The 60948-nt window shown below is 39.7% G+C and overlaps 4 protein-coding genes across 7 annotated transcripts; 3 read left to right on the forward strand and 1 right to left on the reverse strand.

Annotated features, from left to right (window-relative positions):
* The first annotated feature begins 5618 nt into the window (after positions 1–5618).
* Positions 5619–38304, forward strand: LOC115003601 (heterogeneous nuclear ribonucleoprotein C-like). Its single transcript, XM_029425463.1, has 7 exons — positions 5619–5763; positions 10927–11002; positions 30887–30937; positions 34711–34877; positions 35523–35636; positions 36653–36810; positions 37268–38304. The coding sequence occupies exons 1-7, from the start codon at positions 5742–5744 to the stop codon at positions 37304–37306; spliced, it is 627 nt and encodes a 208-aa protein (XP_029281323.1). The 5' UTR covers positions 5619–5741; the 3' UTR covers positions 37307–38304.
* A 207-nt stretch (positions 38305–38511) lies between these two features.
* LOC115004622 (5-hydroxyisourate hydrolase-like) lies at positions 38512–42399 on the forward strand. 4 transcript variants are annotated; one of them, XM_029426308.1, is made up of 5 exons: positions 38512–39672; positions 40412–40489; positions 41262–41401; positions 41542–41677; positions 41852–42399. In XM_029426308.1, exons 2-5 carry the CDS (start codon positions 40436–40438, stop codon positions 41939–41941), a joined length of 420 nt encoding a protein of 139 aa, XP_029282168.1. In that variant the 5' UTR covers positions 38512–39672; positions 40412–40435; the 3' UTR covers positions 41942–42399. The 4 variants fall into 4 exon arrangements, with proteins under 4 accessions (XP_029282168.1, XP_029282185.1, XP_029282192.1 ...); XM_029426325.1 differs by having other exon boundaries at positions 38513–39672; positions 40450–40489; XM_029426332.1 differs by lacking the exon at positions 40412–40489 and having other exon boundaries at positions 38513–39672.
* A 4701-nt stretch (positions 42400–47100) lies between these two features.
* LOC115003954 (alpha-(1,3)-fucosyltransferase 7-like) lies at positions 47101–49665 on the reverse strand. Its single transcript, XM_029425896.1, has 2 exons — positions 49534–49665; positions 47101–48189 (listed from the first exon to the last, which is right to left on the reverse strand). Exons 1-2 carry the CDS (start codon positions 49663–49665, stop codon positions 47101–47103), a joined length of 1221 nt encoding a protein of 406 aa, XP_029281756.1.
* Positions 49666–56955: 7290 nt separating this feature from the next.
* pdcd5 (programmed cell death 5) lies at positions 56956–60503 on the forward strand. Its single transcript, XM_029461481.1, has 6 exons — positions 56956–57157; positions 58950–58993; positions 59247–59308; positions 59583–59674; positions 59760–59831; positions 59908–60503. The coding sequence occupies exons 1-6, from the start codon at positions 57092–57094 to the stop codon at positions 59953–59955; spliced, it is 384 nt and encodes a 127-aa protein (XP_029317341.1). The 5' UTR covers positions 56956–57091; the 3' UTR covers positions 59956–60503.
* Positions 60504–60948: the final 445 nt, after the last annotated feature.

The raw sequence follows: 60948 nt of genomic DNA on the forward strand, positions 1-60948 counted from the left end.
CTAGCATGCCGCTTGAGCCACTAAATACATCAAACAATGCTTTTCAGCTATCAACAAAGCATACACATGTTATCATGCTCAGCTCCAGAATATAAGAGCTGGTCTTAGATTTGAGATAGCTATCTTCGTGGGAAAAATGAGCCACGATCCTGTTTTCTACTTTTTCCAGTCCCTCCTTCTCCACTTCAACACCTTTAGACATGCTTGTTTCACACGCTGAATTGCCGAAGTGAAGCTGAAGCAGAACATAAACAACATGTTGGGTCCTCGCCTTTCCATTTACTGAGAGTTTTGGGAGATGGAAGCACGTCATTAGTTGCCCCTGGCATGAACGTAATCCTGCCTCTCTCCATGCTCCATACTTTCCTCCAGCTATGCTTCTTATTTTCGATACTGTCCCAACTCATCCTCTGACCCTGCTTTCCCTGAGGGACTACACATCTATCAGCCTCTTCTTGCCTCTGAATCTCCTCTACAACCAGTTTCCTCCTACTAACTGATGTTGCTTTGCTTTGTGCTAGCTTAGTCAAAATCCCCCATGTTTATTACATTACATTACAGTTAATTTAGCTGACACTTTTGAAAAGCGACTTACAATAAGGGCAAACAACCCTGAGGATACAAACTCAGAACAGCAATAATCTGCCTGTGCTGTATCCTTACGTTTAGTGCTGCCTGGACCTGTACAATTGCCTCCTTTGGGTTCCCCATTAACGTTCCCTAACCTGTAGTGCATCAAGTGCCTAACCCTAACCCAAAGACACTCAAATCACGATTTAGTTGCTACAAGGGCTCATTCATTTACAACATTTTACAGATAGGTTCAGCTTTGTGACTTTGCAGACATGCATGTGTCATAAATGTTTCATGTTGATAAAACAATATTCAGGTGGCATTAATGTACTGATGATGACATAGGTAGACGGAGGAAGAAAACCAAACTAAACCATATGATAGACCCATTTTATCAATGCTATGCTGTGGCTGATAAGCTGCAAAAGACTGTATTTCAATAGCAATATGTTATAGTTTAAGGTGTTTCATAAATATGCAGGGATGGATGTTTGATCTGACATTGTGAAGACATTAATAACCCACATGGTATGTGCACAAGAGCTTTCTTTTTCAGTCTTCAATTACATTTCAGGGTGGTTCTGGATGCCTGAGTGAGCTCCATTACTATTTTGATTTTAGCATGTTGTTGTTTTTACCACCATTTCGTCAAATAGAAAATTTGTAGTAAATTAGATATGTTTTGAAATCTTTAGTAAAAAATTAGATATTACCGCCTTGCAGTTGTATGCCTCCGCCAGGCACGTTACAGTTTTACATCCGTCCAGACTCGTAGTGAATAATTTGAAGGAATTTATATTAAAAGGTATTAGTTTATGAATTATTGAGTACTGGCCAACAATGGGTTTCGTGAGGTCACAGTGACCTTGACCTTTGAACACCAAATTCTAATCAGTTTATCCTTTATCCAATTGGACGTTTGTGCCAAATTTGAAGAAATTCCCTCAAGGTGTTCCTGAGATATCACGTTCATGAGAATGAGACGGTCAATCCGAAAAACATAATGCCTTTGGCCAAGGCTGTAACTAGCAGGGAGGCATAAAAAAATGTAGGTTTCAGAAGCTCATACTGAGCTCTACACTTTTGATATTTTATTTTCAGTTCTATCTTCAACTGATTTGCATTTAAATCTTTATGAGAATTCAGCTGTGACTTGGTTTTAAATGACTCTGTTCCTGAATGCAGCAGCAGTTAATGGTTTCAGTGTGAATGAGGAAAAAGGTTGTAAGGATCTCAGTTATCAATCTAGTACTGACTTCTCAAGTTTCATCACACAACCAACAAAGATAGACTCGTATGTTTTTATTTTGCAATAAAATATATCACATTTGTTGTGGGCCTATATGCTAGCTGCTTTTAGTTTTGTGTTTAGTCATTAGTGGCCGCATGCTTCATCATGAGAGTATAACACTATATAGCCCAGAGCCTATATTCTTTGCTATGTGATCAATTTGTTGGTCGGTTAAGTACAGTTTGAGTATGTCGGCTAAAACAAAACTCTTTCTCTTTATAGTTCCAACATAAATGCATAGGTATGTTACAGTAACACGTATTTACGAAATGAGTTTTTCAAGAAGCTACACTTCTCACTAACGTTTTGTGAAATAACAGAACACGAATCATTCTAGTATCGTCAACCTTAATGATATTGAATCTATTAACATGCATTCTGTTCATTTCCAAATCTGCTTATTAATCTATTCTTCTGTTTAGCTCCTGTGTATCAGATCTAGTTTTATCCCCCTGTACTCAAGTGTTTGTTTCATTTTTCCTTAATATCTTTGCCTATTATATTGTGTCCATATTTGTTTTCTTCCCTGTACTTTTAAACTCGTTCCAACCATTTCCTCAGCCTGCAGGCTAACTTTCTCTCTCTCTCTGCTTCCCCCCCCCTCAGCCCATTTCTGTTTAGGTGAGTCAGTCAGATGGGCTGCATCAAGTCGGGTTCTGCTCCACTACTCTGTTCCCTCCCCACTGTTCCTCTCTCACCCCCCTCACCTCTCTGCTGTTTCTCTTTTTAATTCCATGATAGCTGACAGTGAACCCAAAGGCACCTATCTGGAAAGACTGGATGAAGTCAAAGCCATAAAAAAATAAAGTAGGAGTAGAAACCTGTCTTCCACAGACTAGAAATGTATAAATAGTACGTTTATTTATGGTCGGTGTGTGTTCTTGCGTATGTATAGAGAACTGTCTGTACATGTTCCTATTTCCTGTGTGCTTAACTAGCTGCCAGGAGCTGTACCGGGCTGTGCTGTAATTAGCAATGTGGTCACAGTCTGAACTGTAGTCCATGTAATGCAGTCTGGCACAGAAAACCTTATTTTAAAACTCTGACTAAAACTGTCACATACATGAATAAATAAACAATCTTATAATGTTCTCAATCTGAAGTATTTCGATCTTTTACTTCTGTAAAAGATCTAAATATTCTGTTACAAGTAAAAGTGCTGCATCCAAAATCTTACTCAAGTCAAAAAGTATCAGCATCGACATATACTTGAAGTACCAAACGTAGGCTGAGTGGCCCATTTCAGAATGATATATATAATAAGTAGCCATGCATTAATGTGCAAGAATCACTATAGTTACAGCTTGTAAAGATGGAGTTAATTTTAAGGTGCAAAACAAACTGAATATACGACACCCCTCCTTTTTCTCCTACCGGCAATACTCTTTCAAACTAAAAGCACCAGCCTTTAAAATGTAATTAATTAAAATACCTACGAAAATGAACAAACATGAGATATAACTTCACTTAGTTACATTCTATCGTTGCCCTTATATTTTTGAAAACCTACTAATCATGTTTAAAGGCAGTCAGCCAGAGATAAGCACACATTTCAAAAGGATCACATTTTCTCCTATAGTTCAAACCCTAAAACAATGTTTCTCTTTCTGTAAGTTTTCCACATTGTCCACTGATGTGGATGCTTGTAGGCTACTGTGCTTTTACACGGAGATGGCTCCCAGACCCAAAAGAAAAAGCTTTTCTAGGCTCATATTTACAAATAAAGTAAGTAAGTACAATAAATAAAAGTAAACTTTTTACAGATAGGTTTATGTCTTTTAAATGGATTCTGGACTACAGGAGATGTCTGCAGTACTTGCTGACACGCATGCTACATCCAGCTCTCTTAATTATTAGTCTATACACTGAATGAATGGGGTCTCATCTTGAAACTTCGATCCAGCGCTCATAATACATCCATGGTGGGCTGAAGTGACACTGCTGGCATCTTCAGCATTTCTTCTCGGTACTACAGAATATATAAATATTTAGAATAAGGATTGGGATTAAGCGAATGGATACTTTTTGTAATATTGTAATATTTATTGATATTATTGATCCATTGTTGTCAGCTGAGGTGTCTGCGTTAATTTTAAACATATAAGAAAATTACAACATTTCCAGTTTGCATTGTTTTTACAGGATTAAGATATATATCCACAAACGCTTAGCCTCCTCATTCAGTCATAACTCATAATAAAATCCGACTGCCATTTTATGCTCTCGTTTCAGGCATTACATATTATATCAATCTCACCACCAAATGCATCCGAGCCGGGAAGACTGCACCCACACAAGGCAGCGGGAGCGCTTGGTTACGACCTGAGTGTTTGAAAGGAACACCCATTCAATAACTCATTTTCTTTTATTTAAACATGCCATGTTTTCATTGTGCCAGCGTGGCTTTATGTTAATCTGGGTTCACAAATGTTGATATTTCATTGACTCACATGGCAGCACATATGAAAACATACAAAAAGCAGCTGCTGCATCTAACTGTACCCAACAGCATTAACGTCACAAGAAAGAGTACTATTCACATGATACATTTCTACCTCAGTTCTATCGTCATTTATAGATCGATGGTGCAGGGCTAATTTAGCTCCTTGTCACAAGACTAAGAGCTATTCAAGGGTTAACAGTTTAATAATGCAATTGTGCCTGGGTTAAGTGTAGTGTGAAAAGAGGTAATAATCATTTTAGAGTTGACCAAGATTAAAGTTTGGCTTACAGCCAGTCTTACTCTGTGTTGGTTGTTAAAGAAGCTAATTAAACTCACATGAAAGCTTCTCCTCGGGAGCTTTGAAAGATTAAATACCCTCAGGTGTATTCTCTGAAAAGTGGAACAACGATTAGACAGCATGCACAGTTTGCAATATGTTAGAAGTGATTCAGCTGGCTGTGTTTTCAGATGTGGTATTAATTATAATCATGATCTCAGTGATGGAAATAACCTTGTGATATGTAATAATAATGATACTGCTGGAGATTCATCCAACACTTGAGTTTGTTTACATGTGGCTCACCTATTCAATATGTTTGAGGTTTAGTGTGGAGATTAAGTCACTGTTTGTCTGAGCATTTTCAATTTATAATTGCTTATTAGTTCAGTAAATATGCTGTAGTGAGACAGCGATTGTTGTACTCATTGATAATCCCTACGTTTCCTGTTTTACATAATCACACAGGATGTGTGTGTCCTTAGCGTGTATGAATACCTCTCTTTTAAATAATCAATACACAAGTGATCCTCTGAAAACATGTCAAGCCTCTTTTTTCCTCCGTATTCCCCTTTTGAGTGTGTGCGTGTATCATTTTGTTTGCTTGTATGAGTGTATAGTCTGTTAGTCTGTACACTGTTAGTGTGAAGTGCACAGCTTTGTCTTCAGGTTCCTGCTCTTTGTCATGTGTATTTAGATACACACACACACACACACACACACACACACACACACACACACACACACACACACACACACACACGCACACACACACACACGCACACACACACTTACACACACTCCGGCAGCTTCCTCCTCGCCTGGCTGGAATCTGTAAGCCCTGAGCTCCAGCCAAGCTCCTGTTGCTGAGGGGAAACCAGCTGCACACTCATCCAATCCTCCTGCCAGTTCTCCTGCTAATGGAACAGCCCAGTGCACCCCTTTCCACCCCTGCCACAGGAACACATTTGGTACATCCCATTGGTGCTTCTTTAGGTGGTTTGTCACTGACTCAGTAGTATCACAGCAGTTAGCCAAACGGCAGCCAGAACACACACACAGACACAGCAAGAGTGAGGACGTTAAAAGGGAGAGTTGAAAGAGAGAAGCAAAGAAAGCCTCTTCTCTCAGTTTCCTTGTTGTTTTGCATCCCTGATATGACCCTGTTCAGCCCAAGATGTGAGTATATGGGGGGTTATCCCTATTTGTGTGTGTTTATGCATGTGTTAGTGGATGTTTGCATGCAGTACTGTGTTTTCTGAAAGACAATATGTTCCACTGTGCCTCTCATTCTTTGTCCTCCCCTCCTTATTCCATCTTCTGCCTCTCCCTCTGTTCATATAATCAGCTGGTGTTTGCTAATCTGAATCCCAGGTTCCTTTTCACTTTTGCCTCAGAGCTGTCTTTTCTGGCTTTCTCCATACCTACACATTGATCCATTGATTGTTTTTTAAAAAGGTTCTGTGGGATGTTTGAGGTTGTGATGTTAATAGTGTGATGCATAAAGTGGTGTTTCTGACAACTTGCCTAAAACTGTACGTATGATCAAATCAACGTGTCTCTCACATTGGCAAGGTCAGCGCTTGCTTTCTGGGCATAAAGGCTCGTGAAACAGAAATGTCAGAAGGCTTAATTATGTCCGGTGAAGGACTTTTGAGCAGGCTTTTTTTTTTTCAGCAGTTGAATGAACAGTGCATCTCTTTTGTTTAAAACATGTCCTAATCTGAGCTGCTACATCTCCTCAGAACTTTCACACTAGTTCAGAAAAAACACTTGTCTGTTAGGAAATGAAAGTCTTCAGTAGAGTTCATTAAAGGCTGAAAGACTCTACAATGTAAGTGAAGCTCATAGGAAGTCTCTGTTTGCCGTGATGTGGGATATTTTCAGGGTCTATAACTCCAATCACATAATTCAAGATATTTCATTCACCTCCTTCTTCACTGTTGTGGGGTAGATCCATTTGTTTTCTGTCTTACACCAGCACCTCTGGTTTCAACAACTAATCATATCAAACTTCCCTATTTGTTTCTCTTTATTTATCTGTGGGTTATAATCCAGGTCTTATGTTGACAGTGATGCCTGTGATTACTCTGCATTTAGCCCTGAGAGTAGTGGTTGCCGCATGGCTCTCAGTCTGACCTGAGGTCATTTGCAACATAGAAATGGAGAGGACATGGTATGACGGAGTGTGGAGCCTGTCAGCAAGAAGCATGCCTGCCGTGCTTTTTACATTCACATGTGACAAACAACCTTCTCTTCATATGTAGGGTGCCAGACTGTGGCCTGATTAATTAACTTTCAGGCAAATGAGGGATAAAAAGCTGTATGCCTATTAATAAGATAAAATAAGCTCTCTTCTGATCGGTTTTAAACATCAGCAAAATGCAAAGCAGGATGCAAATATAAATTGTGAAAAGACAGCATACAGATTATCTAATTAATTGAAAGTTTAAGGCGAAATAGAAGTGGAACAACCTTTGACATATTTGAAGAATGGATTAAACTCTGGTGGAGAAATCTTTCTGCTGCTTTACTGCAAATAGTGCTTTACCTTGACAACTAAATTCAAAGCACTGGCAGAAATAAAGAGAAATGTACAAATAATATATAAAACAAGTACTATTCAAAACAGAAAAGAGCAGAAACATATCTTACTGCAGCTCAATGTTTCACCAAGGTAGGAAATAGTTCCTTAAATGTGCTTTGTTATTTTGTCTTTTAGGTGAATGCTTGAGAACAGAAACATGTGTGAGCAGGATTACAACAAAAATAGGTTTTTTTTTACCTTGATTGAGATACCACAGAAAATATTTAATCAGCTTGTGCATTTGTGTTCTAAAATCAGTTGTGTGATTAAGAGATTACCTGAAAAAAATAAAAATAATTAAGGATGGGGTAAACTCATTGCATGAAAAATTGTAGACTCCGGAAGAAAGACACTGATGAAAATTGAGCAATGTTTTTATCTGATTGTGTTTATGATCCCATCTCCCACACATCAGTGACTTCAAAGTGCACAGATTAATAGAACATACATTAATAAATTATATTTTCTTGTTGTGTGTGTCAGAACAGGTTTTAAAGCAAATCATGGTGGGAGGGGGGGGGGGGGGGGTTTAACAGCAAGAAGGATATTTTGGGGGAAACTAGCAGTAGTGGCATGTGTGTGTTTGTGCACATGTTTGCATAAGAGATGAGGACTGCTTGACAAAAAACTTCTTGCGAACACGAAACGCATGCTGTGCACGAAATCCCCCAGTTCATGTGTTTCCGCAGAGTTCATGAATGTACAGATGTTTTGTTCTCGAGATGTATGGTTGCATACATGAATCACCTGAAGCCTAATTATAAGTAGTAATGAAAAAAAAGATGAATAAAATACTTAATACCTGATAGAGAAGTTGTTTTTTGAGCGTATGCAGGGAGGTGAAAGCACAGGTTCAGACAGAGCAGCTTTCCTGGAGCTGGTGGAGAGTTCAAGGACACTTCAGCAGGGTGGGTGGATGCTGACTGACTGACTGGAGTCTTCAAAGGCCGTCCAGTCTCCTGCCTCCTCTGGAGATTCAGAACAATGTAGAATAAGAAAAGCTTTCCCAAGGTGTTGCTGTGTTATTTTGTTTCTGAGTAGTGTGATTAAAGCGGCTCTCACTTTGCTAGGTATGAAGTGACAGTCTGGCACTGAGCCTGACATCCATTGATGACAGACCGTGGCAGAGGCTTTCATTAAGGCTGATCATGTGTGACCTTGATGTGTCCTCTGGTGCCCTCTGCTCCTATTTAACAAACATGCTGTTTATTATACTATTACCGTTCGAGTTCTGTATAATTCTGAACAGGAGTCTCTTGGGTTCGTCATCCAATGTTGTTATGACATGCCGCCCATTATAATGATGCTATCACCATACAGGCAATTTTGTGATACTGTATTCAATATAAGAAACAATCATTTTCTTTAGGCTTCCCAACATCAGCTGAGAAAACATACCACTGGAATGGCAAAATAATCTTTCAAAGTCTTCCATGCTGTTACTTGTACATTGCCGTTTCATCGATCATTCGTTTGAAATTATTTATTTATGGTAGAGTCAATTTCAATCCTCATTTAAAAAATAAACTATTTTACCTAACAAAAACTCTAATAAGGAAAAATCAAATAAATAAGATAAAATCAAAAGAATAATTTAAAAAAAGGATCACATGAGAAACAAAATATAAGATCTGTGACAATTCACTTGAACAACTCACATTTTAGCATGTTATAAGCAGTATAAAAACATTTAGAGTAATACAGCAACCAGCATTATAGTCATCATCGATGTGCCATCATTTTTAATTTAAATTTGTATCTGTGCAATTAAGTTAAACACAAACCTCAAAGTGTGTGCGTGTGTGTGTGTGTGTGTGTGTGTGTGTGTGTGTGTGTGTGTGTGTGTGTGTGTGTGTGTGTGTGTAATTGTAGCACATATGATTTTGTTTACCAAATAACAGTCTGATTACCTCCTGAGGTTTTGCTCTCGCAGAGCGAGACAACTGTGCTCAGCAGCATCCTCCCTTCTTCCTGTGTAATGGCTTCTTCATGCAGTCAATCATACAGTCGTCATGTTGCTCAGCGAACACATTATGAAGCACAGTTATATTTCCTTCTGACATACATTTACTTAATTCCCAAACTGTGATGATGAGGAACTGTCCAGTATGCTTCTAAAGATTTGTTTCTGATACACATTATTGTTCTTGTGAGGGGACAATATTTTGTCATCTTAGTGGAGGAAGATTTAGTTACTGTCACATGAAATTATTACTGGTGCATGAAAAGTATGGCTTATCCAGTTAAAGTGGGCAACATGATATTAAATGAGTTATCAGAGTGAGTGTACAGTAATAATATGATTTGTAATAAGTCATATTTTATGGCATTGCAATTATAAATAGAAGTTGAAAAAGTTTGAATAAACATTTGAACTCTTTTGAAATGTCAGTATTATTCCCCCAAATATTGCCACTTTAATGGGTTTTGAGGTATATAAACCACGTCTTTATATTGTGTGTCTATATGCCTCATATTAACAACACATTAATAGTGTTGTGGGTCTGCATGCATGCACGGCTCAAGCAAGTAATAGTTAAAGTATCAGCAGCAAGGTCAGTTCCTCACCAGCAGAGTTGGCTGCAGAGAGGCCATCCAGCAGGTCAGTGTTTGACTAAAACTGTCAGGAAATGATCTCTGCTGTGGGAGGTAAAGACGCATACACGTGTCTAAATTTCTTTTCACACTTTCAAACCCATACTTAATTAATTGTAGCTTCCAGCAATTTGACAGTCACGCTGTGTGAGTGTATGTGCAGCTGGCCCGGTCACACTCCATTCACCACCCATCTGTCCATGTCAGACCGGCCTCCTCTCCACTCCTCCTCTTTTTACTTCTTTACTTTTGTTCTCACTTTTACACTCACCTTTGGAAAATCACTGCTTAGCCACGAACACTGTGAGCAGTGAGCTGTTGGCATATCCTGTAATCAAGATGGCTTGTGGTTCGTGACACTGGCCTTTTGATTATTCCCAGGGTTAGGACAAAGACATCAGGGAGGCAGCATTTAATGTCAATGGTCCTCGCCTCTGGAATACCCTGCCCAAAAGAGCTGAAGGCGTCATAATCTGTAAATACTGTTAAACGAAATCTTAAAGCACATCTTTTTACCTTGGCGTACTCTTAATCTTAATACACTAAAATATATTTGAATCTTTTATCTACTGTCTTTTACTGTGCTATGTTCATTGTATTGTTAAGCACCTTGTATTTCAACTTTGCACAAAAGGTGGTATATATATATATATATATATATATATATATATATATATATATATAATTAAGTTTAAGTTTATTGGCCCATTGAGACATGTCTGCGGAGGGTGTTAGCAGGAGAGACGTACGAAGACAGAGAGATACGGGGTTTGGCTTTTTGAGACAAGTCTAAAGCTGCACCAGGTTTCTGATGTACGCTTGCAGACGGGAGACAAAAATGGAGGTGAACAGCTGGCTCGGAGTAGGCAGAAGCAATTAACCAAGAGTGATGGATGATGGATGTACGTAAAAAGCAGTCACTGTCGGCCCTTTTGTCATTATCATGTCAAATGATGACAGCAACTACAACAGTTTAGGGTAATTCTGCTCAAATAAAGAGTAAACTCGGGTGTAGGGTAAACATGACCTGACAATGTAGAGAGTTTACAGGTTAGTTAATCATCTGAATGTTCTTCCCTGTGCTTTGTACCCCTCCTGCATTGTGTTATGGTGCCCTTTAATGTATCAGCACAAAGTTAATTGGTTGCTCTTCCATGCAGACATGAGCATGAGTGGAGAGTTGAAATCCAGCCGCTCCAGGGCAGCGAGTAAGAGGGCCAGCAACACCACTTATGGGTGAGTATGACCCCCCCCCCCCCCCCCACACACACACAAACACACACACACACACACACACACACACACACACACACAAATACACACACACACAAATACACAATCTGAGATAATCATGCACTCTATTATTTGCCGCAACCCTTTACCTGTAACTCAATGACTGCACCTCAGCGTTGCAATCAATGCAGCATTATTCGTTATTAGCTTCATACCAGCTGTGTATGTAAGCTGCTATTGATTTTAGCCAGAGGTGCTGTCTCCATCCGTCAATGTTTTAATCTCTCTGTTGATGTAGTGCACACATATGACTGGAGCTGATTACTGTTTATTGCTGGCGGTTCAATACCGCGCCAGGGAGCTACACTAACATTAATTGTGTGCTTAGATAGAGACGACAGTGTGTGGGCTTGTTTAAATTAATTCATGCTTCCATTACTTTTACCTCTAACTCTCTCCTTGAACCGCATCTCTTACTCTGGCTGCAGCTCTGTAGGCTTGAGTTCTTCTAATGAGCATAAACCACAGAAAGTACTCAAGTTTGAGCTCTAACCCCACTGACTCTGACACTGCAGTTTCTCCTATATGTCATCTGGAAGCCCATATATCGTCCTTCATACAGCAATGAACGTGGAACCAATAAGCAAGGCCCTTAGAAAACATCACCATAATCAGAAAAGAGAAGGGAGACACCATTATTGCAAAAATTGGGTTCCCGAAACCACTTTGTCAGATGTAAAAATAATAATAATACTAGAAATAATAATGAAATTGCTTTGAATAGCGGCTGCAATACAGGCACAAAAGGCTTTTTGCTGACAATGGAGATAGTGAGAGGAGAGATACTCGCATTAAAGCAACTGGGGTAAACATAATAAATAATATTGAATTACTTTGCAGGACATCCACCCTAGGGCACCAGAATGCAAATCAGGTTAGGATCCCAAACAACAATAGCAATTGAATATTAACAGATGTAATAATATTGATGCCAGCTTGTTTGTCCTGAGCCAAATCAGCAGATCAGCATTATTATTCTGCATAACTGGGACTCTACATATGTGTCCAGCTCCACTGTAAATACTAATATTTTTTTCATTCCTGGCAGCTCTATTTTCTGTCCTTTTGCTTTATTCATCATAGCATAAGTATGTCGAGGAATACATATTGCGGTATAGGACATTATATATTATGTCCCCAGCATGTCCTTCAAAACTGTTAATCCATCTTTCTCCCTCTGACCATCTCTGCCTAGACATTAAATCCCCAAACGTTATGTGTCCATTCCCCCATGTAGTTATTCAACAGCGTGCGGCCATGCATTAATGAGATTAGTCATACAACACGCAATGAGTTACCACAAATAGAACACACCTGAGGTAGCAGCAAACAAGATTGTGTTTGGATTTTTATTGGAAGACAGCATCCAAATGTGTCCATCCTTCTCTCTGCACAGCTCTGTATAGATGTTGAGTTCTAGGGAAGAGAGAAACAAACTATAAAACAAGCCAATCTACATGTTCATTTCCCAGTAACAGAAACTACAATACAGCTACAGCCACAAATGTAAATCATGGCGAGACAGCCACCAAAAATCTCTCTGTCCAGACTCCAATAATCCTGCTCTGTGCTGCTGGCAGCAGTGTGCCCTGTCTCCTCCCTCCTCCCACTGTTCTCACAGAGCTAGCCAACAAACACTACTGCCTGTGGCCTAGATTACTTTGTGAACAAACTTTCCAATTCATGACTAAGACGCTAAAGCAATGTAATCTGCTCATGAAACACCATACGGGTTGCATGCAATAGCATGTTAAAATTGTTAGAAAGTTGGATTTTATATGTCTTCATGTAGTGGACGTACTCACCATGATGTCACACATTGGCTTCAAACTACCGTTTTAAAGCATCAAGTTGGGCATTTTGGCTGTAGCCATCTTGTTTTTTTGGAACCAGAAGTAACAACGAGAGGGTGGAGTAAAGTACAACCAAATGCTGAACAAGACGTTGTCAGATAACCAAAACGTTCCAATTAACTTTCAATGGGTTAAAGTTCTGAGATGAAAACACGGACAACACCCAGAAGGGACAACACCTTGGTAGCAAGATAGCTTAATACGCTGCTTTATCGTCTATATTACTATAAATGGGACCATAATTTACTAAATGAATGCTGTATTGAGGAAGACCTGAAACAAGCAATTGGGAACAAAAACTCTTTAGGAAAAGAGAAGCAGGGTCATTTTCTCATAGACTTCTATACAATCTGAGTTATTTTTTTGCAACCATGTGCATTAGAACGAATGCAGGTTGAAGGCACTTCCGCATTGGCTTCACTTTTCAGACACAGAGGTTTCCTTTTGGTCACGACCCTGACAATATAAGGGTTTTATCATAATTTATCATCCGTGCTTTCTGACTGTCACAGCAAGTCCCCTCTAGCTTGGCGAGTCCCAGCTGTGGAAGGAGGGATGGGGTCGAGAGAATGGCGAGCGTTTCACAACCCAGATGCTGCTGCTGCTGCAGCCGTGGCCTCTGTGTGCTCCAGTGCACTATTACAAAAGCTCAATGTACTGTGTGGCCTGTATAAGAAGGCTCAGGTGCCAGAGGAAGGGCCCCAGAGGTGTGTGTGTGTGTGTGTGTGTATGTGTGTGTGTGTGTGTGTGTGTGTGTGTGTGTGTGTGTGTGTGTGTGTGTGTGTGTGTGTGTGTGAGTGTGTGTGTGTTTGTGGTTAAGTAGTTAGAAGAGACAGAGCAATATTACAGTGAAGACTCTAGCACTGTTCCTTAGTTTATAACTGTGGTCATAGCTTTCTTTGTAAATTGTACATCCTGTGTTAAGGTCATAACAGTGCTCATTTTATCATATGCTCCATTTTTCATCTCAGTGAAAAGGGACTGGCCTGAACACCGAGTGGCAGAGCACACTGAGCATCTGGTCTCTAGTATTTCTGTCTGCTTTCCCCATGCTCTTCACTCATTCAATATTCTCTCATCTATTTTGACTACAGAAGGGCTGGTCATAGAGGAGTGTAAGTTATGATGGAAACTATGCAGCACGCCCATCTGTCATATAGGCCTTAAAGAGACCGACGGGGGCAGAAGAGGTGGATGCATTAGGGTATGAAGTCTGCAGTTGCCAGGAGCAGAGGTGATGATGTCATATCTGTTCTACGCAATAAACAGCGTGCGGCAACTTAAAGACTTATCTGATAGCAGATATTACAAATATGGGTAAAAGGGTGACAGGAAATGGGCCACATAAGTGGGCTACAACAACTCTAAATATAATTCTGCTACCGGGGTGCTCCCGATCATACAGGTTTTAAACCAAAGAAAAACAAGAAGTCAAAGTTATTTAAAAGAGAGGACGAAGGAGAACGGCAAAATCTAAAACCAAACTGTCAGGTTGCCACGGTTTACTGACCGACTTCCTGTTTCAAATTTGACCTCCCATACTTCGCAGTGTTGCGTGACTTCCATTTGGAAACAGTTGTGTGAGCGTTTATTTCTTATCGTATCAGACTTTGTTATAGTGGTGTGTTCAGCTCAGCTATCACTCTGATGAGTGTAATGTTACTGATTATGACAAAAACTATGTAATAAACCAAAATGATCCTTTAAGTATTGTTTAGAGGCAGATATAGCAGTATTGGAAACAGATCTGAAAGGCTACAATATGAAGCTTTTTTTTTTTTACTTTTTTTTCTTTGCATTTTTAGCCATCCTTCTCCATCTCATTTGTTCCCATGCAACACTTGTCACTTATTTTGTCAGATTGTATATGTGTATCTAGCCTGAGGCTCGGCTGGTTGACATCTGTAAAAAAAAACACCACGGGCAGTGAAAAAGCAAAGGGCAAATGGAGGCAATCTGCAGTTAAGAAAACAATGTTGAAGTTCACCCGTTTTCACGAATGACCTTTGTGCTGGACATATTTCTATGACATCGCTCTGATTGTCACAACACAGCTGACTGCCAGCTGTTATGACACCCACCCACAGCTAAATCTGTTTGCACAACATCTTGATCATCTCTTTTAAAAATGACAGCTACACACATTGTTTAAGAAGAGGGGATTGCATAATGTGCAAGGTCACAGACTCATAGATTGTTAATGGGGATAAGATAGCATGTTGTAGGTATAAAAACATATGAATCAAAATATGTAAAATAGATGCAACATAGTGCTCCATCCAACCCCACCCTCTACCCTTTTCACAGTGTGGATGTCGAGTTATGCTGATGAACTGTGCACAGGTTGCTCTTGATCCATGCAGGAGTCTAGTGTGAGCTTGTGTGACTGAAAAGGATAAGATAACCATCTGGCAGGCGACCACATTAATTTCCTTACAGGACATAAAAGTAGCTGTTCTGTGTTCGCTGACTTGGCTAGAAGTCATTGCGGCATGTATTTGATATTTGTTTTTTATATATATTCAGATAATCAACTAATAAAGGAAAACAGGGCAAAATACAGGTAGAAAGAACCATCAGCTACTGCAGCCTGACTTGTTCATTTGTTGTATATTGAAAAACACAGTTTACATCGATGAATTTCTCACCAGTTAGTTTCTCCTCACAAATAGCCGGATTATTCTGCTTGTGCACCTCGCGGTGAAATAAAGTTAAATGAATTGCGGAGAGCGTTATAGGCCTGTTGGTCAGTGTTTTCGTTGGGAGTAGCAATGTTGTTCTGGCCATGTCAGAGACTATCAGGTCCACTGACTGACTGTAGAACAAGCATGAAATCTATTGCTTGGTGCATGTTTAAGACCCTGGCTCACCTCCAGCTCAATACAACAAGATGTTGTGTGTTGTGCCACATAAATCTATAGATTTACCACACACACACCTTTCTAACATTTCCGAAAACCGTCAATCCTCTCAACGTGCCACTTGTACAGTAACTGACCAGTTGTGTTGAGGTGAGAAAGGAGGCAGGATTTAAACTTGTCTCTTAAGCTCTCGTTTCTTTATTCTTACAACTACTTCTGCCTCTTTTTGTGTGTACAACTGAGTGCCTTTGAGGAGAGACTGTCCCTCAGTGTGTGCCATTATCTCCATTTGTACAATTACTTGCATCTCACCCTGCCTTCAAGTGTAGCCATTTGGAACAGCTATAAACACTTGACTTTAAATGTGTTGGGACGACACTTGGTACGCAGTAGTTCACTTGAAGCATAACGAACCCAGCATCCTCACACGCCATCCCTGAGTGAGCAAGTGAGCACCATTGGCAAGAAAGTCTATAAAGCTAAGGCAAGCTTTTGCAAAACAAAAAACAGCCTAGTAATCATTCATCAAAGCCCTCTGTACCTTCCTCTTTCACTTCATCATCAATTGTATAGTGTCACTGCTATTTACATTTTTTTTGTCCGGTTTTCCTGCTGCTCTTTGTCGTTGTCTCTCTGCGTGGATGCACACGACGACGTGCTGTCTGCAGTCCATTCCTGTGTGAGGGTTACTGTAAGGTAAAGGTCAGTGCAGTCAGAGGTGGATGTACTGCTGGGGAAAAGGTTGCCGTGCAGAGAAGGGAGGAGAGTGTATCTGCTGGTTTCAGGGCCACTGAAAGCTTTTGAAATGGCAGAGAACAACTGAAGATAGGAGATGGGTGAGTAGAGAGAGAGGTGTATAAAGGAAGGAGGGAGAGAGCGATATGGAGTCTGTAGACATGATGCTCCGTGGACAAAGGTCATGAGTCAGTGGAGCTGACACCAATAGCTCGTGTGTGTGTGTGTGTGTGTGTGTGTGTGGTGTGTGTAATTGTTGGTTCACATCCATGTATTCTGTGGCTGTGTGCATTACCAAGTAAGATGAGTTATCTCTCCTGTCCTGCAGGCTTATCACTCTACAGGGGTTGGTCCCTCTGCTAATGAAGTCATCTCTATCCCTACTGCCTACTCGATGCTGGGAGGAAAAAAGTAAGGGAAGTAGGTGGGAGGGAGAGAAAAGAAGGCATGAATAAGGATTGATGCAAAAGAAACGCAGGGTGTAATACAGAGCAACAACATTATGTGTGGAAAAAACTGAAAGAGAGAGGAGTAGATAGGAGAGAAAAATGCAGAGAGAGAAAGAAATAACAGTTGGGGAGAGTGAGGGGTGAAGAAAGCAAAGGAGGGAAAGCAAGTGAGCACTGCACTGCGTGTCATTGGCCCCCTGGCGTGAACAATCCATCTCAAATTGATCTTCCAGCTCGGCCCAGCAGGGCATTCTGAATCAATCTCAAATTGATCTTAGTGCCAGAGGTCGGGAAAACTAGCAGTGGAGCTTATCAGAAATATAGTGGTGCTGGGAGGATCTGACAGGGAAACTTATCACACTGCACAACAGGAAATGGGCTCTGAGCCCCCGGGGCAGCAAGAGGACGAGCCTGCTACCTGTACACACCCACACAAACCACACACACACACACACACACACACACACACACACACACACACACACACACACACACACAAATAGTCAATGTCTCTGCGTGTACCCAACACAACCATACACTGACACATGCTACCCAGTGTTCAGCACAGTATGGAGAGGGTATACTGTACATAGACATAGACTCATAAACAAACACACTCACACAAGCTCTCTCTCTCTCTCTCTCACACACACACACACACACACACACACACACACACACACACACACACACACACACACACACACAGATCATGCATCAGTACACACCTAGAGGCTGTGTCAAAAAATAAAAAAGTTTGTCAGAGCACAATATGTCAATATATTTTAAGTTAGACAGGTGAGATTTGAGGCCTGGAGCCCCTAATGGCTTATAACACATTTAATGTGTCCTTAGCAAGGCTGTGTGAGAGGCCAGAGGAAGGACAATCAATACCGGCTTGCAGTTAGACGGTCAGTCAGCTTAGGGGAGCAACCTGCCTCTCCAGGCTCAGTGAAAAATAAAACCATATAAACAATTGTTCAAACGTGACTTTCAGCACATAGTGTCTGTGAAAACACTTCGAAAATCCAGTCCCGGAGTGTAGAAACTTCTCCTACATGCCAAAGCTTCCTAACATACTGAACATACTCATAAGATTATGAGCTAATATAAAATCAAATGTCTGATGATATCACCAGATTGAAGCTGAAACTATACAGAGCACTACCAGAGACCAGAACACACAGAGAACTAACTCAAAGTTAAGTTTTATGACCGAGAGAGCTGCAGAATGACACAGAGAGAGCAGCAATACAAGCAATGATAGACTGAGGCTACATCCAAACTAATACATTTTCATGTTCAAACATTTGCAAAGATTATGATTATAGATTAATATTAAATGAACCACTGGTAGTCAAGGCTGATGCCATTTGTTTTATTCCAGAAAAGGGTCACGTGATATTTGCTTGACGAATCAGGGAAGAACACGTCGTGACTGATAGGACATTACAGTTCATTTAGCTGACGCTTACCATGCGACAATAATAACAACCATGAGGATACAACTCCGAAAAGCAAGAATCTTGTAAGTTCATCAGCTTCAAATAGGTGAAATCATTTAGGTGCAGAAGAATAGCTTCAAAATAAGTTTTTTTATTATTATTGGCCAAGGTGCAGTTGAAACAGGTGGGTTTTCAGTCTGCGACGGAAGGTGTGAAGACTTTCTGCTGACCTGACATCAATGGGGAGCTCGTTCCACCATTTTGGATCCAATCGGGAAGAGTATGTTTGGGGTCTTTGTCTTCAAAAGTCTCCGTTTCTGCCCGTCAAAAACCCTAAGACTAAAAACAGGTTCAGCAGCATTTTCAAAAGTCTCCGTTTTAGGGGTTGAAAAGTAGTGTGGACACTCGACGTAAATATAGTAAAAGTTATACTTTTTAAATTGAAAACGTATTAGTGTGGATGTAGCCTAAGGGAGTGCAGTGAAAAAGATGGGGAGGGGGTTGTCTTTGAGCATGTCAGCGATTGGAAGGCAGCAGGAGAGCCTTTTTTGTGGCCTGGACTAGAAAAGCTCTCTGTCAGCACAGAGGGGTAATGGGGGTTAGCAGGGTGAATAGAGGGAGTGAAGATGAGTGTGTGAGTATATAAAAAAGTGTGAGTGTGTGGGTACAAGTGGTTGAATGTCCCAAGGGGTACTACAGGATATCGGTGATCCCAGTGACCCTCAGGACGCATACGTGCACTCACGATACCAAATAATGATCGTCACTCTTTGGAAACTTGCATATAAGCATTTAGTGAATTCAATATAAATGGTTTCTTCCACGGTGTTAGGCAAAAAAACACACACCATAGGAGGGGGAAATGAGCAACTCTGCAGAATCAAGTGCTTCGATACAGAGACAGATGCTGATTTAAAGACGGGTCATGAAGTGGACACCCTGTTGTGGCTTCGTCTTCCTCTGCACAAGCACTAACTTTAGCTAATGAACGCTTCAGCTAAAACAAGCCAGACCTTTTTTTTGACCTTTGTCCTCCATGAGGGACACACACATACACACAGACCTCAAAGTCACCTCCCTGCAGCTTTACTGTGCGGTGCAGCTCCATTTATTCTTTCAGTGTAACCTGGGATGCCTACTGATGAATGCCCTTCACATAACACATTCACATCCTGGTGTTTTATTACGTACACCCTCTGTTGACTAAATTCTTAGACTATTTCTTCTCAGCAGACATTTAGAATTGTCGTAGCAGGAAATGTACAGGTGAAACAAATGCCATTATCGATGGCTTGGCTCCATCAAGTGTCCCTGTAAGCCAGGACAGTGAGCCAGCAGCACCCTGGACCTGGCTCACCAAAATTAAATGCAGTCGTTATTAATATTATCAATTACATCTGTCCTTTTCCTGCTATGACAAGTCAACGTGCTGCCTGCTGTGACAAAGGTTTGTTGTGCACGTTGGATCACTGACACATTGTCATGCCTTACTGGGGCACTTGAATAGATAGAGCTACTGTTGAGCAATACGTTATATAATACTACAAAGATATAAATATATTATATTTTTGAGAAATTGTTAAAGAGGAACCCTACAATTCTACAAATCAGCTGGGTCTGGGTTACAGGTCTGAAAATCACATCTTTACTCAAGGCTACATTAGCTACTACTAGCATAACACACCCTATCCGGTAATGTTATAGGACTCCATTGCTAAATCACATTGATACAAAAATTGCATATAAATCCAATATTGCCATCAATCAGTCCTGGTCATTTATTGCCCATAATGACCTAATACAACCTAGAGACTAATTGTCTCGCTGCTTATATAATGCTAAATGTGTACGCATTATCATATTCACCATCTGTGAAGTTATGTAACAATTACCATTTTCTATTATGTCCTTATATCCTTGAAACAGAGTTTAGATGAGCATTCATTTCTGCTGCATTTTCTGCAGTATCAGCCCACTTGGTTTTTGTCTGAGCTGTACAAAAGCAATGTCTTAGAGTCGTACATTTGTTTCCCTCCTTCAACAAATCCCCGTCTTTCTCTGTCTCTTTCAATCTCAAAGAATCCTCAAAAAGGGAAGCAGATACAGGGAGGTTGTTGAATTAACGTAGCTAATGTTAGTTGAGGTTAAAGTTTTGTCCAGTGAGGATCGCAGACTGCAGTATGAGCTTGACTCGGTAAATGTCGGTCCTGTCGATCACAGTTAAAAACCACTGGCAGCTCTTCTGAGGGCCGTTCTGAATGGCAGCTCATTATTTGCCCGAGATATCCCCTCAATGTTCAGATCCTTTCTTGCAGTCCGAGGAGAGTTCTGGGTTTGTTTGCTCCGTGGCTGGATGACAAATTCTAACTACACACAGCTACTTGCATACAAACACACACACACACACACACACACACACACACACACACACACACACACACACACACACACACACACACACACACACACACACACTTACACACTCAGAGTTTTGGTATTTTTGTGACAGTGTCTTGTCTTTTTTCCGTTCCTTTTGATAGCGAGCAAATAAGTTAATTTTAGCTCGGTGTAACCATGCTGCTTTGCCCTTCATGCAGATGAGCTGAAGTGACTTTTAGCTTTTAATTCTTCAATAATTTCAGGACAACAGCGTAGTTCATGACACGAAAACGATGCGGGGGCTTGACAGAGTTGAAAACGCTGAAAGGATTAATTACTCCAGGCAGCCCTGGGTAACCTTTTAACTTTGCGCTTCTAAGTCGGTTCTGACGGGAATAGTCGCCCCTTTTAAGAGGAAGTGTCGTGATATCTGTGCTCCTCAAGCTCTTTATGGAAATGAGTGAAGGGGAGGAGTCTCTCTGAGTGCCCTGGATGTCACTTGTCACCTTACTGCTGTGTAGTTCTGCTAATTAGCGCTAAATAACCTGAACTCTAAAATTTCCAATTACTGCTCCCTGCGAGACCCGAAGCTTTTGATGAATGGCATTTCCCTCCTGGAAAGAAGCCACACATATTCGAACACGAAGAAGTACACGCGATGCCGCACCAACAAACAGATGACATGTTAACCAGCCATCGTTTACCTACCTCTCAGTCCCTCATGAGCACCAACAACAAGCTTTGGTTCAAAAATAACCTTCTCAAAGTTGGTATAAAAAAAAAAATTAAAGTAGCAACTTTGCTAATTTTGTTGCTTGTTGAGTTGTGTGCAGATGGTCTCAAGTCACGCAGAAGAATTGGACTTATCCCACTCCAAACACTCTGCCTCCAGGAGGATTAGGCCACATTGTCGACGCTACTGAGGGGTGCATATTTCCACAGCACGTATGCATCAAGCTAAACCCACACTTACATATGCACATATTTATGGTGTGCAGACATACCTACACCCACATACTGTGCGTGCACAATTACAGAAATCACTACAGCACACACACACAGACAGATTATACTTTATGTCTTCGAGTGATTTAAAGTCGAAGTTTTTGGCTCTGTGAGTTTATTTTTAGACTTGCTTTGTATTTCTTTATCAAACGGAGGCCAGATGTAGCACCTGATCGGACTGGATTATATTTATTTTTACTGTGACAACAAAACATGTACAGTGTTATTCATGTATTCAAATCCTGCCCTGCAATAATGCTAAATGAGTCATTCATATAAAAGCTGTTTGGGTTTTTAATCACAGTAAACACCTGTAAGATCGCCTCATTTGAAAGGCAAATTATGTTAATCTTTAGTTTAGAAAGTCCAGGGTCATTTACAGTGAGCTCCTCCCCTCCCCTCCCCTCTCCTCTCATATCTGCTCCTCTCCTCTAATCTATAGTCAATTTTCCATCACTGTTCGCTGGTAATGATGCTAAAAACACAGGCTGATTCATGATTTCCAAACTCATTATTTGAAACTTTGACTAATCAAACAGTAACCATACCATACTACACCCCGCCTTGTTTCCTACAATCCTACAAGCACGCTGCATCAGTCAGGAATGCCCACACCCCGACAGCTGTAGGAGAATCTGACTCATTTCTCTCTCTGTCCCCATCCTCCTTGTCTCTTTAACAAACGCTATACTCCACCCTTTCTCACCCTCCCTGTCCTCTCCACTTTATCCACTCTTGTTTGAGAGCTTTGGCAAGGTGGCTCTTCCTCCTCCTGCCATTTGAGTGTTATTTTACCACTGATGAGTGCACCTGTAAGGGGACAAGAGGGATGCATTCTGATGGACAAATGGGCCAAAGAAAGAAAGAAATCTTTCTCCTGTGCTGCACTCTTTATTGAGTCTCCTGTTCTCTGATGCATGTCTTTTGTCTGACATGTGTCTGTTATGCTCCAGCTCTAGTCCTGGCTCCTGTTCAATGCCTTATTGATGCCGCAGCACTCCCCAGCTCCTCTCTATCAATGCACTGCTCTTCCGCTCCTCTTTCTGACGATGTGGCTGCAATCAAGCCCAAATGGCTGTCAGCGATTCAGAGCTACTTAAACTAAAGTGAGGAAGGATGAGTGCAATCTGACCCTTATCTATGTAGCGCTATGTCTCCGACTGAATAAATAGCTCTTGGTCTATAATTCAACCTTGATGCATGTAGGATATGAGCTCCTGGAGTTGCCATTACTCTAGTACCTCTCATGCTCCGGCCTGTAGCTGTGCATCAGCACCCTACAGCACACACAGTATTTCTAAATGATGCAGCCCAGTGAGCCAAGCAGTAATGGATGTCAAAGAGCAGATTACATGGTAATGTGTTATTGATCTTCTACTGTCCGGCACACGTTATTGATTAAAGAGTGTGTGATCGCTGCATGTTTAAGTAGGATCTCAGGAAATAATAAAGATGCTGTTTGTCAAGTGTAAAAGCTTCCGTGTGTGTGTAGGGGTTGTGCAAATATGGATTAAATCATCTGTAATTGTGTAGGTAATGTTATACAACAATATAGATGTCAAGGAACTTCATTAAAAACAATCCTGTAAATCCAATATTGCCATGAGGCAGTCTTGCTCATTGATTTGCAATATTCAATGAAACCAGAGATATTAAAGGGATAGTGTGCAGTGCCACAGTGTAAACAGCATATAAAGGTCTCTTTCTGACACATATTATGTTTTTGTGTGTGCAAAACCCCAACCAGAGCAAATTGGTGTATTTATTTAACTAATGTGGCATACAAACAATTAGAATCAAAATCAGAAATCTTTTATTCGTCTCACAGTGGGGACATTTACAGTGTTACAACAGCAAAGGGAACAGTGCAGATGAAAATAAAATAAGTAAAACATATTTAATAAAAGAGGAAAAAAGATGTGGAATAATGTAAAAATGGGTAAACAACTATGGTAGAAATAAGTAACGGCATAAGTAAACAATAATAAATATAAAGTGAAAATTGCACATGAGCAGTATTGCAGTCAGTACAACATATCATTTACTTGTATTTATTATGAGAATCCATCAGAAATAATATACTATTTTCTTGTTGTAATCTCTCCATGTGCACCTTGCCTACTTATACATACAGTATGTATGTCAAACGCGGGTACAGGCGTATCTGAAGCATCGCTCGTGCATTTTAGACAAAAAAAAAACAAGAAAGAGTCAAAGTAAGAAATTGTGAATGTGAGTAAAATGGAGAGCATAACAGTGACAGTGATTACATGAAAGGCAAAGAGGGAGTAGATAAGCTCAGTCTGTCCTTCGAGACTGTCTGAGAGAAAGAGAAAGAGCTGCCAGCACTCCCTTCATCTTCTCTTCTTCCCCATCAAAGCTTCTCTGCTCCCATCTTGATCATACTCACCCTTAACATCCCTTGGTATCCCTGTCGTTCTCTCTCTCCCCTAATTGTCAATCTATGAACACAAATGTAGTTTTCTCATTTTTGAAAGCGCCAGAAAATTCCCACTGTACAGTTTTCCACACTGTAATCTCATTTATTCTTGAATGCATGTTCTGGTCCGTCTCTCTGTCTACATGTGCGTTGTATTCCAACGTATTGTCTCTTGATTGTTCTGCTTTATTATGTTTTTTTCTCATATTTTCCTATGTCTCTGGACAGGGGGCCATGTTGAAAACTCACCTTGTGTTTGTAGCTGAGTGTATCGGTTCTAGTGAAGCTACTTCACATTCTCTTTATTCCCAAGGCCACCAAGGGGATGTTTCATATTAAACGACTAAATATGTTGTTAGTCAATGCCCTCCATGTTCTGATCTGAGGACGCATTTGATCACCATTTCAAAACAACTTAGTGGAAAGATTTTCTTTTTTTCTGACTTTTTTAAGATTACCGGACCGTCATCACCATGGATATAATAATAACCACTTGGTTAATTTTAGGGAACAATTGCAATCATGGTTAAAAGAAACCAGCGTAGACTCTTGGAAACTGATGTTTTGTTGACCCATCTGTCCACGTCCTTCTGCCGACATTGTGACTCTATAACAGCGTCACACTATTTCCTTTGTTGCTCTCAACTGACAAGAGTCATCATCCCAACAGCTACTTGAACTTAATCGGACGCATTGTAGTTTTTGGGCATTTGCTAAAACCACCCACGTTTTTCTTGTCCCTTCTGATTGGCTGGCAGGTTTGTGTTAAAGTTGTACCGACTATGAAAACATACTATAATCATGGCAAAGAGTAACTGTTAGCCCGCAACACATTTTCCACTCTATGTGAGACTGGGTTGGTCTGTCCTTACATTTCATCAGCTGGATTTTCATCATGTCTCATTGGACTTCACTTTGACGTAATGTAACAACCTTTGTTTGACCTTTGCGTTTTTATCACAAGATATGGAGCTCTGGGAGTCACTGCTGGGACTTTAATGGGCAATGAAACAAAGGAAAGGCTCATAACCATCAAGTGTCCTCGTCTCTTATTCAGTCATATCGTGACTTGACACCAAATCATCCTAATTGTTTCAACTTTCCAACCCATCAGCATCTCTCTCATGTAACCATCTGCTGCCTTTTTATCTATGTTTGCCAGATGAAAAATATACCAAAGCAACCTCAAACGGTAATGGACTGCATTTATACCACACTTCAGGTTTCCAAATGTACTGTATGACATTTGCATAAAAAAAAGGTCAAACCTTCTGCACACTGCAAAAAAACAGTTCAGTGTCTAATCCTTCGGTCACATGGACTTCAGAGAGAGAGAGCATGAGACACCACATTGTGTTGGTCGAATAAAAACTGAATATGAGCTAAAGAAAATGCAGAATAACCTATTGCTCTGAGCTCAGGTAAGTAATACAGAAGTATTGATATAATACAAAACAAAGTGTTCTTCACAATTAATACCATTAGGCAAGAAAAAGTGAAGAGATGAGATTATTTTTGAAAGTCCATTACATTGGATGATCTCACATAAATTATTCCAAATTGTGGGAGCAAGAACAGCCTTCTGGTCTCCCTTAAGTTGCTATGAACTTGGACACAAGCCTAAACAATCCAGAAATGTACTCAGGTACTTCACCCTGTAGCACTACTTGATAGGTAATTACCAGAGTTTTATATTTAACTCTAAACTCCACTGGTAGATAATGGGGAGAGGCCAATGTTGGAGTAATGTGCTTCCTGTGCTTTCTCTTTGTTAGAAGATGAGCTGCAGTGTTTTGAACCAGCTGAGGGCGAGCTGCAGCTCCTTGGCTGAGGCAAGCATATAGAGAATTACAGCAATCTAAGCGTGAAGACACAAAAGCATGGATTAATTTCTCAGCCCCTTTAAAGGAGGGAATATGTCTCATGCTAGAGTTATTTCTTAACAGGGAAAAGCATAACGGAACAAGTTTGTTAATATTTGTCAGACGGGAGGTAAGACGAGAAGTGAAAGGAAAAGAAGCGTGTATAGCCTGCAATGTCTGATCGTATCATTGCATTTTATTGCATTATTTTTGTCAACTGTCCAACTTTGTACTATTCACAGCTATAGTTAGCAACAGGCACAACATACAAGCAGCAATAAACCCACCTTTGTATCCACATGGAGAATGTCACCAACTGTCACACAACCGCACTCTAATCTGACTGCATTTGCTCATATGTCTAATTGTGTAACAACAGGTGAGATATTAAAACAATGGCTATGTAACACAATGAGGAGCACATTAACACTCTTAAAAATGGAGGCTGACACATGACATGAGACTTATGTTCGGTAATCCTTTTCTACAATGCATGCTGGGAGGCTTCCCTACACACTTACACCCCTGTAGTGCTACATTAAGAGAGGTAAAAGATCCCTCTAGTAAATAATAATAAATGGATACACTTTTAAGATTTAGTTTCAAAGGGATTCTTGTGACTGGTCCAAGAGCTATTGTCCAATAGAAGTTGGTGTACGCGGTAGATAATCTGGATTCCTAAATTCATTCTGAGGCTTGTGCTGCTAGTCATTTTGAATATGTCCAAAATGCATTCAAGTAAAATAAAAAATTGACTCGGCTCCTATCTTTCTTTAACTCAACCTGCACTCTGTCCTGTCTTTAATCTGTATTCTCAAAGCAGCACAAGATCATCTTGAAACATGCCTGTCCTTCACCTAATTGTAAATTGAAATATAAAATCAATAACATCACATTTTCACGTGCTGGAGGAGAGAAAGAGCACATATAGGTGATGAAATGTAGAAACTGAAACTAATTCCTTTTTTTCCTGAGACAAGCATGTCTGCACGACGAATCAAATTGTTATTTATTTTCATTACTTTAACAACAGTGAGTGTTCCTGCTCCATGTCTATGTTAAAGACACACTGATCTTATTGTGTTGACACAACCTTATTGTGGGTGGTGATCGCATGTTTCTGGCATGTTTATAGATTCTCACCATCTCTAAAGATGCAGTTACTTTCAGACAAGAGCTGAAATTCTGCTGTTATTTGTATCATAATTTGTACACATTGTATTATCTTTATCATTATTTTAACTGTCCATTCTGATAACTGAACAAAGAACTGTTGACAATGTTGTACATTTATTGTAAAAGAAGTGAGCAGTGAATATTTATCACCGAAGATGTCACCACAATCGGGAAAACAAGAATCTCCCATGAAATGTCACTTTGATTCATGGTTAGCGAGATTTAAATTGCATCTGTCAAGGCTCTAAGCCAATTGAACTAGATCTCTAATAATTCATCACACACACACACACACACACACACACACACACACACACACACACACGCACACCGTTGAGGTTCTCCCATAGATTCAGTTGCAGTGAAACTTAAGGTTTTCTGCCTTAAGGCGGGTGTGCATGTTTGAGGAAATCTCTAGGATGCTTTGTTCACAAAAACCATCGTCTTTGACTAATGCATACATTCCACACACACACACGCACACGCACACGCACAGGCAGACAGGCACGCTGAGGCTGAGATGATTTATAGCCAGCCATGTCTAATGGATTGCCTTGGCACTTGAGAAATTATGAAAAGAAATTAATTAGCCTTTAGTGACCCTGCTGTCCATCTCTCTCTCTCTCGCTCTCTCGCTCGCTCTCTCTCTCTCTCTCTCTCTCTCTCTCTCTCTCTCTCTCGCTCTCTCTGTCTCTCTCTCTCTCTCTGTCTCGCTCTCTCTCTCTCTCTGGATGCAATTATGATCTAAATGGGTAGTGGTTACTTGTCGATTGAGCTTCACTAAATCAAATGAAAATACTTGTTTGTGTCATATAGATACTGCACCATGCTGACATTTTTAATGACCCGCCCATCATTACTGAATTAATAACGAAATTTCAAAATTCAGTGGTTATTAACAACAAACATCATGTATATGATCTATACTGTTTACTATTTTTATTGTTTATTTTTATTTTATTCAAATCTTTCAAATCATTTAGCGTGTATCATTTTACATTATTGGGGAAATATGTAAGAATCGTTATTAATTACTACATTTAAGTGCTTAAGATATAGAAATAGAGAGATAAGTGAACAACAATAACATTAAGAGTAACTGTAGAATTTATACAATGTTGCAAACTATTCAAAAGATGCAGTCATATGTATGAAATAACAACTGACAGAAAAAACAGAAAATATATATATTTTTAAATAGAAATCAATTATAAAAAGTCTTTACAAAATAAGTTATTCAACAAATATATAAAGTAAACCAGTGAGAAATAAACAGAGAATAAACAGCAGTTTCCCGTCAGTGAGGATTTCGGTGAATAGCTGTTATTTACTATCTCTCTTCTGGTTGAATTCACTTGGAGAACACAAATCTAAAACAACACGTAAACCGCCGCCATTTTAAATAGGATAAAAATGGGCAGTCTTTAAATTAGATTGAACTGAATTATTTTGTGGCTTCCTGTCTCCAGAGCTCTGGAAACCAGCTGGTATGAGACAGAGAAGAGTCTGTGAGAGTAATGCTGGGGAGACGTGATTACGGTGCACAAAATAAGTCTTCACTTCAGATCCAGAGACCCACACACACTCACAGCTTCTTACAGCCCGATGATGTTTATCTGTGAATATTAGTCTGTGTGTAATTCTGAATGTGGAGTATTCAGTGTGGTGCCCTGCTGTTTATCCTGACAAAAAAAATATATCTTCTGCGACCAGGAGAACCATTGCCTCCCTGGGTTCCTACGGCTCTCAGTCTAAGCCCCTACTGACTGAGCCACTGCCGGATAGGGATAGGGATGCATGGTATTGAATTTTTTCCAATATCCTATATGTCAACATTTCCCAACTCATTTGGGCAGATTGCCAATGCCGATACCGATATACGCACATATTTCTTTCCACTTAATTGCACAGAACAAGTCTCTCCTGTAGTGGAATTAACATATTATATATTCCTACTGGTATTGTGATGGCCCACTGGCAGATGCAGACACAAATACAAGGCTTTCAAAATGTACACAGACAAAGCGGAAAAAACTCTTCCTACTTTAACAGGCAGGAAATGTTCTTTTCTGGCCGATGCTGATATATTTCATTTTAAAGCCTTTATCTGCCGACGCCGTTATCATCATGCATCCATAAAAGTCACGCTAAAATGTTGCTCCGTAACTGCTGGATGTGTATGTAACAAGTTCACCATATCAACTTAAAAGGTTGATGTGGTGATATGGATCACAACTTGTTTCCAATGTCCCCAAGCGGCCAAAAAGATTAAAGCAGTCATACTTATTATGACTGATTGATTGATGACTCAATAATCTTAAATTAGAATAAGAACAGTATGCAGGAATCTTCATGATCTCTGCAAGGGTATTGTTTTGGTTTGGTTTGTCTGTCTGTCTGTCTGTCTGTCAGCAGGATTACAGATACAATGAGAGGCCAGATTTGTATTAAACCTGGTGGAAGGGTGTCGCATGGTCCGAGGTAGTAGCCGTAAAACTTTGGAGCGGATCCAAATCACGGGGCAGACACAACAAGCATTATTATTCACTTATGTTAAATGTGCTATTTACGACATTCAGACTCTGGCCCGGGAAAGTCTGGCCACAAGGCTCTCACCTGTGACGTCAAACACACAGGTGGCTTAGCCAAAATGGCGGTGGCTAACAGTGCAGACAGAGCTAACAGCGTTAAGCACAGGATGGGCGTTACCCTTCCGCAATGACGTCACCCCGTAACCCCTGCATGAGCATAGTGCAGATCGGTAGCGATTAGCTAGCCAGTGGGACATGAAGGGAGGGATCACATGCACTATCATGCTCACCCGACCAGCCCAGCTACCAAAACAAAGAACAGAGAAGCTCCTTCTAGTTTTTATCATATTTCTTTTTTCTTTTACAATGAAAATAAACACTTATCTTGCAGGTAAAGCTCTTGAATTGAATTGAAGTGAAAGACTGATTGAGAGAGAAATGGAGAGAGTGAGGTCAGTTTAAACAAAGGGAAAGCATGACGGATAAATTAAAGAATGACAAAGATGGATTGAGGGAGTGAGTCAGAGAGAGAGAGAGAGAGACAGAGAGAGGGTGAGAAACATGGAGGGATTATTAGCGACTCTGTGTGCGGACTTGGGAGGAATGCTGAGGTCTGACACACCAGAATGTGATTTTGCTCCGGCTTAGTGTCACTTTTCTGTCCTCCACTTCCTCTGGTCTGTTCTTCAGGTACACATCAGCTAGCAGCCCATATAAATTCACTCCTGTCACATCACTCACCTGCCTCACTGCTTGCCTCACCAAGCTTACACATGGAGATGTGCAGTGAGTGGTACAGTTGGCGCACAAGCCAATTTCTATGGATTTTCCACCTTGGATGCTGCAGTCAAACAAATCCAATGTCTTTTTCTAGCTGGCTGGAGCTCATGAACACTGCATTCTTTCCAGATGAAGTGATTGTGTTATATTACTCTGTTGAGGCTCACGTACATTTACACTCTGACACACCAACCAAGCTTACTGTTTGTTAAGTGAAATGTGTGATCTCCCCAGTAAAAGTTCATCGTGTAGTTTTGACAAATACTTTACTAACCACCCCTTCTCCGTCTCTTCCTCCACCTCCCGTGCAGATCTGAGTTCGACCTGGACTATGACAGCTACCACGAGGACTACTATGACAGGTACTGTCAGAAATCCACGCGTTGCAGCTCACACACCTTATTGCTTGTCTGCGTGTCACAGGAGGCTAAAGTGGATTCTTCATCCTTGCTGTCTCCAATAGTCTCCGCTCCCAGTCGCTGTCTGCCACACAGCTGTCAGTCATCCTGTCGTTACTTACAAGTTTGCCTGTTACTACTCAACAGTCAGGAGCTTCCTTGTCACAAACAGACACACAAATGCACAATTTCTGCAAAGACACCCAGATTGTGGATTTGTGAGTTGTGGTCCCATTCAAGAATGCTAACTCATGTATATCTCAGACGACTCCACGTTTATCAGACTTATAGGATTTGCTCAAGCTTTGCCTTGAGTTTTAGAGGCAATACATTAACAATTTATAGCAGTATAGCTCTAAATGGCCATGGTACTGTAACTTGACATATGGGTTGTAAATCATTACAAATTATTCAATGATCACATTTCCCATCAGTATGCCTAATAAACATGAAAGTTATTAGTACAGACAGATATTTAACAGAAAACTTATTTCTCTCAGGCTCTGCCTAAGACAAAAAAATGCTTTTATTTCCTGGTGTCTTCGTTTTAAACCAATTTGAGGGTCTAAGAAAGAAAGAAAAAAGAAAATCTTCACTGAAAGACTCAGAAAGGAAAAGAAACCTTCACTTTTGATTGACTATATTTTAACCAAGGCTCAGGGCATTTATAGCTGAATAAAGTTTTTTTTTTTTCATCTCTGAATTACTAAAATGGAAATGAAAATCACTGCCAAGCATGACAGTCTCTGTTGAGAAAATGTCACAGATTACAGGTCGTTCCTAGTAAATGTGCAGCTCCTACCAGCTCCCATAACAAGTTGACAACAATCATATATTCAGGTTACATAATGCGCCTTAAAAACACTCAAACTATTTGAGACTGATCATAGGTTTCCAGTGTGTGTTTACCGTTTCCATGCTAATGCAGAACACACTCTTGTGTAGTGTCCAGTTAATTGCAGCTGTTAGGTAGATGAGGTAGTTAGTTAGACTGAGCTCCACTCAGAGTGACTCTGTATTATAGGTCCTCCACTGAAATTGCGCAGGGACCTTCCTAAATCCCTCATCATAAACACTCCACTCAGCACATCTGAATAAAAGCAGGTAGTCACATAACACACACACACACACACATACATACACACACACACACACACACACACACACACACACACACACACACACACACACACACACACACACACACACACACACACACAACAATAGAATAAACACCTCATTCCAGTGCCTTTCTCATATCAATGTGCTGTTACTCTGAGTATTTACTGTCATCATCTTTAGTTTTTTTTTGTGCATTTGGTTTGCCTTGCTCTGCATTTTTCTGACTTTGCTCAGGGGGGAACAATCACTACTGATTTTCAATTTGTTTTTGACACAGTGTATGATTATTCTTCATGCTGTTGGCTAGCACTGCTGACAGCTGTGTGTGTGTGGGGCGGGGGGGTAAATACGTGTGCATATTTATGTGTGTGCTCACATGTGTTTGCCTCTGGGTGTGAGTGCGTGTGTGTGTGTGTGTGTGTGTGTGTGTGTGTGTGCGTGTGTGTGTGTGTGTGTGTGTGTGTGTTATGTGTGTCTTTTTGTTTTTGTGTTTGTTGTTTTGTGGAATATTAATACATGGCGAAGGGAGAAATTACTGTTTTTGTCCGCTGTCCTCTTGTGCGAACACGATAGAAAAAACGTCTTTCAGCACACAGATAACAGCTCGAGCTGACAAAGCTGCTTTCCGTGTGGGGTCTAATCCATAGAGCATAGAGACAAACACTCCTTCTCACACACACTCACACACTTTTCTGTAATCCTCACTCGTCTACAGTCTCTCAATGTCTGAGCTTCCATTCTCTGAGATGACACTTCAAAGCCGATGTAACAACACATTGTCTATCTGCCCCCGCAAACTGCTCTAAAGGACTTTAAACTCCCATAAGTCTTTGGTCTCTGTGTCTCCCCACACGGACAATGCTCAAAGCCTCTAATCTCACACATTTACGGTGGCCTAATATACTTCATCCTTATGTGACATTGTGATGTGTGTGTCTGTGTGCGCACTGTGGATGTGTGAAGAGCACAGTCTGTGCAGAAATCTCAGTATCAAGTAAAGATGCTTCAGAGAATTTAACAGAACAGAAAACAATAGAGAAAACTTTGCAGGAAATCGGGCTGCGTCTGACAGACTGGCTAACAACACAATCAGTAAATCTACATTATCGTCCAACTCCATGTCCTTGAAGCTGACAGCTTGCCTCCCTGTTGTTGGCTGGTTACATATTACAGCAGGAGAGCTGTTCACTCTCATGGCTTTGCAGAAACAATTTAGACTGTGATCAGACTGCCCTCGATCCAGATATATCCAGATTGGGACTAGATGGAGTTGATCAGAATGTAGTTAGAAAACGTCTTAAAACACTCGATTCCCTCATTAAAAAGTCTTATATTTCATTTGCAATGGTCTTGATATATTATATTTATTATTGTGTTTCCTGTCATAAACAGTAAAATTAGTTCTAACTTGTTTTGTATGTTGTTGCAGGCTGCCGGGAGATCTTATACATTTTTCTTCTGTTCAATTAGTTTTTGGGGGATTCATTTCATCATTTTCAATTTTAGCAGCATGTTCTGCAAATCCATCAATCTTCTGCCACTAATTTAGATCTAAGCTATATTGATATGTTATACTAGGAATTATTGTTAAAAACAGCTGAAAAATGTATAAGTGTTTAATATATAATGATCGGTCTAATTGTCCCTTTACGTCATTCTGTGACCGTGACTGAAAAAGGCATTGCATGTTATTCTATGTAGTATTAGAAAGGTCTTAAAGTCTAAAAAGTCTTGAATCTAGTTTGGTGAACATGGCAGAAACCCTGGCTATACTTCTTTTTGCAAAATCTCTCTCAGCGCTACGGCTTTGCTCTTTGGTGATTGGTTGGTTTTTGAGCCTGTAGCTGTGGTTCACCTGGACTGTTGAGGTCAAATGTGAGGTCGAATCAATTTCTGCTTCAATCACAACATCACCTTTATTCCTATTGAAACACACACATGCACAAACACACATTGTGGTTTCTGTAAGCACTATAGAGTTTGACTGTGTTACACCCCCTGTCACCAGCATTACAAGCCTGGTGGAGAGCTATTGATTGGTCCTGACAGAACCAATTACATTCAGTGACAGATAGAGACATGGAGCTGTCCACAGGGAGGAGGCAGCACCAGCGCAAGAGAGGCAGAAGCCGAGATAGAAAATAAAAGACAAAGGAACATAGAATATAAATATCCATATTTATCTATGAGATGTATTGTCATGTTTTTCTTTAAATATCTTTATTTAGCTTGCATCAGGGCTGGCTGAAATTCTCAACATTAGTCCAAATACAATACCTACGTTTCAATATCGATACTAAAACAACATTTTCTTGATCCATTATTCTAAGGAATATAAAAAAAAAAATTCTACAACAACCTTTGTTTTTCATTAAACTAAAGCCACATTTCCAAATGTTGCCTAAACACAAGCAGCATTACATTTAAAGAAAATACCCAGACTTTGATCTAAATCAGAAACTCCATTCTCATGCACAACCCTCTCTCTCTCTTTCATCATGATTTTAGACAAACACTTGATTGTATAAAATCACAGCACACCTTCCCACAAATTCAGGAAACATGCACATAGTTAACGATGAGTTGTTTTTAAATTGTATCTGCTGAATTTCCAGGGCGTATGACTACCAGCGTGTGCCGGCATCCCTGTCTCCTCTGCCCCTGGGACCCAGTCTGGCCAAGCGATCCCGTTCCTCCTCCCACTCCTCTGGGCACAGACGCAGTCGAGACAGAACCCACTCCAAAAGCTCCAGAGCCCAATCCAGTTCAACCACAGCCAAGTGTGAGTAATATGAATGGACTAGATCGCAAAAGAAAAGCTGCATTAGATGCTGCAGATTTAGACAGTTTGACTAAAACTCTGGTAAGGGGAATACCTCTCTGTATGACGAATTAAATGATAAACACAAACCTCGGATTAATAGATCTTTTGCTTCTCATACTTTCAGTATAAAGCAGTCACAGACAAATGATGCTATGTGTAGTTTACTGAAGGCAGAGGATTGAAGTTCAAACAGTCAACAGTTTTAACCTCTTTCTCTGTGATGAGCGAAACGATGCAGAGAAATTGGCTGTATTCAAACCACGGCTGCATGACACCTGAATCTGAGCCAGTGGCAAAACAGAAACACAAATAAATTCTGCACACGCTGCCCAAGTACTTCATAACATCAAAGATAATGCCAACATGCACTTATTCTTTAGCATAAAATACCCAAAATGGCGTACTTTCCATGCACTCTTCTTTCATAGTCGCAAATGAATAGTTATTTAATAGTAATACATAGATATTTTGAGAAATATGCTTATTTACTGTCTTGCATAGAAAGGTGGCATCAATCTTATACTTTAAAGGTCTCCCTAACAGATTATCTGGTTGTGTAATTTCCTAATGTCCTTTACGTTCTCACTCTCTTCATCCCTGCAGTGGGCATGGAGGAGTTGCAGGTGATTAAAAAGGAGCTGACTCTGATAAAGACACAGATCGATGGGCTGCTTGACAGTCTTGACAGGATGGACACACAGAAGAATGACCACAAAGGTGAGACACTTATTCACAAAGACAGTGGAGGCAGGTAGGTGCGAGATCCAATGATAGATAATCTATTCGCACATCAAAAACATTTTAAGGCAAGACTCTGGCCATACGGCACTTTCAGATTTCTGCTTGATTAGCTCCACCAGTCACAACCCCAATCAAAATGATTCAGGATCTGTGCCGCAGGGGAAACTGGAGAATGCACTGCACCACCAGAGCCACTCCTGTTTTACCTGACAAATCAATTATTTCCCTCCAGTCAGGATGTTTTTGTTTTTTTAAAATCAAGTCCGATATCAACTGGAGTGCGTGTGTCTGGATTTATGGCTGTGAGCAAATTATGCAAACATGCTGAACAAACATTGTGGTTGGAATAACTGAAGTTTCAGAAAACAGACAAATATCAGGGTCTGAGAACAACATCAGATCAGTGTGCATGGAGGATAAAGCTGCTGCTGCCCTCATGTGGACATTAGATCACAATACAGTTACCGCGCCTGCCAACAAGAAACGGGGCAAAGCTGCACTATATCCTCAGTCGCTGCTACATGCTCTTGAAAAAAAACAACAACTTTAACCTTGAACCCAGAAGTCATTATCATAACATCAGGCTGAATACACAAAGAGACAGTGTAGTTAAAAGAGAGTGTGTCCTGTGGCTACTGTGACTACAGGTGCATACCTTCAGCGAAGTGTGTGTGTGTTCTACCTACTTTGAATGACCTTGGGTGATTAATAGCTCTCATCGTCATTGCCTATTAATTTGTCTGCGGCTCTACTTGATTCCCCTGTCCCTCACTATCTAGCTCTTCTGTCTCGCTCCCCCCTCGATATCTCCTCGTTTGTCATTCATCCTGTCACTCCCACTCTAGCATTCTGCCTGTCATCTAGCACAAAGTCAGTGGGATGCGCACAGACGTTTTTGTCTTTTAGCCACAGAAAACATTGTATTTTCTTCCAATTCCAAACAGCTCCACACTTAAACTCCATGCATTAATCTGTTTATTCCCGTGTGGTAGGGTCTCCCCTGAGAGAGGACAGTCCAGCTGGATCACCGTACGCTCTGTCTGCCAGCAGCCCCGAGCACTCCCTCTCCTCCCTCTCCCCACCCAGCTCCCGCCATCGAATCCACAGGGAGAAACCTGACCCGAGGGAGCCCGATGATGACCACCACACGGTAAATGCACCTGACGTTTGTGTTCACTTGTTCCCTCCCTTTTGCCTTTGTTGTCTTTATTGCTTAATGCTTAAAGGTCAAAATGGTGCTGCAATTTTTGTTAATTTATGTAAAGCAGTATGTCTGTGGGGGCCCTGTTTTGTGGATAAAAAATGTTTTATTTTACAGCATTAATACACAGGAAAACTCAGTTTCCCACTGAAATAGAACATTCCAGAGACCAGATTATAATTTTTAATTAATTGGAATTACATTATTTTAAGCTTTTCCTTTAAAATGACACAGACAAGATAATCACATGTGAGGACATGAAACAACTCATGAGGCTCCACTGCAGTGAAATCAATTTATACTTGCACCATTCAATTTTACTTAGTCATTGTGAGCCTGCAGTTTAATGAAACGTCTCTTTGTTTTGTCTCTCGTTGTCCCGTCTTTGTCTTTCTGTCTGTCACAGATGAGTAACCACAGCTCTGACCCCGAGGAGGAAATATGAGGGAGAAACATGAGAAGACGTAGAAGACATGGATTAAGTGCCAAACGTGGATGAAGAGAACAACAACCCCCAAGCCAACGCTCATATCAGAGGCTCAACTCCCCTCGAACAGGGTGTACATATCAGACAACACAATACATTTAATTGTATCACAGCAGCTTGGATTCTTTTTCTTTACTTTTGAGTAAAACTAAAACTCTGACACAAGTGACTTTCACACACCAAGTACATGCTCAAAAGAATTAGATATGTCAGACTAAGAGAGTGAGAGAGTAATTATAAAGGTGAAATTAACTTTTTATAATCCGGCGTATCAGGTATTCCTATTAAATTGTATATTAGAGGGTTTGCACCAACGCATATTCCAGTATTGATCCAAATATTTCAGTGTTAATCCAAATGATACAAGAGGGTTCTCTGATTAAAACCTTGTGTAAGCAGCTTACCAATTTATCTTGTCCACTTTAAAAGACTTCCTCTGAAACATACTGCATGACAGTAACAAACGGGAATAACTGGAATATTGTATGCATGTACTGTAAAATGAAAATCACTTCTGTGGATCTGTGGAGCAAAAGAAATCTGTACACCCTCAAATTGATCTTTCAATAGGGCTTTTTGTTGATGCTCAACTCATTTTTCTCTTTATTGTATTCTAAAATAACAGAATTGAACTAGTCAAAGTAAATCACATGTATCCCTGAGAGATTATAGTAACACTGATGATTCAGAAGAGAAACAAGTTGTTTTCTGCCTGTAAGTATCAGTATGCCACATCTCTGAAACAAATTGTCTTTTCTCTATTTTAAATGTATTAGAGGAATGTTACAACTCTCTTCCAACATGTATTTGGCACTTTTAATACATGCAAAGGCCCAGGTCTGTGTGTAATATTGTGTATTATTGTAAACTTTACTGTAATTGTTGAACTGTCTGATTTAAATCTTGCTTTAGGACTTCTCATATGTTTTTTCTTTTTAAAGAAAACAATGATGGTATTCCTATGGTGTTACATGTTTTTGTTTGCATTCTTGAGATAAGCCAAGTGGAAATACTCATTGTCACAGTAGTAAAAGTATTTTCATATTGAGTATAAATACAGTACATGGGAGTGTGTTTTTATTCTAAGAGAGCAATATGGACACAGAGGAAAAAAGTAAAAGAGAAACAAACATAGTGTAATAATGTAAGTATCAATAGTTATATTTAATTGATCAATTATGAAATCATGAAATGTTGAAAGTACTGCTTCAAAACTGGACCACTTACAGTGTGCAACTAATCTGAAGTGTATAAATCATACACTAATCTGTACATAATATAGTCCATACTGAACAGAGGAAAGCTGATAATGGTAAATAACACCTTGCTGGGATTCAGGAACATCTCTTTTCCTCGGATGGTTTGACCAAAGGTCTGTCTGAACCTCAGGCAAAGATTGTGCACAGTATCGTCCTCCATACTGTGTGTGTTGTTTTGAAGGCTGCTGTGCAGTTAAGCATGATACCATCAACACGGCCCAGACTCAGACTGCAGCAGTTTTCACCCTGAGCGAGTTGTCCATTGCTGATGGGACTCTGAACTCCTGTGACAACATGGCAGCCAGGTCAAAAACAGATCAAGAGACAGTTTTTTTTTGAGAAATAATATTGCAGAACAATCTTTCCAATATGTTACTCTCTTCGTCAGCACATGGTATCCTGTTTCTCTGAAAAGCCTTAGCGTAAGAAAGACAAATTAGTGAGGAAGAGACACATTGACATAGTTCATAACCAAGATACTAAGACCACAGGGAGGAAATGGTCAAACAAATAACTATTGGCTGTTTTTATTAAAAAACAATATTTTAGTTTAGTATAAAATAAGAGCATACTCTGATTGAAGATATTTATGTGGCCATATGGTGTTGTTATGTGGTTAATATTGTAATATAACTAACCAAAAATTGTTGAGACCAATTGATTTACTGATGATAAACCTAGGCAATTTCCATGTGCATATAAAAGTCCATGGTTATGAAAGAAATCTCTGGGAATAGTTTAATATTTATCTCACAACTATCCTATGGGCTACTGTAGTTCATGTGACATACTTTTTTGACTGTTGTATCCAAGAAGAAAAATTATAAAATATGGCTACAGTCACAATTTTCATGAGATAATATTTATGCATCATGCCCCCCCTCCTCATAATATGATGAGCGATGCACATCATTCAAATGCACTGACAATAAAGTAAAAGTGCTATCTGTGACTGTAACAAGTCTGAAGTGATTGGACGGCCGACCTGCCTGTCAAACTACCTGCGTTCCTACCTGCGTGCACTCTTCTCGTGCACTCATTCCACAAACTGCCAGTTTGACAGCTGTGAGTACTAACACTAGCTATGTTCGTTGTTAATGATTATTTATTTATTAGTATTGTTCATTATGATATGTCTACGTTAATAAAGATATTTGGGAGGTTGGCTTTGGCGACTTTCTCGCTAGATTTAGCAACTTTTGGAGCACGCGCTACTAGCTACTTTCATCGGGAAAGAGTTGGCAACGTTGAACTGGGTATTTCGGGTAAAAAAATCTAGTTTACTCTTGCGGGCTTCTCCAATCTTACCCACCCTAGTCTTGGGATCACAACCATGTGTCATACACCACAGTTCAGTATATTACAGGAAACCACGACAGTGCTTTAGCAGAAATCCAGAGGACTGTTGCAACAGTGAGAGGAGGTATCACAGACTGTCTGTGGAGTAACATGTGGAATTCAAGCAGGAAGTTGTAGATTGTGTTTTCAGGGTTTATTAAACTAGCAGTCAAACATACCAATGTCAGAACATAAAAAATACTTTGTTCCTTTTAATTCTATTAATTATGTGTGTCTGTGCCTCTGAGCAGTTTACTTTGATCATCCGTTTCCACTCAGTTCAAAAATGCTGAAAGAAGAACTCTTGCACAACCAGTCCTCTGTTGACAAAAAGATAAGCACATGTGTACTGAATGTCATGCTGAATAGGGCAGAGTGCAGAACTGCACGAGGACAATGTGACAAACATTTGATGCTGTTTAACTAACCATAAAATTAAATGTTCTGACTAAAACTGCTTCGCCAGTTTGGATTGTATTCATCAGTGCACATGAGTGTGTACAGGATGCAGCAACTCAAGGCTCATATTTTGCCTGGAAATAAGGTAAGCACAAAACCTATAATAGATTTATGATCAAATACAAGATTTTATTCGATAGAATAGAAGATTAAAGTCAATATGTTGTATTGTACTGTATATTGTATTCTATAGCAACAACATGAACTCTGTGGCTGAAGAGATATTTTGTGTCAATAGTTAAATAAATAAATATTTTAAAAGTTTGTATTTAATAATTGTTCAAATTTGGAATGCAAAATATTATATCAAGGGTTTCTATTTATGAATCAGATGCTATTATTAGTATTAACAACGACCGTGTACTGTAGGTATTAGAGGTAATTGCATGTTCTGTTATCCGATTATCCATTCAGCCTTCAAATAGATTCCAGATAAAACTATAAACCTGCATTAGAAAATAAACGAGCATTATCACCTGGAGCAGGATTATCCCTCTGTATTCCCAAATGGCTTCCACATATTATTTTTTCATATTTGGAGGTTCTCTCTTTAAATGTCACAAAACACAACACCCACTCCTTACTGATGAAAAACAGAAAGCCTAGTAATTCACATATATATCAAAAATACTCCCATATGTCAAAATCCATCAATGTCTGAAAACTTTGATAGACCTATCCTATATACATTTAAGATGGGGTGTTAAAGTGTTTATCTTGTGAAGTTGGAGTAAATTGCTTAAAGTTTATTAGAGATATTGGAGAAAATGATTTGTGACATTTTTGATATTGTGGTTTAATGTGATTTCTTCAGATTTAAGCTGATCCATTTAACGTCTTACTTCCTTGTTCTGTAGACCACAGCAATGGCAGGTCCTGCTAGTCCTCTAACCACCCATGTGCTGAACATTGCAATGGGTGTCCCTGGCTCGAACATGGCCATCAATCTCTATCGACAAGACCCCTCCACTAATACCTGGAGTTTGATCACCACTGGGTAAAAACTTAAGGAAAAGAGCCATAAGAAAATTAAGACACACATAGTCACAAAGTACGATCACAGGAAAATCTCAATTATTACCCCTGGAAAATGTTTGTTTTCATTCATAGGTCTCCAATCATATTGTGTCTCAACAGGACAACTAATGCTGATGGACGGTGCCCAGGACTCATAACAAAAGAAACGTTTACTTCTGGTGTGTATAGATTGCGTTTTGAGACTGCTCAGTACTGGGAGAGTATGGGAGAGACCTGCTTTTACCCGTATGTTGAGGTGAGGACAGGCTTAAAATGTTATGCGTTGACATGATAACATCTTCCATTTTTAGGCCTCATCAGTGAATTTGTATCCTAATTTACGTGTCACATGCATGTGATGCTGTTAACAATCCTATCAGTCTTTTACTTGTAATTGTTGATCTCGTTCATGTTTGCTGTTTTGTTGCAGATTGCCTTCACTATAAATGACCCAGGACAAAAGTACCATGTCCCTCTGCTCCTGAGTCGTTTCTCTTACAGTACATACAGAGGGAGCTAGAGATGAAGTGTGATCGTCCTCCTGAGGCTTCCTCCACCTATCCCCTGTCTAACACATCACAGGCAGAGACAACTCCACCAAGAACATTCATCCCAGTACCAACTGAACTGTCAGACCTATTGACACAATGCTCCATTTGGATAATCCTTCCACTTGAATAATAATATTTTAAACAATATAACTAAGCTAAATAAGCATATTACTCATATACTTATTAGACTACTATAATATTTAACACCTATTTCAAACTGTTATCAAAAAATACAATATCTTAATTAACCTATCAAACAGGTTTTCATGTCAAATGTATTTTTCTTTTATAACAATTAATGTAAATCCAACTGCTCGTCTTTTTTTCACAACACCAGCACTGTGTCTGTATTTTATACAAAATGAAACTGAATACAATTCTAATTGTGTATACATACCATTAAATAAAGTCTATTTCTGTACATGTACACCAGGGGTGTCCAAACCTTTTTCACTGATGGCCTCATACAGAAACATACATGAAGGGCTGGGCCACTCACTCAAGGTGAGGTATATTGCCTTACAGAAAATCTATCAAATGCAGGTAGATTATACTTGATAATTGAATATGCTCAATGAGGGGGGGACAGCCTCCATCACAGCTTTCTATTAATGACGTTTCATTTAATTTGTTACAATAAGGGTTTGCAGCTCATTCTCAAAACAGGAGCCTCAGATTGTTTCTTAGTCAGGATGGTGATCCTCTTCACAGCCCTGTATAAAGGGGGGGGGGGGGGGATATCTCAAGCTTGTTAAACAAATAAGTTATTGGGCTTGTTAACACATCAACTAACGTTAGTTAGAAAATGTTATCAACTTTAATTGACTGCATTTATTGAAAAATTGACCTTACATAGATACTGTGTAATATATGTTTTAACTCTCCTATAATGGGAACAGCGTTGCACTCAGTGGGAGCAGTGATGCTGTATTTGGACTGAAGGATGCTGCAGGTCAGGAGTAAGTTTGGTGTTTGAGATACGAAGGACATCACAGAGATGCTGTCGCTCATTTTGGTTCTCAACCTGCTTTTGTTCAGAGTTAACAATGTTTGCTCACATATATGAGCCGAACAGACTCATCATTCTTTGTGTGTGGCGTCTCATCAGAGGAAACCTTTTCCAAGCTCCGGTAGAAGTCGGGGAGGGAGAGAAGCTGATGCTGATTCTTCAGGGAACTGTCGTATATAATTATTATTATGTAAGTTCTAGTTGCAGACTCTCTTAAACTTCTTCTGCATTGATCAGCTCGAATTCTTTCTCAATGATAGAAACATCTTGGAAGTGCTGACTGAATTCTGTGATGAGAGACGTGATCACAGACACATATTTCCCCTTGTTATCAGAAGGTTGGCCTTTGGAAAAGTACATCTGATAAAGGACAGCGTGGGAGTTGTGTAGCTTCACGCAGAATGCTTTCATGTGCGCAGTGGGCTCTTGTTCAGTGTTGAGATGACCAGTAAGATCAACTAAACAGGTCTGCCAACCATGGAGGGTCACTCAGCTCATGAAGAGGTCGCTCCTTCTCTTTCAAAAACAGATCGATTTCTGATCTCAGGGAATAAAACCGCTGCAGCACGAAGCCGCGACTCAGCCAGCGCACATCAGAACTGTGGAGTGCGTCCCCGTATTCAGCATCGACATCAGACAGGAAAGCTTGAAATTCTCTGTGGTGAAGTCCTCGTGCATGAATTATGTTGTGCCCTTTAGACTCCTAAGACCAAGCAGCTCTTCTGTAACGCAAAGGTTAACATCAACTCCCCTCAAAAACAATGAACAGCTGTGCGGTGTCCTCACATCTGTGCGCTCATCACATGCAATCGAGTAAAAACCTAAAGCACAAGCTTTATCTGACACTTGATGTTTTAAGTTAGCTGACAAGTCAAAACTGTGTTTCTGTGTTAGAACTAAGAAGTACAACACATTCAAGTGCAAGTTTCTATCTGGACTTAGAATTTGCTGCGGCCCAATTAAAAATGGGCCGCGGGCCTCAGTTGGCCCGCCTGCTGTAGTTTGAACACCCCTGATATACAGCCTTCGGCTTGCAGGTTTAGAACATGGCCAAAGGGAGATGTGGTGCTACAGTATGTGGTCCAGTTGTGTAGTGAGGATGGGGTTGTAAATGCGAGCAGGGTCAAAGAGCTACTTATACTAAATCCTGGGCAGGTTTTCTGTGGTTCAGATGAATAAAAATCTGCGTTATTTGTGCAATAGTTCTGTGTCCCATCCGAATGCAGCAGCTGCACAGTTTCTTTTGTAATGTTAAATATTATTATTATTATTATTATTTTTTTATTTTTTATTATTTTTTTTTTACTTTATTTTTTTTAGATTTTACTTTTTTGTATACCAAACCCAGATTTTGGCCTAATGGTTGTTGATTATCATCGACGTCTTTAGCCAATATCTTAATGTCAATGAGGGGGGGCGTGAGATTCAAAGTAATATTTTGAGGGAATGTGATTATTGATTTGTTACTCACAAGTGTTTTAGCTGCTAATCTGCCAATTGCACACTGTCAATATGTTCTCAATGTCTCAGGTTAATGGCAGAGATTAAGTCTGTCCTGACGTGGATCAATTATGCTGTAAAATTTGTATTCCAATACCTCAATTTTGTTTTTTTATTGTAAAAGGTTTTGATGTTTATGAAATGTGGAATAACACTTGATACCTAAAGTCAAGTTTGGGTGCTCATTGGAGTATTTCCCTTGTGTGGTCTTGTTTTTAAGTTTTTTAAAGTTTTTTTACTCTGACTGTACTTTTCATACATGAAGACATTAAATGTCATTTAGACACTCCTCTTGAATATACCTCGCATGACTTTAGATGCGTTTTGAATTCATTAGCCAGACCAAACTTTTAAAACGTGTCAGTAAAACATTGATACAATCACTTTTACTTTATTTTAAACTAATTATTTCAGTATTGATGGCAACATTCTTACATGTGACACACTTTCTCTACAGAATGTAAATGGATTAAATGATTTATGTTAGCTACACAGATGTTTTCAATCAAAACACCCATAACCTGAATTACATCTCTGCATCTAGTAATCAAGTAAAACTGACTTTGCTGAAACTGCGATGTGTTAAGTTATATGCGTCCAAACTACAGTACAATTGTTGCTCCTGTCCCGCCATTATGTTGTGCAGGTGCAGTTCAAATAAGGCTGACTCCTAGTCCAACATCTTGATTTAAAACCGCCTGTGGAACTGAATAGTGATAGTTTATTTGCTCTTCAAGAAGCATCTCAGCAAACTGAATCTTTACCTACGGTAACTAAAATACCTGTTTTTCATCAGTTTTAGGAAGTTGAGCTTTGTTTAGATCACAAGTAGTTTGTTTCCTGCAATGAGACAATTTATTTCTTAACTAAACCATTTTTTATTAGCAAGTAAAGATGGGCATGAAAAACAGTTAAGCAGACAAAACTATATGAAAGCATGGTCTTGGACATCTTCAAACTCACATACATTGCAACCATCAAATAGAAAGAAAGCTCTTTGATATTCAACAAGATGCTTCACTTTTGAAAGATGCAACACAATAGAAAATATGAAAATGCTTACGAAATAGTATATGCTGACACTGCATTTGAAGAAAAGAGGAATTGATTTTAAGCTTTCCGTTTGGTAGAAGAAAAGGCATATTTTTTCACATCGACATCTATACGTAGACATTTCACATGAAATCAAATGCAGAAGTACTCCTTAGTTCCTAAACTATTTAATATTTTTCTGTTTTTTTAAAGGCCTCGACCGCCGTGTGTCCACCAAAGATAACTCTGTAGTCTTAAATGCTTGAACTTATATTACATCAGTCATTTAAAGTAACCGTTGTGCTTGTTAGATGTCAGTACAGTACATGTGTTTAAAGCAGGGAGTCAATGCACCTTGTATGTCTTTCTTTATATCAGTGCCCTCAAAGTGGACTGGACTATATGCTGTGTTGAGTTCAATTTAAAGGCATAGTCACACATTTTGAGACATGCACTTATTAGCTTTTTTGCAGAGAGCTAGATGAAATAGCATTCTCAAATATCTCATTTCTAATGGCCAGCAGGTGGTGACTCCACTGGTTAAAAAAAGATGCCGTATTGTATTGAAGTCTATGAGAAAATGATTCTACTTCTCACTTGATTTAGTAAACATTTTCCTGATGAGTTTATGGTCTTAATCACTAGTAATTCAATCAAGTCTTCAATACAGCATGATGTTCATTTAGTAAATTATGGTCCCATTCAGAGTAAAGTAGTGGCTTCCCTGTGATTGACAGGTCGCTGCCACAGTGTTGTCCAGTTTGGATGTTGTACGTGTTTTCATCTTACAACTTTTACAAGTTAATTGTAACATTTTAGTCTCCCAAAAATGTCTTCTTCAACATTGTGTCTTGTTGTATTTAGCTCCTGTGTCACTTCTGGTTCCTAAAAACCAAGATGGCGACAGCCAAAATACCAAAATTGTAGTCCACAAAACAATGGGTGAAGTCACAGTGACTACATCTATTTCTTATATACAGTGTAACAAAAGCTGTAACTAAAAAATAAACAAAAGCTGTAACACATTATACTATTACAGTTAATTTAGCTGATGCTTTTGTCCAAAGCGACTTACAATAAGTGCAAACAATCATGAGAATACAACTATGAAAAAGCAAGAATCTTGCAGGTACGTTAGCTTCAACACACTAACATTATACTGTAACACATATATTTTGTAACTTCGGACAGAGCTAGGCTACCTGTTCCGCCCTGTGTCTGTGTGCTAAGCTAAATTAGCCAGCTGTTAGCTGTAGCTTTGTGTTTATCGTGCAGACATCTGAGAGTGTTATCAATCTTCTCATCTAACTCGGAAAATAAACGTAGGCCTATTTCCCAAAATCTGAAACTATTATTTTATCCCTAGAGAGATCAGGTGTTTGGTATAAAGTGCTATGGATATCAGTAAAAGGGATATAATTCACTTTGTTGTTATTCTTAACATGAAGGAGTTAATCATGTTAGTTGTGTGCATATACAATATATACTGTATATACATGTTTTTAAAGTATCCTTGGACAAGGTTTCCTAAATCTCAAGGATGCTTATTTGTCAAAAATATGACACACTAACAACAAATATAAGTGTTCAATTGTTATTAGCGTAGACCCAGGTCTCTAAATTGGAGTAAACCTTCTCCCGAGGTAAACTGTTGTACTGTGAGCAGATTTTACACAGCCTCTCCCTCCAGTCGCTGTGTAGTTTCACTCTCCACTGATGTTTCCAGGTGAAATACTCACTGTAGCGTTTCTTGTCCTCTACAAGCTGTTGTAGATACTGTCCTAAGTCTTTAACTGATGCAAACTCATCAACATGGATAAAAGAATTAGGTGGAGCCACAGATTTGTAGTCGCTTAATGGCGGTCCGAGGACGACAGGCACCGCCCCGCCTTGGTAAGCATTTTTCCACAGCTTCTCTGTGATGTAATCTTTGGCGATTGAGTTCTCAAAAGCCAAATAGAAGTTGCAGCGAGAGATTGTGGGTAAGAGGGCTTCAGAGGAGAGGGACGTCTTTGCCCAACTGCCGTAAACCTTCACAGGAATTATGGCATTGAGCTCTTTGTACACTTTGCTTCTCTTGTGGTTGCTCCTGTAGTTGCTGACCACCCAACAGACCAAGAAGCTCCTATTCAGAGGGACGTCTTCCACCAGATGTCCTTCAGCCTCCTTTGGTAACAGCTCGCCGTAAGGTATGGAGACATCAGCATCCCTCCTGTAGGAGATAGTCATGTTGAAGATATTTGCATACGGACGCAAATTTCTGTTGTTAACAGGGGATTCCAGGGACATCCAGGCCCACCTCTGGCCCTGCGGCCTTGGAAGGTCAAGGGGCAGCGTTTGGTGACGTTGTTCCAGCTCTCTGTGGTGGAACACCACCACATCAGCTGAGGGGAACAAGGAGCGCTGATCCACAAGTCTACATTGAGGGATGCGGTAGAGGTCCCAGCACACGTCGTCCCACAGGCTAAATGACTCGCCGAAGGGCCAGTACCACAGCAAGATGGTGACACTTCTACTGCTGCTGTTGTGACTGAAAATGGAGTGATTTGTGGCTGTCGGGGCCAGGAATCCTCTCGGCCATCCATTGAGAAGACACAGCGGTAAAGTACAGACAAAGGAGATGAGGAGGCACTTCTTCATTGAGCTGAGTACAGTCTTCTTAATGTTAGCACAAGCCTGTCACAAATGGAATTAAGAAGTAGGGTTATAAAGGAACAATGACTTTTTGTGGCAGATGTTAAATGACAGGTTGAAGAACACTTATTACAAATGACATATTCTTAACATCACAACTAACTAACAGTGCACACTTTTTGAATCAATCTGTGGAGCCCCTGGTAGTTTAGGGGTTATGGTGCTGACGATAAATCACAACGTCCCCAGTTTGAGTCCGACTGGGGGTCTTTGGCGCACGTCACTGTCATCCAATTTGCTAATCTATTTTAATTTTGCACACGAATGAATGTAAACCAATGACCAAATTAGAATTCAGCACATCTTTACAATACCAAAAATTAATTTCTGTCCAAAGTCCATAAAACCATAATCTATTTGTGCTTTTATTTTGTCAAGAAAACTGATTTTAATGAATAATAACTAACTTCTTTGTCAAATAGCAAATCCCGATCATTAAGACATAGGCTCTAATGTTTTAATGAACAGACTTTAACATAATATATTGTAACTAGCAGTGGTAGACGAAGTCCTCAGATCTAGTAAGTAAAAATAGTAATACCACAGTGAAGTAATACTCTGTTACAAGGCATGGTGTCAAAATGTTACTTAATTGAAAGTACAAAAGTATTTGCATCAAAATATACTTAGAGTACAAAAAGTAATGTTGCTGTGTAACTTGAATTTCACCAAGGAATCAATAAAGTTTATCCTAACCTATATATAATACATGATAAATTATTTGTTGACTATATTTGTATTATTAATCTGAATCTTTAAAGTAACTAAATTTGAAGGTAATATATGCAGAGAATAAAAAGTAAAATGTTTACTTCTGAATTGTTATGGAGTAGAAATATAAAGAAGCAGGAAATGAAAATACTCAAGTAAATAAATACAAAATACCTCACAATTGTACTTAAGTACAGTACTTGAGTAAATGTACTTAGTTACTGTCCTTCACTGACTAGATAAGATTATTTGACCACATTACACAGTGAAGCTGAATCCTAACAATGGCCACTACTGTAGTTCTGTCATTAACATGTCCTTCATTTTATTCAGTGCTCCTGTTCATTCAAAATCTACTCAAGGTTACTACTGGAGTCCCATAGATAGTAACACAACAGATGCTGAGCATGACCTTGCACTGACATAGATAAACAGGACAAATAAGCCACCATCTCAAAGGGAAATTGTCCAGGTGTGGCAGTCTGACAATGTGAAGTCAAAACAGTTAAAACCAAATTAATTAGAAACGTCAAATCTGATGATTTTTGTAATGAGGACTCACCATCAGGTACTTCAAGTCAGCTGTCTGTGACTTCCAGTATGAAGAAGACTCACCGCCACCACCCACTCAAATCCGACACATGACAACTCAGACTGCCGCCGGGCCCCAGACACAGAACCCGGCCTCCTCCACACGGAGCAGTGGGTCCTCCAGCCGAGGATGCAGCAACTCTGGGGAACAGTCATTGAATCTGACTGAAATTCTAACCAAATAAGGCACTGTTTACTTTTGTGAGAACCATGGGAGTGTTTACTTAGAAATTACTTCCCTAAAAATTTGGTCATGTTTTCCATCTGAAATGTTTTCTATGTTCACTCTTTCCTGTTCTCAAATGGAGATACTGGTTTATATCGTACTTTTTTTATAATAATTTTAATTTAAATAATGGTCAGCATCAGACAAGGCAATCTGAGAAATGGTCATAACTGAGTCATCATGGTCAATCTGTATGCGAGTCCAGCTTGACAAATTTTCTGGATTCCTATGGTGTGAAGATCACTTATTAGGACCTACATAATAATCCACCTAAATGCAGGTGGATTATGCTTGAAAATTGAATATGCTCAATGAAGGGGGGGGGGGGGGGGATGGGACAGCCTCCTTCACAGCCTCCATCACAGCTTTCTATTAATGAGGTTTCATTTAATTTATAACAATAAGGGTTTGCAGCTCATTCTCAAAACAGGAGCCTCAGATTGCTTCTTAGTCAGGATGGTGATCCCCTTAACAGCCCTGTATAAAGGGAGGGGGGGGGGATATCTCAAGCTTGTTAAACAAATAAGTTATTGGGCGTGTTAACACATCAACTAACATTAGTTATAAAATGTTATTAACTTTAATTGACTGCATTTATTGAAAAATTGACCTTACATAGATACTGTGTAATATATGTTTTAACTCTCCTATAATGGGAACAGCGTTGCACTCAGTGGGAGCAGTGATGCTGCACTTTGGACTGAAGGATGCTGCAGGTCAGGAGTAAGTTTATTGTTTGAGATACGAAGGACTTCACAGAGATGCTGTCGGTCATTTTGGTTCTCAGTCTGCTTTTGTTAACAGAGAAAATGTTTGCTTACATATATGAGCCGAACAGACTCATCATTCTTTGTGTGTGGCGTCTCATCAGAGGAAACTTTTCCAAGCTCCGGTAGAAGTTGGGGAGGGAGAGAAGCTGATGCTGATTCTTCAGGGAATTCTCGTATATAATTAGCACGGAGCCGCGACTCAGCCAGCGCACATCAGAACAGTGGAGTACGTCCACATTCAGCATCGACATCAGACAGGAAAGCTTGAAATTCTCTGCGGTAAAGTCCTCGTGCTCAAATTATGTTGTGCCCTTTAGACTCCTAAGACCAGCTCTTCCATAACGCAAAGGTTATCGTCAACTCCCCGCAAATGAACAGCTGTACGATGTCTGTCGCATCTGTGCTCTCATCACATGCAATCGAGTAAAAATCTAAAGGACAAGCTTTATCTGACACTTGATGCTTTAAGTTAGCTGACAAGTCAAAACTGTGTTTCTGTGTTAGAACTAAGAAGTACAATACATTAAAGCGCAAGTTTCTATCTGGGCCTTATTCCATTATACTTTTAGAATTTGCTGCGGGCCGCAGTTGACCCGCGGCCGTAGTTTGAACACCCCTGATGTACACTGTTCTCTCACAAAGACCCACAAAAACCCTGTCAAATCATGTGACACGTGATGCCATCCCCATCCTCAAAAACATTATTCATTGTTCAAAAATATTGAATAAAATAAGATGATCCATTAATAAACCCACATCCAGGAAATTTGAGGCAAAGGGAGTACAAAGTATAATACAAAATATACAATATATATATATATATATATATATATATATATATATATATATATATATATATATATATATATATATATAACCGATATAGTATATATTGTAGACAGTGAATATCAGATTCTAATTATTTCATATGATCTATAATATTACACAGGATATGATATTGCACATACATACCTGTCAACCCTCCTGTTTTTCCCGGGATTATCCCGTATTTTTCCTTCTATCCTGCTGTACTGCCGTTTAAATATTTTCGATATTTTTAACCTTTCAAAAATAAAAGTAGGCCTAATTTTAAAAAGTGTACATGGTAAAGTGGCCTCCGGTACAGCAGGTGGCAGTATTATGTTTAACTTTAGCTGAAAAACGTTATCCGCCAGTAAACACAGAGAAGAAGAAAACAGGAACAATAACACAGAAGAAGAAGACAAAAGCATATGGATGAGAGTCACAGTGAACGGGAGATAGATGGAGACGCTGTTGTACCTGCCAAACAAGTTAAAACTTTATGCAAGTACCTGGCCAAATGGGAGGAGTCCTTCCCTTATTTAATAAAAAGCAGAGTCGGGCAAACTCGTGCTTTTTGTAGAGTGTGCCATTCAGATGTTAGCATTGCACACAGCGTAATGAGCGATGTTTGCCAGCGAGAAAAATCGTCCAAGAGGCACAAAAACATACACTGTCAATGACTTCATTTGTGACAAGAACTGTGTCGGAGGCAGACCAAGTGACCAAAGCTGAGGTATCAGGTTTCCCGACTCTGCCATCGCAAGGAAGTATTCGTCAGGGAAAACAAAAGCCACACAACTCATCAATCATCAAATAAATTGATAATAATAACTAATAAATAAAATACATACATCTTATAAACATGTCTGTACAAGTAATCCATCCATCCATCGTCTACCGCTCATCCGGGGTCGGGTCGCAGGGGCAGCAGCTCCAGTAAGGAACCCCAAACTTCCCTTCTCCGGGCCACATCCACCAGCTCAAACTGGGGGATCCCGAGGCGTTCCCGGGCCAGTGAGGAGATATAATCTCTCCACCGAGTCCTGGGTCTTCCCCGGGGTCTCTTCCCAGCTGGACACCTGGAACACCTCCCTAGGGAGGCGCCCAGGTGGCATCCTTACTAGATGCCCGAACCACCTCAATTGGCTCCTTTCAACGTAAAGGAGCAGCGGCTGTACTCCGAGTCTCTCACGGATGGCTGAGCTTCTCACCCTATCTCTAAGGGAGACGCCAGCCACCCATCTGAGAAAACCCATTTCGGCCACTTGTACCCGTGATCTCGTTCTTTCAGTCATGACCCAGCCTTCATGACCATAGGTGAGGGTAGGAACGAAGATCGCCCGGAAGATCAAGAGCTTTGCCTTCTGGCTCAGCTCTCTTTTCGTCACAATGGTGCGGTAAAGCGAATGTAATACCGCCCCCGCTGCTCCGATTCTCCGGCCAATCTCTCGCTCCATCGTGCCCTCACTCGCGAACATGACCCCAAGGTACTTGAACTCGGGGTAAGGGCTCATTCCCTACCCGGAGTAGGCAATCCACCGGTTTCCTGCTGAGAGCCATGGGGGCTCCATTCAGGGTCTCCAAGAAGGCCGAATACTCCGAACTGCGGTTTGAGGCATAGGCACAAACAACAGTCAGAGTTTTCCCCCCCATAACCCGAAGGCGTAGGGAGGCGACCCTCTCGTCCACTGGGGTGAACTCCAACGTAGTGGCGCTCAGCCGGGGGCTTGTGAGTATCCCCACACCCGCCCGACGCCTCACACCTTGGGCAACTCCGGAGAAGAATAGAGTCCAATCCCTATCCAGGAGTACGGTTCCAGAGCCAAGACTGTGCATAGAGGCAAGCCCCACCAGATCCAACTGGTAGAGCTCCACCTCCCGCACTAGTTCCGGCTCCTTCCCCCACAGAGAGGTGACGTTCCACGTCCCCGGAGCCAGCCTCTGCTGCCCGTGTCTGGTCCGTCGAGGTCCCTGACCATCACTGCCACTCGTGTGACAGCGCACACGACCCCAGCGGTTCTTCCTGTGAGTGGTGGGCCCACAGGATGGTTGGATGGGAGGCACCACGTATCTTCTTCGGGCTGTGCAAACCCGGCCACCAGGTGCTCACTGTCGGGCCCTCCCTCTTGGCCTGGCTCCAGACGAGGGCCCCGGGCTTCCTCCGGCCAGGGCCTCTCCTTCTCTTTCCCTTTTTTTCATGAGGTCGTTTTGAACCATACTTAGTCTGGCCCCTCGCCTGAGACCAATTTGCCTTGGGAGACCCTACCAGGAGCACAAGGCTCCAAGCAACACAGCTCTCAGGTTCATAGGGACACACAAACCTCTCCACTACGGTAAGGTGATGGTTCCTGGAGAGGTGTACAAGTAATACATACTTTAAATAAACATGTATTCCCTGACTGTATACCCGTCCTTTATGTGTTTACATTTACAATATATGGGTAGGGGCTGGGGGGTTGAGAGCTGTTAAGGCAGGGCTATTCAACTTCATTAGCAAGTGGGCCAAATAGGAAATCACTGGGGGTTTGTAGGCCACACAATACTTTGTGAATGATTCACTAAAAATAACTCTTACTTACAGTAGTGTTAATAGTTACTAATACATTAAATGAACAAGTCAAGTGCATCCCTTTTTTCCACTTTAATTGTATCACCATAATTCATTGCTTATTCATTCATAGTGATGTGCTACTATAGCACTACCACACAACAGACATCTGACCCAACGGGACAACTGGCAGAAAACAAGCTGTGATTTGACTTTTAGTGCCTCTTCATGTTGTATTCTTTCATCACGGAAATACATTTGTTGCACGATAAACACACCAGTTTTTTACTTGTTGCGGCTGGCAAAGTAAATCAATATTTGTCAGTCCATTCGCTCTGGAATTGGTGATTTTCAGAATCAACTTTACATTTCTTTGGCTTGGCGAAACATCTTGAAGCGTGTTGTTAGCTTGCCTAGCTAAAGTAAGGGAGTGACTTTCTCTGTGGCCCGCCAACCTAGTGTGGAACATGAGGTTTACTGAGCCGATGGCAGGTGTGGACAGAGTGTGTTTTTTTCCGGATGCCGCTGCAGCTCGGAATGGAATGGAAAAACCTATGTTTTCGCCGCATCGTCGGATTTGGTCTTGGTATGTACTGGCATGTATTTATGCTATACATGCCAGCCCAATTTGCAGGCAACCTCTTGCAGGCCAGAAAAAAGTTCAGAAGGGCCGTATTCGGCTATTCCCTATTGGCCTTGGCTATTAAAACCAGTCAACCAATTTGAGAGTAAATTCGTTGTAATCCTGTGTTTACAGTTCGAATACGTGGCTAGGCCTTTCTGTTTTATCTAGATATTATACTATATTTGGAGGGTGCCTGGTGGACTCAGTGTGTGTGTGTGTGTGCGTGTGCGTGTGTGTGTGTGGGTGTGTGTGTGTGTGTGTGTGTGTGTGTGATTATACCAAATGTGGTGTAATTACTGTAATGTTTACGAGGAACATGCCCAGAGCTGATATTACTTGGCATGTCCTTCTTAACTATTGCTCTTAACTCTCCAGACAAGAACAAGCCTCTCTCTCGCCTGTAAAGAAATATTCTTTTATTCATATATTCAAGAATTTTCTTCTCATTTTTAACAAATATCACTGACACGACAGGAATCTTCAGAGTGAACAAAGTACTCCGATCTTTTACTTAAAGTTCAAGTGGTAATACCACAGTTTAGAAATAAAAGTCCTGCATTAAAAATTGTACTTCAAGTACAAAGTCCTCGTTCTGCACATCGGCCCATTTCAGAAAAATATGTATTATATTATTGTAATATAATTATTGATGCATTAATGTTTTTGCAGCTGGTAAAGGAGGAACTTATTCGCCTCTGAGTGGAGTAGAAGTATAAAGCAGCAGAACATGGAAAAACTCAATTAAAGTACAAGTACCTCAAAATTGTACTTTAGTTTTACTTAGTTACTGTCCACTGAATACAATCTGTGTGTAGCACAGGTCAAACTAGCTGGATGGCCAAGCATCACTGGAAATCACCAAATTCATAATGTGTAACAAAAGATCCTTAAATATTTAGGAATGAGTCTTTTCAGAATGTTCTTCAGTGTGTGCAGAGAGACGGTCAGTGTGTGCAGAGAGACGGTCAGTGTGCAGAGAGAGGGGGGGGGGGTGGGGGGGGGGGGGGGGGGTAAAAAATACACTGCAGAAGTGCACCCTTCAACTAAAAAACCTGATGTAGTGTATTGTGTAGGGCTTTATAGAACCTTGCAGCTGCTTTGGTTCTGTTTTTATATAAAGGGTCAAACTAACATGCTATTTTCTTACTTTCAAACACAAACAAAACAGAAAATCATATACTCAACTCTCCAAATGAATCCACCTCAGATAAACACTGAGTTCAAATGCTTGTTCAGATTATTAAATATATTGAACATATGTTTGTGAATATGTCTTATTATTTAACTCAGGTGAGCAGAGATGGGGAAATGTTGCATTTCTTTCCTGTTTACTGTCGAATGTTATAATGTATTGATCTTCTGTGTATTGTGAATTGTGATTTACCGTTTTATGCTTTTCAACATTAAATAATTTAATTTACTGTGTGTGTAATGATCAAATGTGGAAGTGTTTGAAATATTTACTGGATAAAAACACAATTTCTTAGATGCAAAGAAGAAAAATGATGCATTGTTCAAATATACACTGCAAATATACTAATTGCAGTGTAAAGATAGACTACATTACATATATTCTTAATTATGTGTAAGATACACATTTGCAATGTTGGAAAGCAAAACACTTTATTTTACAGTCTGTGATTTCCTAAAAAGGACTTTGACATTTGGTACAAATTATAAGAGCAATAAAGACACAATCCTTAACATTTTCTTTCAAGTTTATTTATTTCTTCTAAAATAACTGGTCATTATAAATCCAAAGAAATATTTCTTCTTTATTTACAGTATTACTGAAAATCTTTAGTCTCCATATGTATTGAACTGTATGCTTTCCTTTAAAATAAATAAATCTTACAAATTACAGAAGAAGAAAACAGGAACAATAACACAGAAGGAGACGAAAGAATATGGATGAGAGTCACAGTGAATAGGGAGATAGATGGAGACGCAGTTGTACCTGCCAAACAAGTTTAAACTTTATGCGTTGATTTCAGTCGCAGTGTAGCGGACATGTTTCCCGATTCTGCCATCGCAAGGAAGTCCTCGTCGGGGGAAACAAAAGCCACACAGCTCATCAATCATCAAATAAATTGATGATAATAACTAATAAATAAAATACATACATCTTATAAACATGTCTGTAAAAGTAATACATACTTTAAATAAATATGTATTTCCTGAATGTATATAGGCTACTCGTCCTTTATGTGTTTACATTTACATTATATGGGCTGGGTGTCTGAGAGCTGCAGAAAATGTCCCTTATTTTGAAATTCCAATGTTGACAGGTATGCATGAATGAATTGTAAGTCTTAGTATATGAAATCAGCCTATAATACGAGAAATCACATATATAATATAATGAACATTTATTTTATATATTTCCACAAATTCATAATTCTGTCCAGTACATTCACAACTCTCTTTTTCGTATGTGATCCTTACTCTGTGCTCGATTGCTTTACCCTGAGTGTTGGATAGGTTTTTTCGATGTTGATTACACTCTCCTGGACTAGGTAGGGCCTTACCTCTGAAGGGAGTTTAGGGTACATTTTATTACGTTACCTCATCCTTTTCAGTCTTTTAGGTCAATATTACTATTGTTAACCATGGCAGACGACGAATTAGAGGCAATTAGGAGTCAGCGAATGGCGGAACTACAGGCAAAGCAAGGGGTAAGGACAAAACATGAGCTGAAGCGTGTTTACGGCCGCCTTATAAGGAGATGCTGAGTGCATTATGCTGCTAGCTAGTGTGGCTAAACCAGTCATCACAACTCAGCTAATTTAACTGTCACTCGGGATAAACATAGCCCACTTATAAGAGCCATGCTCACTGTAAATGTTAACTCTGTATTTAGTTAGATACATCACAGTAATAATAACGAACATCATCTTACTAGCACTGCTAGCTTTGCATCGACAGGACAATGACAGTGTTAGCTGAGCAAAATTGAACACGAGTTGTGAAAAATTAACCTATTTTAAATGTTTTTCTGGACAACTGCCCAGTAGACTGGTGAGCTTAGTTGGGTTTAAGTATTTTCTTAAATTATCTATTTTAGTGAGAAGGCACGTACGTTTCATTAATATACATGTTTATTTACGATCCACATGATAAACTAAAACATTAACAAATCGTTAAATGTAGGCCTAACTACCTTGTTATATGTTTGTAATAAATTATGTATACTATAACAAAACCATGATGTGGTGGCATCCTGTATGAATAATATGTAAAAACCTGGCTTTCTTAAAGCAAATTTCAATCATTGGTTTTAGGTTCAACACAGTAAATCTTACACACAATGCAGCAGAAACCAATTAGTAAAATGTCTTTGTCAATATTTAGGACAATGTTATCTTATCACAGATAAATTGGAATCAGCGTATATTTTGCCAGGTAAATAACAATACATTTCACTACAGAAAGGTTGAAGATACATTTGAAGAAGTTTTAAATATCCAACACCATACATATTGTGTACATATCAGTGGCTAGACATAAACATAATGGTTACATTTAAAAGATTCTTATCAAAACTGTTGTGTTTTTTATATTATACGTCCTTTCTTCAGCTTTTTGTTCATGAACCAAACAAGCATTTATTTTTTATTAAAATCAGAATTGCCTAGAATATTTTCCCAGCAACTTCTCGGGGAATGTGTCAAATCATTGTGATGAAAAACTGCATCTGGGTTTTTGTTTTGTTTAAGGACAACATTCTGATACATTTATAATATAGAAGAAAGACTTATTTTCGTTGGTGTCCCTGGTGTTTGTACAATCCACCGACCTTTATCAAGATGGAGACGGATATTCAACGTTTAAAGAAATATTAGAAACTTGAAATTATAATATTATAAACAATTGCTAAACGTTTTCACAAAGCACATAAGGTAGAAGGAAGCCTAGACACCCAAATAAATCTCACCATCAAAGGGAACAGCTGTTGGACACAAGATGTAAACATAAATAGATTAAAATGTTAAACAGAAAAAGAATACTGTACAATCTGATATCCATCAAGATTAGGATATAGCTTGTACATCTATAGACATTGAGATATATCTAATTAACTTCATGAGTCCAGACGTGACTTTGCTCCAGCTGTGCTCCTTGTATTGAACCACACAGACCTGGCCTTCATGATTTGTGTCTCACATAAACACTCTTTTACTGGCACACTGTAGTTTCTGGTCTTCATCCAATATCAACAGATATGTATCCAAACATTATGTCCTAGTTTGAAACGTTTTTAAAACTTTGCTTAAGATAACTCCGGTTCAATCAAATAATCAAACAGCATGGGTAAACACATTTTGACAGTTATTTATGTAGTTTGTGAGGCCATTACCAAAGTTAAGATAGTTTGAAATCCTTCCTAATTAGATTATACATCCTCCAGTTAGCTGAATGCAGAAATGTAACATATCTTTAATGGGGCTGTGTCACATATTCTTTCAGGATGCTTCAAATAATCAGCAGCAAGGAGAGGAGGCCAAACAAAGGTAAGGAAAAATACAGACTGCACTGTGCACTGAATTATCTACAAATGATTTTTAGATGATTACTTTTACAGAGTCACAGCATATTTGAAAGCAAAATTACGACCACTTATAATATTAAACCTTTCAGTGTAACTGTGGGACCAATCCAGGGTCCTGATGGCTTGACAGTTTATTAATTGTACTGGTTTCAGTCCTAGATCCAAACAGTAGTAGGTACTGCTGATGTAGTAATATTGTTACTTTGTATTTACAGAGAATCCGACATGAGGAACTCTATATTGGCTCAAGTTCTCGACCAGTCTGCTCGTGGCAGATGTAAGTGTGCTCTCAGATTTATTGTTCAGCCTATTAAAAGGAATCCTTGGCATATTAAAAATGGATGGGAAACAGTAATACAAAGATTTGTGTAAAAATCTGATCGTAAATATTCAAAATGAAACAAAATGTGAGACGTTAGGTTAGTTTCATGAGTGTTTTTTATTCACCAATTGTCATAAGGAAGATAAACTTATTTTGTGTGATGAATAGGTTGGCACGGACACCTGTAAATGCCACTCACAAGGCGGTATGAATATGTTTATTTTTTCAGTGAGCAATCTTGCTTTGGTGAAGCCAGACAAGGCCAAAGCAGTTGAAAACTATCTCATTCAAATGGCTCGTTATGGAAAGTTGGGAGGAAAGGTAAGAAAATGACCTGCTGACGCTTGAAGCACTACTGTTATTGATATGCCAGCAGTGCAATGAATGGATTTTCTTTTTTTGTCAGATTACTGAGTCGGGCTTGATCGAGATTCTAGAAAAAGTCAGTCAGCAATCGGAGAAGAAGATGACTGTCACAGTGAGTTCCACTGAAGTGTCACCTGTGTTTGATTCATTATTAATCCCTTGTCTTAAATCATTTATGCTCTGTATAGTTCAACAGGCGGAGGGTGATGGACTCAGATGATGAGGATGATAACTAACTTTAAGCCCTGGAACAAGCCAAGAAATTCGGGAGAGGATATGCTTCACTGGGACTCTGATACCATCTTTGACCTGATAGCCGAATCCTGGGATGCCACACTAGCTTCTGTGTGTCTCTGGAAAACTACATTACCAAGAGAGAAGAACAAAGTGGAGTTGACATTGTGGCATAAGTGCTGGGCGGTAGAATACACACAGTATCAAATAAGGCGCTCTTCTGCGATCTCTTTTCAACGAAGTTGCTACAAATTTGCTCTGCATGTGTCGTACCCCTGACAGCTCATGGCACTGTTTGACTCCTCTAGTCCCTCTCAGTAGTTACTTGGTTTTTTTTCTCGTTTTTTTTCACCATGTTTCCCTTCTGTTCTTCAATCACAAGATGTTAGACAAAATGCAAAGCACACTGCTGCTGGTGCATTTTATCTCGACTGTTCTGTGAATACAATACATTGTTCTATATTCAGGGCCAGCATTTGGATGTTGCACTTGGATTTTTTTTTTTTTGCTAACATGTATCTTAAATGTTTACATAAAAAATAAAAAAAAAGCCTTAAATTGAAATGTTTTTTTTCTAGTAAACCTTTTTTTAAATGATCAGCTATTATACGAACGAATGTTCAACCCTTTTAAAAATATTTAAATTATGTGTTTCTACCCAGATTATGTTCTTTGGGTCAAGGCACACAGGTCACGGTGTGACTTTACTCAACACAAGAACAGCAACACATTGCAGCATCATCACACAGTGTCCTCACCAACATAGAAAAAGTTGCCTGTTTCTTTATTTCTGCTGAATCAATAATGTCACGAGTTAACAGAAGTCTACCCATCTACTTTTAAAATAAAAAGCATGAAGGAGAAACAAAATAAAAAGTATCTGTAAGTAATGCTCTGTAGCAAGTCTAATAAGACGAGATAATAAGAACGTTTTTTAACCACAGCTAACATGTAGTAACAAGCCACAGTCGAATAACCAAAGGAATTACTTTTAT

The sequence above is a fragment of the Cottoperca gobio genome, chromosome 3 (assembly GCF_900634415.1).
Source record: "Cottoperca gobio chromosome 3, fCotGob3.1, whole genome shotgun sequence".
In the NCBI taxonomy this organism is placed as follows: Eukaryota; Metazoa; Chordata; class Actinopteri; order Perciformes; family Bovichtidae; genus Cottoperca; species Cottoperca gobio.

What these genes read in the sequence shown, in the direction of transcription:
- LOC115003601 (XM_029425463.1), top strand. Translation starts at nt 5,742, where the DNA reads ATGACCCTGTTCAGCCCAAGAT. An exon ending in CAGTTCAACCACAGCCAAGT is followed by an intron (nt 34,878 to 35,522) that starts GTGAGTAATATG and finishes TCATCCCTGCAG; the next exon opens with TGGGCATGGAGGAGTTGCAG. An exon ending in CCGATGATGACCACCACACG is followed by an intron (nt 36,811 to 37,267) that starts GTAAATGCACCT and finishes TGTCTGTCACAG; the next exon opens with ATGAGTAACCACAGCTCTGA.
- LOC115004622 (XM_029426308.1), top strand. Translation starts at nt 40,436, where the DNA reads ATGAGTGTGTACAGGATGCAGCAACTCAAGGCTCATATTTTGCCTGGA. An exon ending in ATATTTTGCCTGGAAATAAG is followed by an intron (nt 40,490 to 41,261) that starts GTAAGCACAAAA and finishes CTTGTTCTGTAG; the next exon opens with ACCACAGCAATGGCAGGTCC. An exon ending in GCTTTTACCCGTATGTTGAG is followed by an intron (nt 41,678 to 41,851) that starts GTGAGGACAGGC and finishes GTTTTGTTGCAG; the next exon opens with ATTGCCTTCACTATAAATGA.
- LOC115003954 (XM_029425896.1), bottom strand. Translation starts at nt 49,665, where the DNA reads ATGACTGTTCCCCAGAGTTGCTGCATCCTCGGCTGGAGGACCCACTGC. An exon ending in GATTTGAGTGGGTGGTGGCG is followed by an intron (nt 48,190 to 49,533) that starts GTGAGTCTTCTT and finishes CATTTGTGACAG; the next exon opens with GCTTGTGCTAACATTAAGAA.
- pdcd5 (XM_029461481.1), top strand. Translation starts at nt 57,092, where the DNA reads ATGGCAGACGACGAATTAGAGGCAATTAGGAGTCAGCGAATGGCGGAA. An exon ending in AACTACAGGCAAAGCAAGGG is followed by an intron (nt 57,158 to 58,949) that starts GTAAGGACAAAA and finishes ATATTCTTTCAG; the next exon opens with GATGCTTCAAATAATCAGCA. An exon ending in GGAGAGGAGGCCAAACAAAG is followed by an intron (nt 58,994 to 59,246) that starts GTAAGGAAAAAT and finishes TTGTATTTACAG; the next exon opens with AGAATCCGACATGAGGAACT.